The sequence below is a fragment of the Miscanthus floridulus genome, chromosome 8 (genome assembly GCF_019320115.1).
Source record: "Miscanthus floridulus cultivar M001 chromosome 8, ASM1932011v1, whole genome shotgun sequence".
NCBI classification, from domain to species: domain Eukaryota; kingdom Viridiplantae; phylum Streptophyta; class Magnoliopsida; order Poales; family Poaceae; genus Miscanthus; species Miscanthus floridulus.
In genome coordinates, this window is record NC_089587.1 from 180,320,716 (window position 1) to 180,392,464 (window position 71,749).

The 71,749-nt window shown below is 46.5% G+C and overlaps 2 protein-coding genes, 1 long non-coding RNA gene and 1 pseudogene across 5 annotated transcripts; 1 reads left to right on the top strand and 3 right to left on the bottom strand.

Moving 5' to 3' along the window:
* Positions 1-21,342: 21,342 nt before the first annotated feature.
* Positions 21,343-26,060, bottom strand: LOC136474169 (vesicle transport protein GOT1-like). 3 transcript variants are annotated; one of them, XM_066471760.1, is made up of 8 exons: positions 25,905-26,060; positions 24,084-24,164; positions 23,841-23,925; positions 23,235-23,326; positions 23,058-23,138; positions 22,105-22,202; positions 21,927-22,002; positions 21,343-21,687 (listed from the first exon to the last, which is right to left on the bottom strand). In XM_066471760.1, the coding sequence occupies exons 3-8, from the start codon at positions 23,866-23,868 to the stop codon at positions 21,655-21,657; spliced, it is 408 nt and encodes a 135-aa protein (XP_066327857.1). In that variant the 5' UTR covers positions 23,869-23,925; positions 24,084-24,164; positions 25,905-26,060; the 3' UTR covers positions 21,343-21,654. The 3 variants fall into 3 exon arrangements, with proteins under 3 accessions (XP_066327857.1, XP_066327859.1, XP_066327858.1); XM_066471762.1 differs by having other exon boundaries at positions 24,084-24,152; positions 25,905-26,053; XM_066471761.1 differs by lacking the exon at positions 24,084-24,164.
* Positions 26,061-36,242: 10,182 nt separating this feature from the next.
* On the bottom strand, positions 36,243-41,903 carry LOC136477637 (uncharacterized). The gene is made up of 5 exons (XR_010764061.1): positions 41,134-41,903; positions 40,192-40,308; positions 40,037-40,111; positions 37,642-37,694; positions 36,243-37,530 (listed from the first exon to the last, which is right to left on the bottom strand). It is a non-coding gene; the product is annotated as an uncharacterized lncRNA (long non-coding RNA).
* Positions 37,676-40,995, top strand: LOC136477636 (protein VERNALIZATION 3-like). The gene is made up of 4 exons (XM_066475848.1): positions 37,676-39,034; positions 40,043-40,104; positions 40,212-40,252; positions 40,575-40,995. Exons 1-4 carry the CDS (start codon positions 38,843-38,845, stop codon positions 40,802-40,804), a joined length of 525 nt encoding a protein of 174 aa, XP_066331945.1. The 5' UTR covers positions 37,676-38,842; the 3' UTR covers positions 40,805-40,995.
* Positions 41,904-47,088: 5,185 nt separating the features above from the next.
* On the bottom strand, positions 47,089-48,554 carry LOC136474170 (RNA-binding protein P-like; annotated as a pseudogene).
* Positions 48,555-71,749: the final 23,195 nt, after the last annotated feature.

The window sequence follows — 71,749 nt, forward strand, 5'->3', positions numbered from 1 at the left end:
ATAGCATGCTTAGTTCAACTTCAACACATGATGCTTTCGTATGGCTTTTGTCACATGTCCTTTAATCTTTCCAGTTAAATGTTTAAATGACTTAAATGATATGAGATATTTTTATAAATAAAATATAATTAGCTTTAACTCAACTTTTCAAATTAAAATACGTTCTGAGTAACCTGAGTGGGTACTACTCACATAGTTTTTTTAATTAACATGAATCAAGCTCGTAAATGTTTCTTTTGTAATATATATATAATTGTTCGGTAGTTGTTTCTTCTTAACGATAGTTTCGTTATCGGCGTGTTCTACGCAGTGGCATTAGTGGTTCTCATGTTACTCAAATGTGTTTTTGCAGCTAAAAAGTTAATTGTATTAATACTATCACTTGCATAGTTTTCGGAATATAAAGTCAATATAGGTTTTATACTACGCTCTTTCTTAAGCAATGAATCAAGTTGATTAATGAGAATATTCACATGTGTTTCTACAGTTAAAATAAGTTAAATGGATAGGTTTTATTTTCCGTTGCTTCGATAGTTGCTTTTTCGTTGAATCGCATATAGCGTGTCTTTTGCGTTTGTGTGTTCGTAGCGATACGCCGTTTTGCTTATTTTATTGGTTGATGTACTGTTCTCATATATTCTTATTTGTATGCCATGTATGGATGTTTGTGTGGTGATATATGGTTCCGTCAATCGGTGAGGTTTACGTGGTGATTAAGAAGCTGTTCTCTAAAGACTAGAAGCTGAGAATTGGAAGCAGAAGATTGAAAGTTGAATACTAAAGGCTTTTGAGCATATTGCTTTGGGGGAAAAGCAAGTTAAGGCAAGTGTACCAAAGGCCCCTTGTACCTATGAACAATTACTATTCATATTCATGCATGTGTTCAATTTGATATACCCTTAAGGACTTTACCTAGATGAATACTTGTACCACATATCCTTGTTACCTAAGGTTTGTGTATGCATTTTGAATAGATGATGCAGCGCTTAATATAAAATAATTATAAAACATGACTAAAGGCTATATGCACTGTGATAAAATGGAGCTTTTTAGCAACAGATAGGGGGCTAGAGTACGGGGTTGAGTACTCTAGTGCCTCTCCATAAGGACTTAATCCTGAAGCGGCAACCCAAGAGGTTCCGTACAACCCCGAGTGTCATATGGCTCTGACTTTAACCTGTTAACTAGATTATACTAGCTTGTCTGTAGCTCCAGTAAGGGGTAAGAGGGTATCTTTCCTTTTTCTGCTAGGGTGTGTACCGTGCTGCGATGCCCACGTGTGCTACTCCTTTGTAGCTACGACTTGTTAGTGCAACTAGCTAAGGGTTTCATAGTGAAACCTTGCCACACTTCCTAGGAAAAGGTGTAGTGGGCCTTGCAAACCCCAGCATTGGGAATCACGGCTCGGTGGGTAAAGATGTACAATTTCTGCAGAAATAATTAACCTGTTATAACAGCCGTGCTCACGGATACGAGCGGTCTGGATCCTTCAAGATTAGTGGTTACTGTGGATGGTGGATGGATGGGAATTGAGATAAACTTGACTATTCTTTAATATCACTTGGGAATTGGGATTGTTCACTAAAGTAGTGATACAGGATGCTAAAACTTAATCAACTAAAATTGCAAACCGCAGTCAAACAGTGTCAAGCCTTTTGAGCCTCATAGATCCCTTTGATATACTTGCTAAGCATGGTGAGCTTACACTTGCTTTACATCCAATGAAAATCCCGGATGGGTACCAGATTACTGGTTTGGAGGAGTTAGGCTTGTGGTCAACTAGTCAGTCGTCCTTGTGGATTTTGGAGTCTTCGCCAGAAGATCGGAGTCGACTTCCCACTGTCTATACTCAGAGGTTATATTTCTTTTACTAATATATTATGTAATAAGTATTGTCTCTTGATATTATCCTTATTTGTGGCTATATGTGAGATTTGACTTCCTGGGCTCACATATAGTGTGTATCTAGTTTTGTCTTTAAAACCGGGTGCTACAAAGTGGTATCAAAGCAATGCTGACTGTAGGACGCAAGCCTAGTTAGCACTGATCGTTTCTAAAAACCTATTTTACTATAAAACTATTTCTCCACCTCCTTGACTCATTGAATTGAATATTTCCAATCCTTGTCCTATTGTCTCCCCTCCTTGATAGCTTCCTTTAAGCTATACTTTCTTATCTCTTTGAGTTGTTCTTGATCTCTTGCAAAACTTTCTGGTCTCACCTTAATTGAAATTACCAAAGCCCTGATAAGAAAGTTTTCCCTTAAGAATGCCTACCAAGTAGCTAGAAGGAACGATTAGTAACGAGCTTGTATTTCATGTTTGAATGGTTTATATTTATGTTATGGTTGAGCTGGATCTTTGTAATGAGTGCAGTGAATTTGTGGGTTATGCTCACAATTTCATTTATATTAAAGGTTTAAGGTATAAGGGATCAGGAAATAAATAGTCTGGGTTCTCTTTCTCTTGTTTCCTGCTTTCTATCTTCTGGAGCAGTCTGACTTCTATGGCCTATGTCTCCAACCTCTGGGCAACCAAAAATTCTGAGAAAATTCTGGGTGAAAGTAGACTTCAAGATCTTTCTTTTCCCGCAAGAGTCACCTTGATAGCATTTCTGGTTTGGGAGATATGAAAATCACAAGGAGATACATCTGTGCTGTCTGGAATCTGGAATAGTTTCTGTTGAGCAAAGATTTCGACCAAGTTAACTGCAAAATCTGAAGAAGTGGTCTAAAAGAAAGTTGTGGGGAATTTTATAAGCTTTCCAACGGTTCAAGATGCAACTTTATTGGATAAATGGAACTCGAGATATGGATGTTTTTCTGCGCTGCTGTTTTCTATCTACGGGAAGGATCGATTTTTCTTATTCTTATCTATGTCCACAAGCTCTCTAGGATGTCAGAGGATGATAATACACCTTGAAGAAAGTTACATGTTGGATGTTGGTGCCCCTATCTCATCTCTTCTTAAGGGGGGTAGCCAAGCTAAGAGTGTTGTGAGTTAGTGAACCACAAGGAGTTTGGATCTACGTCTAGATTGATCTTCGAGCTAGCTATGGTTGGGAGTTCGATCTTCACGTACCTAGGATATAGACGTATACAAAGAGTTGCAAGAATGCTCAAGACTAAGATTAACTCTTGAAAAGAATTGGATTGGTTTTTATTTCTATTTAAAGCTCTTTCCTTGAAAATAAAATCTTCAAAAGATGTTGGAAAATGAATTAACAACCTTTGGATTCAAGAACTTTGAAAAACTTCTTCAAAAGTTGATTTGAACTAAGTTCAAAAAGGGTTTAAGTTTGTTTTCTCATTTTCAAGAGTTGGTATTCGAAACTTAATTTCAAAAGTATTTCACCAAAGAATAAGAGTTGATTTGAAAAGAGTATTAAAGTTTAAAAGATTCAAAAAGAGTTGCTAAAGACTATATTTGAGACATTCAAAAGTTTTGATTTGAAGTTTGAAAGACTATTTTGCATTAAAACTCATTCAAAAGAAAAAAATTTGATTTGAACTGCTTCACTCAAGGTTTTAGTTTAAAAATAGATATTCATAAAAAGTTTGAAAGTATCTTATTTCTAAAACTTCAAAAAGTTGAAAGTGAAATCAGATTTGAAAACCCACTTTGCTTTGAACTAAATTTCAAAAAGAATAAAATGTATTCGGTTACTCTTCAAAGTGTTATTCTAAAAAAACACTTTTGAACCATTTTATTCTAAAACACTTTGAAAATGACTCTAGAGTGTTTTTAAAATGTGTTGTTTGGAAAAGACCGATTGAAAAAAAAACAACTTGAGTTGTCTTAGTTCAAATTTTATTTGAAAGGTGTTCAAAATATTTCAAGATATTTTACAAAAGATTGAAAATTTGGTTCAAAAGTTTGCAACAATTTGCATTTGGAAATGGAGCACTTTTGGCTTTAAATTAGAACTAAGTTTGATTTCAAAACAAAGCTTGAAAAGAAAAGGTTTGAGTTGCTTTCAAAAGTGTATTTCTAAAAGAAGCCTTCAAAAATGGTTTGAAAGGGTTGAAAACTATTTGATTTGATTTAATTCCCCAAAAGTTTTATTCCATAAAGAACTTGAACATGTGTATTAAGTCTTTTGTTTGACTTCAAAAGAAAATGGGAATTGAAAACTTACTCTCTTTATTTCTAAAGTAGTTTTGAAATTGATTTGGTTTGATTTCAGAAATCCCAAAAGAGTTCATTCAAAATGATTTGAAAATGAAGTTCGAATGCTTCATTTGTTTTATAAAATCTTGAGAATCCCCTGTTTGAAACATATTTCAAAAGAATCTGAGTTGATTTGTCTACTCTTTATCTGAGATTTGATTATAAAGTCGAGTTTTCAAAAGAGTTTGAAAAACAAAGCTTAGTATGTTTACATGAGTTTCCAATGATTTGAAAATGGTTGGGTTTATTTCAAAACCTTAAAAACATTTATTCAAAAGAGTTTCAAAACATGGTTGAAATATTTTCTTGAGTTCTAAACATAAAACATATTTTGAAAGCTATTTCAAAAGGAGTTGAAAAAGAAAATTTGTTCGGTTTTGATTGAAAGTCTTTTTTTTTTAAAGTAAAACATTTCACAATGCATAAAAAATGAACCATAGAATTCAAAGTTCTGATTCAAGCTAAGCAAGATCTTTTGGAAGCTTAACATAAGGATAATAAGATTCATTGGAACGAATTAAGAGAAGCAACAAGATCGGACTTGAAATAAGATGGAACAAGAATCTGTAAGAGTAGTCACATGATGAATTATCATACAACACAAAGTGAGTATCAAGATGATGTCGCTCAAGAAAGAGAAGAAGATCTCAAGTTGAAGTATCCCTCACTTCTTTGCTCTTCTTCTCCGAATCTCGGGGACGAGATTCATCTTAAGGGGGTAGAATTGTAATACCCTAAAATTAACTACTTTCTAAAAAGAGTAAAACGATTTTTGTTAATTGTTTTGTGCTCATAAAAACATAGGTAAAAGAAAACTTTCTTTAAATTAAATCCAACATAAGGGTAGCAACATGTTTGCACATACATGCAGTTGCATTGGTACTTTTGTGATGAGTGGTTTGGAAAATAAATTCAAATCTCATTCTTCAAAATATTATTTTCAAGTAGTGGTTTAAAAATAAATTGAAAACTTGAAAAAAAAACAAAAGTTAGATAAGATGCTTTGTTTTCAAAATCCAAAGTCTTGGAAAAGGTTTTAAGACGCGTTAGAACGATGCCTCTCCTTCTGGGGATCTTTTCGACCTTTTTCGGGATTAAATTCCTATTTCTTGGAGCTTTGTCTTTTTCCTCGATCAATGCAAAAGTCTTTTTCGGGAGCTAAACCACTTTGGTTGTGTTTCTTATCCTTCTATCTATCCCTTGGAATTTTTATGGAATTTTTCGGAGCTCAGAGATATTTTTCGGAGCCTAAATAGTAATTCCCGATTTTCTGTAATTACTTTAATTCCGAAAATCAATAATTAATAAATATCTTCACTTTCCAAAATCTCCAAACCCTACGTATATATATATATATATATATATGTCGGCGTAGGCCTCGACGCGAGTATTCCAGAAGTACAGCCCGTTTCGTGAGCCGCCACTCCTATCACCGCAGATCGTACGCCGAAGTTCAAAAAAACTAGGTTTCCGGTGAACTCTTCGGCGAGCTTTTCCGGCCAAACCGTCGTGTTCCGTCGTCCACCACCACCACCACAAGGTAGATCTCGTCGTTCTCTACACCGTAGTGTCATTCTTTTCGTGAATCCATCATTGTTTGACCCCTTCCCTTTGTTTTCCTTTTTTCTGCTTTGTTTTCCGGTGAGGTTCACCATTGCCGGCGCTCTTCCTTCACCGTTTCCGGCCACTGCTGAACTCGTGCGCGCCACCGGATGTCTTCAGGCCAACCGCGCCTTGGCTCTGCACGCCGCTGCCCCTGGCCAGTGGCTCTATGCCGCCCTGTCCCGCGCCCCTGCTCGCGAGCATGCAGGCCGGCCACCGCTGCTGCCGCTTGGGTGAGGCGCGCGTGCGCGGCTGCCAGCCCCCGTGTCCAAGGCCCCTGCCTCGCGTCGGTCCCCTTCCACGAGCAGCAGCAGGAAATCCCACGGTGGCCATGTCTGTACGTACGTGAATGAAGCAAGGAAGAAGACAAGATATTTACAGTTATGCCACTGATTCGTTAAATCTTCGTCGTTCCTTCGTTTTAATTCCGTTTCAGTTCGTTGCAGTTGCGTTAGTTTCATGTCGTCGAGATCTATGTAGTAGCGCTATTAGTTTTCATATCACATGTTTATGAATTTATTTTATTAAAATATTAATTGTGTCTATAATTAATTAATCGCTGATTAATTAAAGTCGATTTAGGTTTTTAATTTCAATTCGATTGTCCGAGTTTCATCGCAATGGGTGATACGTGTTCATGACGATGTGTTCCATGTTACCTTATTACGCTTTTATAATTAAATATTAAAATGATTAAGTATGCATGCAAACGGTTTTATAATTAAGTAATATATGTTTCATATCTCGGTAATTCATGTATAATATTAATATGATTAATTGTTGATATTAATATTCTTTTCAATTATAAGTTTGGTTAGTTTAAACCCGTTGTATATATGATAAACTTGCTCTCACATGCATTTTAGTGTTGCAAAGTTTAAGTTTAACTTGCTTAATCTACCTGGCAACATTTATAAATAAAACATGATTATTCTAACTCAGTTTCTAAATTAAAATATAATTTGACTAATGCTACGTGTTAGCAGTGACATTTAGCATGTCTCATATCTCAAAATTTTATAAGTTAAATGTTAATTTGTTTAATAGTTATGCAACTGGGTTTATAATTAAAAGCAACTTAGGTGAATACCTCAGCCCTTAATAAATCACTATCATTATGATTAATATCGACATTAATATATTTTTAATTTATAGCATGCTTAGTTCAACTTCAACACATGATGCTTTCGTATGGCTTTTGTCACATGTCCTTTAATCTTTCCAGTTAAATGTTTAAATGACTTAAATGATATGAGATATTTTTATAAATAAAATATAATTAGCTTTAACTCAACTTTTCAAATTGAAATACATTCTGAGTAACCTGAGTGGGTACTACTCACATAGTTTTTTTAATTAACATGAACCAAGCTCGTAAATATTTCTTTTGTAATATATATAAAATTGTTCGGTAGTTGTTTCTTCTTAACGATAGTTTCGTTATCGGCGTGTTCTACGCGGTGGCATTAGTGGTTCTCATGTTACTCAAATGTGTTTTTGCAGCTAAAAAGTTAATTGTATTAATACTATCACTTGCATAGTTTTCGGAATATAAAGTCAATATAGGTTTTATACTACGCTCTTTCTTAAGCAATGAATCAAGTTGATTAATGAGAATATTCACATGTGTTTCTACAGTTAAAATAAGTTAAATGGATAGGTTTTATTTTCCGTTGCTTCGATAGTCGCTTTTTCGTTGAATCGCATATAGCGTGTCTTTTGCGTTTGTGTGTTCATAGCGATACGCCGTTTTGCTTATTTTATTGGTTGATGTACTGTTCTCATATATTCTTATTTGTATGTCATGTATGGATGTTTGTGTGGTGATATATGGTTCAGTCAATCGGTGAGGTTTACGTGGTGATTAAGAAGTGTTCTCTAAAGACTAGAAGCTGAGAATTGGAAGCAGAAGATTGAAAGTTGAATACTAAAGGCTTTTGAGCATATTGCTTTGGGGGGAAAAGCAAGTTAAGGCAAGTGTACCAAAGGCCCCTTGTATCTATGAACAATTACTATTCATATTCATGCATGTGTTCAATTTGATATACCCTTAAGGACTTTACCTAGATGAATACTTGTACCACATATCCTTGTTACCTAGGGTTTGAGTATGCATTTTGGATAGATGATGCAGCGCTTAATATAAAATAATTATAAAACATGACTAAAGGCTATATACACTGTGATGAAATGGAGCTTTTTAGCAACAGATAGGGGGCTAGAGTACGGGATTGAGTACTCTAGTGCCTCTCCATAAGGACTTAATCCTGAAGCGGCAACCCAGGAGGTTCCGTACAACCCCGAGTGTCATATGGCTCTGACTTTAACCTGTTAACTAGATTATACTAGCTTGTCTGTAGCTCCAGTAAGGGGTAAGAGGGTATCTTTCCTTTTTCTGCTAGGGTGTGTACCGTGCTGCGATGCCCACGTGTGCCACTCCTTTGTAGCTACGACTTGTTAGTGCAACTAGCTAAGGGTTTCATAGTGAAACCTTGCCACACTTCCTGGGAAGAGGTATAGTGGGCCTTGCAAACCCCGGCATTAGGAATCACGGCTCGGTGGGTAAAGATGTACAATTTCTGCAGAAATAATTAACCTGTTATAACAGCCGTGCTCACGGATACGAGCGGTCTGGATCCTTCAAGATTAATGGTTACTGTGGATGGTGGATGGATGGGAATTGAGATAAACTTGACTATTCTTTAATATCACTTGGGAATTGGGATTGTTCACTAAAGTAGTGATACAGGATGCTAAAACTTAATCAACTAAAATTGCAAACCACAGTCAAACAGTGTCAAGCCTTTTGAGCCTCATAGATCCCTTTGATATACTTGCTAAGCATGGTGAGCTTACACTTGCTTTACATCCAATGAAAATCCCAGATGGGTACCAGATTGCTGGTTTGGAGGAGTTAGGCTTGTGGTCAACCAGTCAGTCGTCCCTGTAGATTTTGGAGTCTTTGCCAGAAGATCAGAGTCGACTTCCCGTTGTCTATACTCTGAGGTTATATTTCTTTTACTAATACGTTATGTAATAAGTATTGTCTCTTGATATTATCCTTATTTATGGCTATATGTGAGATTTAACTTCCTGGGCTCACATATAGTGTGTATCTGGTTTTGTCTTTAAAACCAGGTGCTACAGAAAGTCGACGAGCATGGCTTCCTATTTGATGTCGAGGGTGGCACTGATCCTCAGCGCTCAGTCGTCGGGGCAGGCGGGGTCGACCGGGACGAGTTTGATGGCTTCCGTGGGCTCGAACGCCTCCGCGCGACGCTTGGAGTTAGGTGCCTCGCCACTGAGTTGGTCGAGGTGGGCGATGAGGGTCTCGGCCTCCACAAGAGCCTCGGCGTACTCGATGCACTCGATGTCGCAGTCGTATGCATGTTCGTACGTGGACTCAATCGTGATGATACCGCTGGGGCCTGGCATCTTGAGCTTGAGGTAGGTATAGTTGGGGACTGCCATGAACTTGGCGTAGCACGGCCGCCCCAGGATGGCGTGGTAGGCTCCCCCAAACCTGACTACCTCGAAGGTAAGGACTTCCTTGTGGTAGTTGGAGGGAGTGCTGAAACAGACGGGAAGGTCGATGCGTCCGATGGGTCGCGTGCGCTTCCCTGGCATGATGCCGTGGAAGGGGGCGACGTCGCCTTGGAGCCTCGACCGGTCGATCTCCAAGAGCTCCAGGGTATTGACGTAGAGGATGTTGAGGCCGCTGCCTCCGTCCATCAACACCTTGGAGAGTCGGGTGTTGCCGATGATCGGGTCGACAACCAGTGGGTACTGCCTGGGATTCGGAACATGGTCAGGGTGGTCATCTCGATCGAAGGTGATCGCCTCTCGAGACCAGTCGAGGTACTGGGGGGTGGCCACCTTGATTGAGAAGACCTCTCGGTGTTCCCTCTTGCGCTGCCACGCCGTAAGGCACGCCGAGGGCCCACCGAAGATCATGAAGGCGTTGCGTACCTCGGGGAACCCGTCGTCCTTGTCTTCGTCCCGGTCGCCGGCGCCCTTCTGCTTGGCATCGTCGTCGGGGGCCCGAGCCTGGCGTAGTAACGTCGCAGCATGGAGCAATCCTCGAGGTCGTGCTTGACCGGGCCTTGGTGATACGAGCATGGTTTCTTGAGCATGTCGTCGAAAGGCCTAGGGCCTCTGGGGCCTCGGGGATTCTTGTGTTCTACGGCCCCGACCAGATCAGCCTCTAGGACCTCCTGCTTCCCTAGGCGTCCCTTTTTCTTTCTCTTAGGGAGGTGGGAGGTCGGGGCCTCGGGGGCCTCGTCCCTCCGCTTTCCCTTGGAGTCGCTGTTGGGGAAGATGGCTCTGACAGCCTCCTCGCCCGAGGCGAAGTTGGTGGCGATGTCAAGGAGCGCAGCAGCGGTGCGTGGTATGTTTCGACCTAACTCTCGAACTAGGTCTCGGTAGGTGGTGCCGGAGAGGAAAGCCTGGATGATCTCCGAGTCGCCGACGCTGGGCAACTCGGTGCACTGTTTGGAGAAGCGCCGGATGAAGTCTCGGAGAGACTTGTCCGGCTTCTGGCGATAGCTTTTAAGGTCCCAGGAATTCCCAGGGCGCACGTATGTGCCTTGGAAGTTCCCGATGAAGATCCTAACCAAGTCGCGCCAGTCGTGGATTTGTGAGGGAGGAAGGTGCTCGAGCCAGGCTCGCGCTGAGTCTGACAAGAGCAAGGAGAGGTTGCGGATGATGAGCAGGTCATCATCTGCGCCACCTAGCTAGTAGGCCAGGCGGTAATCGGCAAGCTAGAGTTCGGGGTTGGTCTCGCCGCTATATTTTGCGAGATTGGCTGGTTGCCGAAACTGGGCCAGGAAAAGGGCAGCGCGGATGGCCCTACTGAAGACCCGAGGGCCTGGCGGTTCAGGAGAAGGACTACGGTCCTCCTCGCTGTCGTAGCGACCGCCTCGGTATGGGTGGTAGCCCCGAGCGGGCCCCTCGTTGTCGTGGCGCCGTCGCCTGCTGACCACCTCATGGTCTTCCTGCACCTCGCGTCGATTGCCGAGGCGGTCAAGAAGCACGGGGACCCTGTGGGCTATCGACGCTCGAGCGGGCTCAGGACGAGCCAGGGCTTCCCTGTCCTGCCGAGGCGGTGCCGCGGGCAGGTTCGAGACGCCCCCGTGCCGTCGGGAGGCGGAACTCTCGGCTTGCTGAACCGCGGCGGTCTCTAGGAGATCCCGGAGCTCGCCGCGGACCCACCGCCCCTCTGTGGTAGAAGGCTCGGGCATTGCGCGGACCAGCATTGCCGCAGCCGCGACGTTTTGGCTAGCGTGATTGAAGACTGGGGGTTGCTCACTCCCTTCGTCGTCATGGATGCGGTGATGCACATCGCGGGCCCTCCGTCGGGCTCCCCCGCCTTTGCCGCGACCTCGCTGTTCCTGTTCAAGAGTGTCTTGAAGCTGCTACAGAAGGAGTTGGTCTTGTTCAACCTTGGCCTGGAGCTCACGGAGTTGTTCTAGGTCTGGGCGTTGAGGTCGCGCAAGGGTGGGGGTCTCATTTCGTGCGGCCGGCAGGACAATGCATGGAGGTGTGGCGGCGCCTGTACCTGGGCGAAGCGGGGAACGGCTACCTGCCCCATCGTCCTCCTCGCCCGCTCTCGGCATCCCGAGCCCGACGTGAAAACACTCGCGTGTGGGGTCGTAGGTACCCTCGTCGTCGGAGTCGGAGTAGCCGAAGCAGTAGTCGCTCGCGGCCAAGAACTGGCGCATAGCCCCGGGGTCATGGAGTCCGGAGAAATCCACTCCGGGCCGTGCCTCGTCCTCCTCCGAGGAGTCAGCGTGGGTGCTCAGGTCAAGAGCGAAGCGCTGGCGGCGTTCCGAGGGATCCTCGTGAGCGGCAGTGTAAGCGTAGGCATGAGAGGCGGCGACATTTCTCAACCCAAAGGGGTATGGGGATGGTGCCGTCGCCCGACACTGCTCCGCCGGGATTGGCTCCTTAGGGAGTGGTGGAGCGGATCTTGACGACTGGGCATCACCGCGTGCCACCGGCGATTTTCCTTTGTCCAAGCTCAGGCTAGACAGGTCCCCAGCCAGGGACCCTGTGCCAACAGCTGGTCGTAGGATATCGGCGGGGAACAGCATGTCGCCCCGGATTCGCGTAGCGTCGGGGTGGTCTTGCTCGCGTCGTGCCTGGCGAGCGCGGCGAGAGCGGCCGCCCGGGCGCCGCCTGCGCCTGGGCTGCCGGTGCGTGACTTCATCGTCGGTTGGTGGGGCTCGAGGAGTGAGGAGTACCATGTCGTACTCATGCCCTAGGGACATGAACTCTAGGCTCCCAAACCAAACCACCGTGCCGAGACGCAATGGTCGTACGGGGTCTGCCATCCGGGACCTGTTGGGATGACGAAACTGACACGCAGAGGCCCCTACCTGGCGCGCCAACTGTCGGTGTTTTGGACCGGGGGGTCCTCAACCAACCAGTGAATTTGAACTGCGTGCCCCTAATCCCGGATGGTGATGCAAAGAGACACAAGGTTTATACTGGTTCAGGCAATCGATGCCCTACGTCCAGTCTGAGAGATCGATCTTGTATTCCTTGCACCGAAGTGCTCGTAGTAGGGGGTTACAAGCTAGGGGAGAGAGGGAGCTAGTCCCAGGTCTCAGCAAGGTGTCGTGTGGGCCGTCTGAGACGTTGCTCTCAGGCGGCTGGGATGTGTGCGTGTGTTACAATGTGTTCCTTCTTTTTTCCTCTCCCCTCTAAGTGGCCCAAGTCCTCTCCTTTTATAGTTGAAGGGAGGACAAGGACAGTACATGTGTTCAACTATGCGGCGTCGTGCCAACAGGGGCGGCATGTCCGAGCCCTGTGGCCTATTCCTGTGGCGGCGTGGTCGTCAGAGTGGTCCGTCCTTGGAGCACTGGGGCGGCGTGCCAGTCCCATCCGATCCTGTGCGTCGTGAGAGCCCCTAGGACTACCCTGGAGTGGGTGCGGCGGTGGATGTGCAAGCCGCTATGGACGGACTGTGCGCGAGGCCGAGGCTTGGTCGGTGCCGAGGCTGCACCGCAGTGGGGGGTCTCAGCGGGCACAAACCCCGAGATAGCCGAGACCTTGGTGCACAGTGCCGAGGCCCCGAGTGGGCGGCTGACCTGGTGCGCCGGCTTGGAGGCGGTGATAACCCGGGCCAAGTTGTCCATGTCGCGTTGTTTTCGAGGCGGGGATCGCGGAGCACAGTGCAGTGTGGGCGCTGATCGTGGGCACAGCGTTAGAACACAGTGGCCGGTAATCCCCGCCGTGCCCTGTCCCAGCCGGTATGGCGTTGATGCGACCTTAGGTCCCGTCGGCCATTCTGTGGCGTCGAGCCATCGTCTGGTTGAGATTGCGGGAGTGGTTGAAGTATTAATGAGACATGACGTGCTGTCGGGAAGACCGGCCGAGGCGGGGGCGACGGACTATGGATAAGCTGGTCTCGCGCGATACGGGGAATGAGGCCTCGCGCGAGACGGAGAGCGGAGCCTCGCGCGGGACGGAGATCGGACTCCTTGCCGAGGCCTTTCGTGAGAAGCCTCGCGTGATACGGAGAAGGCACCCCCTGCCGAGGCCTTCCGTGGAGAGCCTCGCGCGAAGCTGAGATCGTGTTCCCTGCCGAGGCCTTCCGTGGAGAGCCTCGCGCGAGGCGGAGATTGCGTCAGGATGCCGAGACCTCCTGCGCGTGGCTCGAGGCGAGGCGGAGGGCCTGGTGGGCTCGGACGTGGCGGGTGAGGGGCCCACGGCTTACCTTCCAGCTTTGTTTTTTGATGGGACTTAAGTGGCCCCTTTGATTGTTCGCTCGGGGTACCCCGTTCTAAGGTACCCGACACATTGTAACTTCATCGGTGCATGAATTTACACACACATTCTCAACACAACACATGTTAGCAGGTGAGTCTATATCAACTAACCAAAGCAAGTAGAGGCATTCTAAAAAAAGCAAGTAGAGGCATCTTTTTTTAGGTTCAACATAGGAAAGAGACAGCTTAGGTGCCTTTCTAGGAGGATTGTTTGCACTATTTTCTATTTTTATTAATTTTTTTTGTTAGCCAGCTCCATATTATAATCTCCAAATGTATCAGATTTGCTCACTAGCCAAATTTTTGCTTTAAGTTCATACAAATTTCGTTTGCAGTTTCCTTTTATGTAACTTGAAATTATGTTTTTTATCTTTGGAGTCCTTAAACACATTCTATTTCTGGGCAATCTATATTTGAAATGTTGAATATGTTTGTCCAGCCCCCCTAATGTTTTTTGCTGGTTCCACCAATGATCACAGAGTGGCCTCTTGGTTGATGTGCATTCAGGAATGAGATATCAAGCACAGCACAATGTATCCTGAACCACGAAATCACCTCCATTCAATCTTCCACAGATTTGTCGCACTGATTTTAAAAGGCATTCAAGTATTCAACCCACGAGCCACGGTCAGAACAGCACCAATCCGGCCCACAGGACAAAAGGGGCCCAGTAGTCGGTACAACAAGATTGACAGCTTTCACTCAGCATATCACTCAGCATAGCAAAATCATAAGATTTCATTTCAAAGTTCCCAAGCAGTGAAATGTATTGGCCTAATTAAACATGCATGCTACCGTGGGACGGTGGGAGGCTATGAGCTGAAAAGAAAAATAGCTCCTCTTAATTCACTTCCCTCACAAGAGTCCTAGAGAATCACAGAAAAAACACTTTTAAGCCACATAATCACTTCTCTTAAAAAATCACTTCACTCAAAGATTCTGGAAGCAGGAGCTCAACCAAATAGGCCATAAGAATAAGAATCTCATGATATGGGTGTACGGACAAAGATGCAGCTCAATGGATACTGCTACTACAACTTTAGCAGTCGCCAATTCTCAGCCATTCAAACAGCATCCAACAGCCGAAATGAAGTAAGCTGCTGCTTCTATCTCATAATTACAAATGTACACGAGATAAGTAATAAGGTTAATTGCAAAGGCTGAGAAGTGTCCTCATATATTCTTATAGACTATTCCTCACGTGAAACCTTGTTCTTTTTGCCTCCAAAGATTTAACTGCACCAAAGTAGTACCAGGCAACAGCTTAAAATAATTGATACGTAAAAAAAAAGAGAGAAATAATTGATAATTGTCAGGTCAAGGTCTCTGCATCAAATATATAACTGTTTACAACTAAAGAAAGGGGTAAACGAGTGGCATTACGAATGCCAAGTCATGCTATGCCATTCATACAACCCCACCCACCCACCCCTTCCCACTCTACGATTACTTCAAACTCTTTCATTACGAATGCATCAGTGGTTGAGTTAATTTTTATTTTGAAAGGGGTGTGAAAAAATTACCTAGGTTCAAAAGGAAAGACATCTAAGAGAATCAAAAGAACTGGACTTCGATTTTCTAGGACCAGCTTATGTCTGCTCTTAAGTTCTTACTCCGTTATCCCATGCATCATGAATGTCAAGCCACAACTTAAAAGCAGTATCATGACATGTCTTTGGAAATTAGTATGGCCTATAATAAAAACATTTCTATGAACATGCTTGCCTACTTATCCATACATACAACAGTGCATTGCCAAAACAAGATTAGGGCGTACCCAGTGCAGAGAGCTCCCGCTCTATGCGGGGTCTGGGGAAGGGTGTTAGTGGCAAGCCTTACCCTCGCCTGTGCAATGCGAGGAGACCGCAACTCGAACCTCAAGATTCTGGCACCAAAAAAAACCTTGTGGCACTGTGCAGAAACTACTGGCTGCATGGAACCTTTGCTGGATACTATTTTGCCTAGCTCAGCAAGAAAATAGATAAGACTAGCTGTTTGGATCCTATGCTTTAACTGCCTCAATTTCCGCGCCAGCCAGATTTCCCTTGCTACCCTGAGAGAGCCAAATTGGCTCTCCTGGGCTGGCAAGCATCTCGGGGTCTGCGCCATCTGAGCTAGGCAAGGCGAGGGAATCTGGCCAAAGTTCCAAGCACACCTTACATCAATAAGAACAACAATTACTCTAAAAATTCTGATTTTGTTGTAAACAAATACAAAATACAAAATTATATATAATCTTTTAGGAAAAAAAACACCAAAAACTACAAAATATATGATGCCAGATCAAACAAAAAGGAATGAATTGGCAACACAATGCAATGTCCACCACTTGTTTGAATAAAGTCTGCGTCTAGCTGGCTGCAATAGGCTCTTGAATATTGTTGAATAGAAAGACTGTCAACCCAATTTTTAGCATATATAACAGAAAAAGATATAGGTGTTCAGTATGCTGGTATACTTCTGAACACAAATAGAACAATTAAGACACGTCCTGAATGTGATTCACCCCCACAACAAACTGGAATCTATTCAAAGGCATGACGGAAGCAAGCAAGATCCACTAGGCGTCCACCTTCCCTAAATAGTCCCTAATTCCAATCAAGACCATAATTTCTAGAGCAAGGAACTTATCCCCACTACCCAAGATACCTCTAGCTAGACCCAAAATACGCAAAGCATCATCTAATCAGAACCACAAATTATTAAGATGTTATTAACATAAGGAAACATAAAGTGACCCAAAATACGCAAGCATCATCTAATCAGGAAACATAACTATACTTGCTTTCCTTTTCCTTTTTACGAAAAGAAAGGTAAGTATGGTATCTTGTCTAAGCATCAACTGTGTATGTCTAATAACCAATGAAAAAAATATGTGGATCAAGCAAATAAACGTCATCAGGATACATGAAGACTTTTTCGAAGGTATTTCGATCTCTCGAAGCACACACATGGAATCTCGATCTGTCTATATGTGAAATCATGCGAGAGCTATACTACCTTTCCACCAGAGTAATATCAAGCATAACTGGGAGACATTAGACATAACAAACCCAGGAACAGGAACTCCAAGAACTCAAGATGGCAGCAGTCAGTCAGTCACTGCTGCCTCATGCCCTTAATAACCGAAGTGAGAGCTGGATGCAGAGGTTTATCGACCGATTCCCGCGTTGTTTGCAAGCTGCTGCAACAATAAACGCTTGAACCACCACTACTCCCGGACCAGCACAAGGCAAGGAAGGGATCGATAAACCACTGCGCCCAGACACCTCCCGTAGATATAGAGATATATAGCCTGACAGAAATAACCTTGCATCAATGCAAAAAAAAATAACAGGGACGACAACACAAGAAACACCTGCGAGAGATCACATGTATGTTACCCCATATGGCCGGCCATATGTGTAGATGCTGCTGGTCAGGCTGGGTGGCTGGCTTATACAAACAAGAGGGAAGTTGGAGGTGGGAGATCTGGATCTGGGATTTATATGCCACATTGGGTGGAGGATGTGACGGGAGAGGGGAGAAGAGAAAAGGGGTGGTGGCGCCGCGCGGCCCCGGCCCAGCAGTGGGCTCCGCGGCGGGTGGGGCACCGAAGTGGGGGAGGACGAGGAATCTTTCTGGTGCTGTGGCGGGTGCGGCAGCAGACGTAGGGGAGCAGTGGGTCTTGTTTAGATCACCTCCAAATTCAAGTTTTTTTACTCTCTCTCCATTACATCAATTTTTAGCCACTTGCATAGAGCATTAAATGTAGGTAAAAAAAATAACTAATTGCACAGTTTAGTTGGAAATCATGAGATGAATCTTTTAAGCTTAGTTGATCCACGATTGGATAATATTTATCAAATAAGACGAAAGTGCTACTATTCATCGGGTTGAAATTTTTTACAATCTAAACATGGCCTGGGCTTCGCTTCCTGGCTTCGTTGGTTTTCCATTGATTTTTTTTTCTTGAGATCGTGGGAGGAGTGGATGAAGAGAGAGGGAAGATCCGCTCCATTGGGTGCAGGGCCTGTAGCTGCAGGGGTCCGGTCCCTCCCTCCATTTTTTTTTTCGAAAACCTGTCCCTCCCTCCATTGCTTTGGGTCTTTGGCAATCGGCACTGGCGATGATTGTTGGTTTTGACGCGTTGCGGCAGGCGGAGGAGTGGGGGCAACCAAGCAATTGCAGAGCTGGTTCAGTGAGCGCAGCTGGATAAGGACAGGTGTTGCTAGTGGCGGATCCGGATTTGACCAAGACTGGGGCTAAATCTTAGCGGCCTCTATATATATATAACATAAAACAATTATTCTAAAGCAAAGTTTATAAGAAAAGTTCTTCAACTATACAATTAATAGCTAAATACCTAGTGTCTAGTGATGCTCCTGATTTGGTGCATTCGCATCGTCCACTTCTTTGTCCTCAATAACAACTCCTAATAAGAAAAGAAGCAACCAAAAAGGTTAATAAGAAAATAAGCAAGTAAAGGTTAATAAGAAAAGGAGCAACTTATGTAACATACTAGGTAACTTCTTCTCCTCCACAAAATCAATATTTTCATTTCTAGTTTGTTCTAACTAGTTGTAGTTGTTCTTACTTCCACAGATTGGTTCTGTGCTTGTGCAGCACTAGCTCTATTCTTAATTGTCTCCTGTTCTGTGCCTTGAGATTGCGGTGGAGGAGCTTGAGATTGCGGTTGTTGTTCGGCAGCACCCTGTTGCTTAGGAACTCGAGAGAAATATGAAACTAAAGTCTTGGTCCTCTTCATCTTGTATACTGTAATGAGAAATTAGAATCAAATGGTTGAAATTGGGAACTTGGAAATTAAAAATTTGGAATTAAATTAGTTTCAGATCTAAACGACCAAACCTATTGCAACTTGCAAGGAAGGAGGGCAGCAGGCTCACCGGTCAGGGTCAGCCGGTCAGCCGACAGCAGGCGGGCGCCCAACACCCGGTTGACTGGCTGAGGAACAGAGGAAGGAGCCGTCGGTCGCGCCGCCGCGGAGCGCACAGCGGAGGGGCGAGGCTGCGCCACCGGCCGCCGCGGAGCACCGGAGCCGGAGCGTGGAGGACGGAGGGCGGAGGCGGAGCGAAGGGCCGGTGGGCGTAGGCTGTCGGCTGGCCGGCTGGGCGCAGGGCGCGCCGGTGCGGACTGGCGAAGCCGCCGGCCGTGGAGCGGTTGTCGCGACTCCCCTGCGCCTGCGCGACTCGCAAGGCCAAGCGGCTCTCTATGACTCTGTCTCCGTTGCTCGTCTGGGCTGCCTGTGTTGTTGGATTGCTTGATGAATGATGGGCAAAAAAAAAACTGAAGACTTGCTCTCTTGTTATATGGGCCGCGACTAGGGCTATGGCCTGGACTGCTCTAGTGCTGGGTCCGCCTCTGGGTGTTGCTACTACCCACTCGCCACCTGGCTCTCTTCTTTGGCATGGTCCCTCAGTCCCAGCAGACAATTAATTGAGCATCTAAGGCAAGCCATGCGTCGATGTGTCCTACCTTGAACTGCTGCCAGGAAAAAGTTGGCCGAAGTCGCTTAGGCCCCTTTGGAACGTAGGAATTTTGTAGGTAAAACATGGGTTTTTGATTCCTATAGGAATTGGCACAGTAGTGCCCTTTGGTTGGCAGGATTGTGCTATAGGAATTTTGGAGGAAAAATTCTTTTGGAAGACATTTCACAAGTGAAACATGGGAAACAAAACATCCACTCTGATCTTATTTTTTCATCGCACCGCGCGTAGGATCCAGGTAGAGAGATGATTTGACTGAAGGAACACATTAAATGATACTGATTGGATACAATAGTGTAGTACTAGCTCACATGTAATTACTTCGCTTACCTCAAGAAGACAGTACATGCATTGTTGTTTCCTGCATTTTTTCTACACTCATCCAAACACCTATTCCAGTAAAATTCCACATTTTCCATTCCTCTGTTTTCCATATGCATTCATATCCCGTTCCTATGTTTTTCCTATTCCTGTATTTTTCGATCCTACCTTCCAAAGGAGGCCTTAATTTTGGTGGGTGTGAATTTGATTTCTATAAAATTGTGTACAATAAGCTAGGAGTAGTTGAACGCGCGAGCCAAATGGAGTTTGGAGCCAGCCAAACGACACGTATTTGCTACAATTTTAGGCCTCTTTGGATGCATGAATTTTATAGGAATATCATAGGAATAAGTTTATTTTCATAGGAAAAACACAGGAAACATAAAAAAATCCTCCAATCCAAAGGGGGCCTTAGAAACCGGCCCTTTGAATTGCACCCGAATTTTGGAGGTCTTTAAGTTCTTTGTTTTTCATCGATTAGAAAAAATAGTTTAATTAAAAACTCAAATATAACATTTAGGGAAGAACTTCCCGTTTCAGAACTATAAAATCTATGACGCCAGACCAAACAATATAAACCATCCTACCTACATAAAAAACTACTCTTGTGCCTTTCTATGATAGGCGACGTGCCATGAGAGGACAAGTTGCCTTTAGTGATTTTATCAATCTCGAGATTTGTCGGCTCAGTCTAAAATTTTTTAAAGTTGTTCATAGAGATATGATGTGTGCAATTACATAGATGTGAGTGTATACATATGTTTGAAAAACGTGTCCATTTAGTCACGTAAATGGAGGCGCCGTGACCATAATAGCAAGTCTTTTTGACGCGACTCACAGAACTAGTTTCTAGAAATTTGTCGTTCAGGACTAGTTGTTATTAAAATGTTACTAGTTTTTATAGGTTTATTTTAATAGAAAGTTTAAATAGAAAGAATTCTAGTTGGCACTTGGCAGTGATTTTCATTAGGTGTGAATGTGTGATGTGTGCCCCAGGGTTGAATAAGCCTGCACTTTTGCAACTTGGTGAATGATGACAGGCACCTGAAATATCCCTAACAAAAAGAGACGTCAGAAGATTCGCTGGCTCTGATGTTCAACAAAAGAATCATGAGAAACCGAAATTTTGAAATTTCTCCTTGTCTTCAGCTGCCCAGCCAGCAACAAATCACTGTCAGGTTAGTAAAATGCGATGGGGACATGCCAAACCTGTAGTGCTTCATCACCGTGGATAAGGATAAGGACCGTCAAATCAAAGCCACCGTTTTTAAACGGTAATGGCCCGGCATGTCATGCCCAGGAAACTACAGTAATCGCCCTGTTCGCTTATAAAGCGTATTTTTTCAGCCAACGAACACTATTTTTTTCTCACAACAAATCAGCCAACAGTACTTTCAATTATAGCTTATCAGCCAAACGAACAGGGTAAATAGGTTCTATGGCAGAAATGATTGCCACGGCTTATCATTATCCTAATCTGAACGAGACAAACAGGGAACACAGAAGTTCAAGTAAATCACAGGTTGGGCACTTTTCTAGTCATCAACGTCATCACATTTCCAATCATGTCACCATCTACAACGAAATTCAATTACCAAGGGCATCTTACCATATGAAGAACATTTCATCTGACAAAAAAATTGAATCAGATCGCACACGTTAGTCATCAGGTGAGCTATTAAGCTCCCTGTAAGGTTTTGTTTTACTCCCTCCGTTCCTTAATATAAGCCATATAGTTTTTAGCACCAATATTAACGCACGGCTTGGGGAAGGATATGAGACCGAAGAAAAAAAGGAAAATCATGCCATCTTCTCTCTCACAATTAGATTGCTTCTTAAATCTAAGGGATTGGTTGAGACATGTGATATGTACAATGGAAATGTTTCAAACTAATCGGCGTGGGAGCTGATACGTACCTATATTTTGAGATTTTCTTTAGAAATCTATATGGCTTATATTAAGGAACGGAGGGAGTATATTTTCTCCACCGATTTCTTGCAACTTGCAAAATATTATGGCAAATTGCCTCCAGAATCCAGAATCAGAAATAAACCAGGTGCGATCACTCTGGCCCCAGAGGCCCTGTTTCAACAGAGCATCCAGCAACTTCTGAAATCTGAAGCTCTAATTGTCTAAATATGAACAATAAACCGCCTGCTGGCAAAAAGGGAGTGAATATGCACAAGAGAGTTGAACGATCATTTCCACGCAAGGTGAAGGGTACAGGAGTCTTGTATTAACATCGCAACAGCATGCTATTTTTCCCATGAAGAGTCGGAGTATCTTGGCAGTTGCAGAACTTTTCACGTACGCTTACGCCTCAACTGACCAAACAGCTGCACAGATCAGATTTCTAATGCATCAGTTATTATAATCTAGAATTCTAGAATGAGTACTGTAGAATTTGAGGCTTATATATATGCAGGGATCCTCTGTTTCCATTCAAAGGAAATTAAGGCTCATAGAAATTGATTGTTGAGGTATAAGCAACTCTATCAGAAAAAGCAGTTAAAACTTAAAAAATACTGCTAAAAACTTTCACTTTAAGAAGTTCCTCAGTGAAATATAAACTTACCTGGAATGGGTACTGCAGAATCCAACCAATGATTGGTATTTGATACAGGAAGGCCTGGATAGGAGGCCCATAACCACTATAAAAAAAAAGGAATGGAAGAAAAAGTCAGTAACAATTAAACTAAGAAACCATTCTTCTAGCAAACTAGGTATGATCTGATAGACTGATAGAGAAGGACCTGAAGAGCACAAAAGATCCATATAGTTCCATGATCATACCAGCAACAGGCCAACGGACAAACAGAAGAAACAAACCAAAAAAGAAAGGTACTGATCCCTGTGGAACAAGAATAACATTATCTCTTTCAAATACGAGACAAATAAATGAGGTCAGCGTTCGAAGGAGAAGCTATATATTAGTTAAGATCAATCAAGAGACATTCTAATGCTAATGCACTTGGATTTGCTAGATGGAAATTGCTGCCACAGAGTATGCATTCTGCAATACTGTATCATGTATGTCCTTGTCTCCTGGACTTGTGCATGGCTCAACTTTAGCCACGTACAACAACAACAACAAAGCCGCCTAGTCTCAAGCAAGTTGGTGTAGGCTTAAGACCGACTTTACACACATGTCCACTAAAAAACATAACCACAAGCAACTTTGAATAACACAAGGCTACTAATTGCCATGGAGGGAACATAACCACATCTCAGCATTTTTTTGTCGCTAAATAAATACATCCTCATAAGGAATTATTTGTTTGCTTATAAAATTATGCTAAGAGAAGTTGTGGCATCAATACATATATTCAGAAGGCTAACTTAAAATGAAAAATTGACAAATCAAGAAGTTACTAATTTGGTGAAGGAATAAACAAAACTAATTATCACATAAAACTATATTTCATACAAATACAATTTTCCAAAGTGAAAGACAAAAGGCTAAGGAAGAACAAAACTATAATAATCCTATCAATTTCCTTTCAACTTATTTTTCTGCTTCCACATTTTTATGATATGGTGAAACAGTCACTATCACAAAGCAGCCCGAACACTAGGAACTTTATCAGTTCAAGTATTATAGAACACAAGTTCATGTTTAGAACAGGAATAAAAAAAATACGAGAAACGATAATGGAAAAGCAAACTGCAGAAAAGTGGATCCTGTATCTATGCAACTTTAGAATACCTTAAGGTTTGCCTTCTTTGTGAAAAGCTGCCACATAGATTGCCAACCGAGTAACAGACCCACTCCAGTCAAAAAGAAAATCTAGTAGAATATAAAAACAGTGAGACCAGAAGGAGTCAGAGTATTCATTAGATATGTAGTAATACAAGACAAGGATTGAGAATTGTAGTATCATACATTACCCAGAGCCAACAAGCCCCTATCGAAGAAAAGGATAACGCCAAGGAATGAGAATAGGATGCCAAACCCCACGAGACCTATGCCAATCTCTTCACATTGAAACATGGGGAATAAAATAGAAACTATTAGTACTTCAACTTAAAGAGGCAAATAGATGAGATCAACAAATATGAACAAGTGACAACTTTCTGTAACTGGAATGCAAATGCCATGGCATGGCAAATATGATATACTGGGCTACTGGCTCTATTTTACAGAGCACGTACATGCTCAGAGTTTTCGACTTAGCAGGCCCTTCTTTCTGCTACCATGTTGTTTTGAATTAAATTCGGTTTACTTTGTGATTTTCAACAAATTCAATGTGAACAAAGAATATGTGAACCAAAGGTTCTGACAGGAAAAAAACGACAGTATGCAATACAAACTATAAGATAGCAACAGTCTTTTCAGAAATCAATGTAGAATGAGAGTTCTGGTAATTTATTTTTAAATTGTAAACAGGTAAGGCTAATACCTGCATGTTTGAGAAATAAAGGAAAGGCTAATGAAACCACATCGATTACTTGTACTAAGTAACAATCTTAATTGAAAATAAAACATTACTTTTGATTTCACTAATCTCGTAGGCCATGGCCCCAGCAGTTGAAGATAGCAATACAGTTTCACTTCAATGGACCACTAACTGAACCTGCAAAAGATACCAAATATTAGTTTCTTAGAAAGCAACTTCAGTCAACAACTGAAGAAAGGAAAATCAAGCTCATAAGACTCCAATATTGAACAGAGTCAGGGACCTATTGAATGTCCTCTCTTAGTAAATAGCACTATACACCCCTGTTTTCTTACTTTGTTTCGTGCTCAGTGTTCCTAGACCCTAGTGATGTACTGCCATAGTCAGAGTCGAGATAATCACCACTGCAGGGTGTCCTGGGTGGAATCAGTTATTAAGGATGAGAAACTGGATCATCATGAAATAGAAGTACAGATGTAGATGAGAAATTAGATGGACTGATTCTTGCTTTGATCAAATGAGGAGACTGCCACAGCCTTATATAAGCTAATAAATCCAATGCTGATGCTAAAAGCCTGGAGCTAACAACCTTATCTTGTATCTAGCTAACAATCCCATTTTTAATCTTATCTCTCTAACCAAACTAATCCAGTCTCCTTCTGTACATGAGGGGTGGTTCATGGACATGCTGGCTCATACCCCCCTTCATCCACACCCATGACATGTACCAAGGATTACAATCGGGGTATTGTTTAGTTGGCCAACAGTGCATCTGAATTACCAAGATATGCAACATAGCAGATGTTTAGCTAGAAAGAAATTGAGCACAGCCAGGACTGAAGCAAAATGACAGTTTCCTTTGGTGTTTTACAAACATAGAAAAATTGATGAGTGATTTGCTTAAGTGGTACTTCTGCAATGCTATGATGCTATTTTTCTCTGACACAAGCAATACAAAAATATGTTGCAAAGGTGACCACTGACCACCTAGCTCAACTAGGCACTAGACAACACCATCCTGCCTAGCCCCACCTTGGCTAGCGTAATCACCAATAGGTTCAAGGCAAAACTGTCACCGACCACCGCAAAGGAGAACACTGATATAAAAAGGCACCATCATTTACAACCTAGAAGGCTACAATTTATGATGGAGGTGACAGAAGATTCATTGAAGAAAGTGGAGCTATACAAACAATGACATCACCCTAGCAAAATGCATCACTAGCTGCACCCTTCATCTTCATATTTGCAGATATAAAGGAGAAGCATTTGCAAATTTGAAACTGAAATAGCTACAATTATCAGAGCTAACATGTACACTAAAATCTGGTATGTTCAAAAAGGGAAAATCTGCAAATAACAGTAAGCTTTATATCTTCCCACAGGATAAACATCATAAATGAATAGCTTGAGGATGGCGCAGTACTATATAGTGCATGATTTTTACTGCAAGATTCACATAATCGATCGTGACCAGATAAAACCGAAACAGTGATTTTGATGAAATATAATTGAGATAGAACTGTGCTTTAAAAAGAATACTCAAAAGGCAAATTTGTTGGCACATCATGCTTGACTGCTTGCTATCACTGCCATATGCTACATGAAATTTATAATAAGCTCCTGACATGATCTTCATTGAAAGCCCAGTCTGAGTGTTCTCTAAATGTGATGCTAGCTTTCTAGACTGTTCAGGGCAAAATTTCTCTAGAAAGCCAAAAGCTATCAGAAAATCAGGATACACCAAAGCACAAGTTGTTTTGGAATACCACATGAACAACATAATAACTCAGATAAATTGCAATAACAAATTCTAATCACCTCCCTCTTACAAATGAAAGATGCACTGTATAATTTGAATATTGAAGAACATGTTAGGTGGCCAAGAGTACAAAATGTGAAGTAATCTCATGCTAGGTAGGAGTAAGTCCTAACTAAATGACCACAAAGGGAACAGAGGCATTGACCACTAACTACCATCAGGGGCGGTCGGGCGGACCCAATAAAGAACATGGGTGTATGCAAAAATAACGAAAAATAAGTTTGTAGGCATAATACATATATACTGCACTTGTAATTGGATCAGATCCGAATACAGATAGCTTGGGTTTGGGCGCTCCATTTCGCACAGCAGGAACGGAAAGGGGTGAGCGTACCTGGTGGGTGCTCGTCGCCGGAGAAGGTCCCCAAGATGGAGATCTAGGAACCTGGCGTAGGGCGGCGGCGGCTTCGTTCCAGTCGGCACCACCAGAGACGACAGAGCGCACGCGAGGGGACGGGAGAGTCACGCGTGGATTCTCTAACGTGAGGAACAGAAGTCACGGGTGACTTTTTCCCTTCACGATGTCATCCGTTTAGAATCCAACGGCTGGTGGCCCTTCTGCTTTCTCAGTGTCTTGTCTGTCCAGCCCAGACGTAAATGGCAGCCCAATAAGGTCTATTTTGAACCACATCAAGAACTACTAAATCAGATCCACCATTTGTTTATCTTGTCATATGTAAACTTTGTTTTATGTCGTCTCTATGAAAATTATTTAGTATGTTGATTTCTCTTACTTTAATTAATCCTATGGATGCTATAAATTGGTGGTGTAGCAAATTGTTAATAACATGGAGTTATACATTATTGTGCTTGATCAACCGTCTAGTGGCAAAAAAAAGGGATCTAATGAGTAGAGAAATGTCTCGTTGTGTCTATGGAAATGAAAAGCGCCTCTATATCTAGATCTAAATTACTATATCTATATGCAACTTTTAGGTGTGTTGAACCGTGTCTATTATGTGCATAGAATTAGCATAGAGACTTGACCAACCGTGTCTAATATGATGTAAATTGTCTCAACATGACTAGAGACGGATAATTTCAAATTAAAGATGGGTATTCTTGTATCCACAAAATTCATTCAAAATTATTTGACTCAATGCAGTGATAAAAGCCAAATTTTCACCAAATTTGCACTCTCATCACAAATACCTGCACCCACAAGTAAGCTAGTGCACCCTCCTCAGATTTGCTCTGTTCCTAGTTCTTGTGGTGACTAGTCACTAGTGAAATGTGAAAAAAAAAACAAAGCCTTTGTCATCCACAGTGTTTTCAGCAAAATTCTAGGCCAGCTATTCAATTAGCTCAGAGATGCTATCTCTATATATTGACTGTCCATGAGACGTAGGCACAATTAGCTCATGACCATTGTTCTTGTCCTTCTTGGCAGAGGTTCAATGTATTCCCTTCCCATTGTTCACCAGCAACCCTTCTACCTAGACTAGAGACGCTAAAGATAGATAAAGGCATGCATTTGATGATCGTAAGGCGACCAGAATTGCTGGTCTCCTTGTGTTAGATAATTAGGTATTTTCATGGTCAATTTAATCCAGAAATATAAAATCAGCAGGTTCGTGATGGCATATATGTGCATGTGTATATCTCTAATGAACGCTACAGCATGCATACATGACATACAGATGGATACAGTAAAAGCACAAAGTACAATAATCACAGAGATTAGAGTGTACCCAGCGGAGGGTCCCATGCCGAGGGCATCGGAGGCTCCATTCGCACTAGTCGACATAGTGCGTTGCTCGAAGTCGTGGACCACAGTCGATGCAGGACGATGTTCGCAATGTAGTCCTATGAACGGATCACTAGGAAGAAGACGGGTTCCGCGAACGATCACCAGGAAGAAGACGGGTTCCGCGAAGGAGAAGATGTCGAACGAGCAGTCGCGAAATCGCTCCCCAAAAACCTAATCATCGCACACCCCATGCAAGGTTCGCAGGCGGACGAGGGTTCCGGAGGCACCTGCTCTCCTGCTTCTCCATGCGCGTAGAGGTACGGGACAAGGAAGCTAGAGGGCTGCTGAGATGTGGTCTTTCTCGGAAGTGAAGCCAGAAATCTAGACTAACGGGGGACTGCGGATATATGGCTGCGACGGGAAGGGAGAAAGGCAGCGGAGAATCCCAGGAGACGAAAAGCGGAAGGGACGGTAACTGGCGCAATCAATTCGCCTCCACCATCAAGGAGAGAAACTCCCGTGATTATGTGGATTTAAGTAGCAAAACCTGGCCACGCCCGCCCGCTCGCTCGCCGCCCGCTCGCTCGCCGCCCGCCTGCCTGCCTGCCACGCCACGCCATGGCCCGGCTCGGCCGGTGGCGGCGGCGGCGGCACGCGCGCGCGTGTGGCACCCCTTTGTCCTTTTCTTAGCTTCTCAATTAAGATGGATAATTTCCAACCATATAAGCTGAGTAAACGTTCAGTCAAAATCTCATACGGTATTAAACCATACAACACTTAATGTTACGTACCATAGAGTTTTATTTGATTTATTAAATATTATACGGGCCAAGCCCATAATATATTCAACAATCCCCACCAAACTCTAGGGTTTGTAACAAAGTAGTCTTAGAACCACATTTCTTTTATATACCAGTGTTTCGATGGAGACTGTAAAGTTGAACATCTATCTAGAGCAATAGTTTCACTCAGTCATAACTGAACAATGGACTAAGTCTTGAATTGATAGTTTTATGTGAGGTGAATGTCACTAAAGTCCTTAGCTAATACTTGGCTGCAAAAAGGCATCCCCTCTATTTGAATCATATAAGTCATACTTCAGTGCCTTCCATGAGTATTTAGAGATCACTCAAATCTCATAGACTGTGACCAGCAATCTGACTCATATAGGTATGCTCCTCAAAAGATGTTTTATAGGACAACATCTTTGCTTTAGCAAGCCACTTGGAACACATTAAGGTAAAAATCAACCTACCTTACAGAAAGGAAAGATACGCATCAGAAATAAGTCTTACTAAGGATCTTTTTCTCACAATTTACTACTAGCTTGTTTTACCATTCTACTTCATGGGATCTCCGATCACATAGAACAGGTTACCACTATAGTAAATTTCAAGTGGGTCTCAAACCCATCTCTCTCGATGCACTTTCTATCACATTGCGTGTGAAAGGTCCTTGTTTGGTTTTGGTAATTGAGTGACAACTTAGGTGGACTAATTGTGTTTATGTGAGATACACAGGTGATTAGTCCACAGGTACATGTGTATGAGCAACATATGCCATGGAGGTGAAAATGGCTTAGAGATGTTGCAAAGCTCACACATGTGATGATGAAGGAGCTTAAATACACATGAGACATGACATTGAGTCATGTGATCAAGGTGGAGAAGATCAAGACAAGACTTGGCTTGATGGATCGGTTGCAAGCGTGAAGGGCAAGTCGAAGGCTTTGGAGTGATGGACCGTGTGGCGGTGAAGCTTGAGCAAGACTTGGCGCCGATGGACGATAGCAACGGTGAAGAGCAAGTAAAGTCAAGATCGATGAACCAATATGATCATGTGATGATATGAAGTGGATCATATCATTGTTGATCGTGTTGGTGCATGTGTTGCATCGACATTGAAGGAGATGGAATGGAATGCGCAAGGCAAAGGTATAACTTAGGGCATTTCATTTCACCGGTCATAGGTGTGTAGAGAAGTTGATGACCGGGTTTAGGATAGATGGCCGTACTATTAAGAGGGGCAAACTTGTTTGCATATCGGTCATCTAGTGCCACTCGAGTGATCTAACTTTGCATCGTTGCTAGGATTGAGTGGCGTGGCAAGTTGAGTGGCTAATCCTTTGGAAAAGGTTTTGTGAAAATGCTAACATACATACACATGGTGGTGTACACTTGGTGGTGTTGGCACATTTACAAAGGAGATGAAGTTGGAGTTGATGTGGATCAACTCGGCGAAGGAACGAAGGCAAGGGTTCGAACTCCACCGGCGCCCTATATAGAAAAGATAGGGTCTCATAGAGTGGACCAGACGCTGGTCACGTGGTGACCGGACGCTAGGGTCCTGCGTCCGGTTAGTGGCTGCAGAGAGCGTGCAGGCATCGGTCTTTGACCGGACGCTGACGCTGGAAGTGACCGGACGCTGACAGGGTGTGTCCGGTCAGGCTGATGTACAGTGATGTAGGTGACACAGAGAAGTTGGAGAAGGACCAGATGCTAACACTGCGTCCGATCATGACCGACTGGACACGTGGCCGTCTGCGGGATTCGGCGCTTTCGGGAAAATAGAATGCCTATTTTCTATTGCGCCGGATGCAAATTCTTGTGGTTGGCACATTAGAGCAAGGGTGAAGAAGTTAGAAGTGAAAACGAGTTGATCGCGAAGATGCTAGCGTCGGTCAACTGACCGGACGCTGGATCTGAAAGCACCGGACGCTGGCAGGGTGCGTCCGGTCAGGCTGACGTACGGTGACGCAGAAGCTGGCGTGTGACCGGACGCTGGGCTGCGTCTGATCACATGCGACCGGACGCGTCCGGTCGAAGAAATACGCCTCGGGTACCTTACTGGAAACGACCGGACACTGGGGTCCAGCGTCCGGTCAGTTGAAGCTGCTGCGTCCGGTCAGGTCAAGTGACCATTGGAATCGGGACACGTGGCCGTCTGCGGGCGACCGGACGCTGAGGTCCAGCGTCCGGTCAACACGACCGGAGCGTTCGGTCGGCCTGATTTTTGCCCAGTGAAGGGGTAACGGCTAGTTTAGCCCTTGGGGCTATAAATAGAAGTGGTCTTCGGCCATGGCTGGTAGGGAGCACCTTGGGGGACTTTGTGTCCATGCTTGAGAGTGCTTGGGAGCCCTCCATCTCACACATACTTGATAGTGATCATTCGATTGTGTGAGTGAGCGATTCTAGTACGATTGCATCGTGAGGTTGCATCGAGTGGCACTAGGTGATCGAGTTGCAAGCCGGTGGTGCTTGTTACTCTTGGAGGTTGCCACCTCCTAGACGGCTTGGTGGTGGTCTCCGTCGAAGCGCGCAAGAAGCTTGTGCGGCGCTCCGGAGAAGTGCTTGTGAGGGGCATTGTGCTCGCCCCGCGGGAGCCGCGAAGAGCAACTCTAGTAAACCGTGTCATTGAGCTACCCTTACTCAAGGGGTAGGTTCTTGCGGCGCCCGACGTGCGGGCTTAGCGGGTGATGCTAATTAGCCGCCGAACCACCAAGTGAGCGGTCGACACAACAGGGACTAGCATGTTGGCAAACACGTGAACCTCAGGAGAAAAATCATCGTGTCAACCTCGTTCTTCCCGTTGGTTTGCATCCCCATTACACAAGCTTGCAATTACTTTTATACATATTAAGCTTGTGTAGTTACTCTTGTAATTAGATAGCTTATGTAGCTTGCTAATTACCTTCTTGCTTGTGTAGCATAGAAGTAGCTCCCTTACGTGGCTAATTTGGTTTTAGTAACCTTGTTAGTCACATTTCTTAGTTTGTGTAGCTAAGTTTTTGCGCTCTCTAATTAGGTATTGGTTGCCTTGTTATTGAGCATTGCTAGTGAGCTTAGTTAGCTTTGTGCTTTTGCTTACTAGTATGTGTAGGAGCTTTCTTGTTGCTTAAAGTACTAGTGGCATAGGTTTGCGTAACCTTGCTCCTAGAATTGGTTAGGCGAGCTCTAGCTAGCCCGACACCTTTGTTGCTTGATTAGTATCTTTGGAAGGTGCTAGAGAACATAGATAGAGGGGTGTAGTCTTAGCTAGACCGATAGTTATAATTCCACACTTATTTCGGTTAGCCGACGCGATTAATTTTAGAAAAGACTATTCACCCCCCCCTCTAGTCCGCCATCTCGACCCTTCAGCGTAACAGACCCTTAGTGAATTGATCTGCCAGATTGTTAGACGTATGAACATAGTCCAACGCTATTACTCCAGAGTTTCTCAATTTTCTAACAGATTTTAGTTGTCTCTTAACATGCCTTGTGGACTTCATGTTGTCTTTAGAACTGTTAACCTTTGTAATCACAGTCTGGTTATCACAGTTCATAGAAATAGCCGGTATGGGTTTTTCAACAACCGGTAAATCTATAAGGAGATCACGAAGCCACTCGGCCTTAGAGCCAGCGGTGTCTAATGCTGTGAGTTATGCTTCCATTGTAGACTTTAATAAAATAGTCTGCTTGCAAGACTTTTAGGAAACAGTGCCACCTCCAAGCGAAAACACATATCCACTTATGGCATAAAGCTCATCAGCATCAGAGATCTAGTTGGCATCATAATAGCCTTCCAGTACTTTTGGATGTCCGATATAACGAATACCATAGCTCATAGTGCCCTTTAGATAGCGCATCACTCTCTCAAGAGCACGCCAGTGATCATCTCCCAGGTTTGACATAAAAGGTAAAGAATTACCATACCCAGATGTTCCTCCTCCAGTCTCGCTAATCACCACGTTTGCTTATTTCTTTTCTTGCTTATATTTGCAGTATAGGCACGCACTTGTCCAATGCTCATCACTCCCGCAAACAAAGCAACCTCCACCTTTCTTGTTATTTTTCTTCTTAAACTGAGCAGTCTGCTTAGACTTTGTATTGTTGTTCTCTTGCATGTTCTTCTTCTTTTTATTACGGGATGCAAATGAGTTTTTCTTCTGCACCATATTGGTAGCGGAAGACTCAACTCATTTTCCACGGTTGTCTTTTGCTCTCGCCCTCTCCTCAACATCAAGAGATCCAATAAGTTCAGCCACGCTAAACTCTTGTCTCTTGTGTTTTAGAGAAGTAGTAAAATCACTCCAAGAAGATGGCAGCTTAGCGATTATACCGCTGGCCATAAACTTGTCAGGCAACAAACATGGGAAATGTTCTAGTTTCTTTGTTAGCACCTGTATCTCATGAGCCAGTTCGACTACAGAATGGTTTTCAACCATTTTATAGTCATACAGCTGCTCCATAAGGTACAGCTCACTCCAACATCAGAAACTCCAAACTTTGCCTCAAGAGCATCCCATAACTCTTTGCCTGATGTGTAAGATATGTAGTTTTTCTCATACTTAGTATGAAGTGCACTAATCACGGCGCCTCGAAACAGGTTATCAGCAGCCAAGAACTTTTGCTCCTCCTCAGGAGTAAACTGTTTAGGCTTCCCCTGCGCGGTGTGATAGCAGTTCATCGTAGTCAACCACAATACCATCTTGGCACGCCATATCATGAAATTCTTGCCATCAAAATTATTTGGCTTCAAAGCAGCAGCAAAACCACTGATAGAAAATTGCCTAAGATTATGTTTTCGGATTGTTAGATAATTAGGCATTTTCATGGTCAATTTAATCCAGAAATATAACATCAGCAGGTTCGTAACGGCATATATGTGCATGTGTATATCTCTAATGAACGCTACAGCATGCATACATGATATACAGATTGATACAGTAAAAGCACAAAGTACAGTAATCACAGAGATTATAGTGTACCCAGCGGAGGGTCCCATACTAAGGGCATCGGAGGCTCCATTCGCACTAGTTGACATAGTGCGTTGCTCGAAGTCGTGGACCACAGTCGATGCAGGACGATGTTCGTAGTGCAGTCCCATGAACGGATCACCAGGAAGAAGACGGGTTCCACGAGCGATCACCAGGAAGAAGACGGGTTCCGCAAAGGAGAAGATGTCGAACGAGCAGTCATGGAATCGCTCCCTAAAAACCTAATCGCCGCACACTCTGTGCAAGGTTCGCAGGCGGACGAGGGTTCCGGAGGCACCTGCTCTCCCGCTTCTCCGTGCGCGCAAAGGTATAGGACGGGGAAGCCAGAGGGCTGCTGAGATGTGGTCTTTCTCGGAAGTGAAGCTAGAAATCTGGACTGATGGAGGACTGCGGATATATGGCTGCGACGGGAAGGGAGAAAGGCAGCGGAGAATCCCTGGAGACGGAAAGCGAAAGGGACGGTAACTGACGCAATCAATTCGCCTCCACTATCAAGGAGAGAAACTCCCGTGATTATGTGGATTTAAGTGGCAAAACCTGGCCACGCCCGCCTGCTCGCTCGCCACCCGCCCGCCCGCCTGCCTCACCTCACCTCGCCTCGCCACACTAGGTTTCGTGAAGGAGAAGATGTCGAACGAGCAGTCGCGGAATCGCTCCCCAAAAACCTAATCGCCGCACACCCCGTGCAAGGTTCACAGGTGGACGAGGGTTCCAGAGACACCTGCTCTCTCGCTTCTCCGTGCGCGCAGAGGTATGGGACGGGGAAGCCAGAGGTTTTTGTGTTGTTAGATAATTAAGCATTTTCATGGTCAATTTAATCTAGAAATATAATATCAGCAGGTTCGTGACGGTATATATGTATATGTGTATATCTCTAATGAACGCTACAGCATGCATACATGACATACAGATGGATACAGTAAAAGCACAAAGAGGCGAATTGATTGCGCCAGTTACCGTCTCTTCCGCTTTCCGTCTCTTGGGATTCTCTGCTGCCTTTCTCCTTTCCCGTCGTAGCCATATATCCGCAGTCCTCCGTCAGTCCAGATCTCTGGCTTCACTTCCAAGAGAAACCACATCTCAGCAGCCCTCTGGCTTCCCCGTCCCGTACCTCTGCGCGCACGGAGAAGCGGGAGAGCATGTGCCTCCGGAGGCTGAGGCCGTGGCTGTGGCATGGTGAGGCAGGCAGGCGGGCGGCGAGTGAGCGGGCGTGGCCAGGTTTTGCCACTTAAATCCACATAATCACGTGAGTTTCTCTCCTTGATGGTGGACGGGGAAGCCAGAGGGCTGCTGAGATAAGGTCTCTCTCGCCTCGCCACGACCCACGCCCACGGCCCGGCCGGCGGCGGCGCGCGCGGCACCCCTTTGTCCTTTTCTCAACTTTTCTCAATTAAGATGGATAATTTTCAACTATATAAAATGAGTAAACGTTCAGTCAAAATTTTATACGGTATTAAATCATACAACACTTAATATTACGTACCATAGAGTTTTATTTGATTTATTAAATATTATACGGCCAAGCTCATGATATATCAACACCTTTACCATCGAAGAGACAGATTTGCTAATGCATCGGCTCCTGAACAAAGTCTACTAAGCCTGCCTGTCGTAAAACCGCTGCCACAAAAACCAGTTAGTCGTCTGTGCAACGGAGACTGAAACTAAGACAACATAATACTACTACGTAGAGGGGATATCTATCTTTCATCCTCACCATATCAAAACCTAGATCTCTGCGAGCGTCTCTTGCCAACGTGAGCAGCAGATTCTTCCATCCATTTTTGTGAAATCGATCTGAATTATTGAGACCTCAACCTGGACTAGCTAGCTAGGTTGCACGCACATTTGGAGCAAGGAGCAAGTCATCGTTGATGGCAAGTTGCCGCCGGCGAGGATTAGTTTACTCCAACTTCACATACATTCCTCTATCTTTCGGCCATCGTCGTCTAGCTTTGCACACGTTCCTCGCCTTTTCAAGAGATGCACTTGCATTGGAAAGCTAAGCGTGATGCTCGCCTAACAATTCAGTTGAGGAGACTAATTTGTTAGTTTACTCTTCTTCACTGTGCTGGGTGACGAGGATTGACGCCGGATTGCTATGCGATGCATGCGAGCATCGTATATGTACCATATCATTGTACAAATCTGATATGAAGAAACTAAAGAAGCATACATATCATATTGTTGCGCATCTACTGTCGATTTTATTAGTGCCATCGAGCTAAGCGGCTTTGAAATCGCAGCGCGCGGCGTATAACGCTAGCGTGCGCGGCTCATGCTAGTAGCTAGATTCTTTGGATTTCAACTGATCCGAGGATAGATCTAGAGGAACAATTTGATGGGCTTTTGGGCAAAAGGGACCGGTTTCATTCCAATGCAACTTTGCTGCTTTCAGTTTTCTGTGCTGCAACGTGGACACGGGCAATGGAGTGATGATTACACAGTAGCTAGCCGCAGTCCGCAGAGCATGTGGCTCGATCTTCAGTCTCATAGCAAGCAGTGGCACACCACCTTCTTGCCTTTTGACTGGAATCAAATCTCAACATCATGTCCGCAAAATCTAGCCGCCATGCATCCGCCAAAATGTGCTCGTGTTAGAATCGTGGCTCATTTCCAAATAAGCATCGTATCGTATCGCCGCGTATCGCCGCGCAACGACAGCGATGGTTAGATCAGCGTCGTCCGGCTATTCGCTGATTGGTTTCTGGACTGATAAGTCCGACTGGTGCTGGTTTATTTGTTGTGAGAGAAAAATATTGTTGGCTGGCTGATAAGTCATGACTGAAACCAACAAGTGAACAGGCTGAATGACGAAGGTATAGAACACGAGGCACTGAGGCAGTAGGCACTTCCCTCATTTTGAGCAAGAAGCTGGCTGAGACCAGGAACACTGAAACCGCAGCTGGGCTGGCCCGGCTGGGAGCAGTCGTTGTTTTCAGAGTTCGGCCAGGACGCTCATGTTGTATTCGGATGCGCGCGATGGTTGTTGCGTACGTCACAGAAAGTGTTCTGAAACCTGAATGTGGACATGGCATCTCAAGCGAAACTAGCGGTTATATGCTGTATCTTCATCTGCGTATCACTCGTACATGCATGCATATACGCAGGCAGGTACGTGCAGTGCAGGCCGCGCAACAGATCGTAGTGCCCGTCGTTCGACCTGTGTCACCATCTCTGGCTGCTCTGGAACTGGAAGCATGATGAACGACGGTTTGCCAACACTTGCTTGTGTGTTAAAGCGATCATTGGATGTGCATCAGGATACGTACACATTAGGAGAGAGAGAATAGGACTATTCGGTACAGCTTATAAGAAGCTGAAATCAACAACCAAACGCCACGATTTTTAGCAGCTTATTCTAACCTATACTTAAAAAAACAGAAGCTGGATCAGACCAGGTTATTTTGACTGTCGCTTTTACTCTATTTGTGCCTCCGTCTAGCTTAGCTTAGCTCTTGAGGTTGAGGAGTAGCCGTTGCATGCAGTCAGCAAGGGATCGACAGGAGAATAATGGAGCAGTAGATCAAATGCACGCACGCTAGCTGCTCGTCTTTTCCAGAAGGATTCTTGTTCTCCACCAGATTCCGATCGCGATCTTGATCGGTTCAGCAGTTGTTGCTCTGCACAGGCAATGACAAAACAAGCAGATGCTAGGCAGTAGCAAGTATATGGTAGGTAGAGAGGATAGTATATACCAGCAATACCTGAAAACGGCTATGTATGTATACGTTAGGCTGTTCTTGACATACCAGAATTCGTGCTCCAGCGGTTGATTAAACAGCTTGCGATGTGCCGACGCCGCCCACAATTTTGAAATCTGCAATATACTAAGCAGCTAGATGCTACTAATTTTCTTCAGGAAATCTCCCAACTTTGCGAGGGCATAAAAGGAGGCATCACAATCCATTTTTTTCCCCCAACATCTGTCAACGATAGCACACGGCAATCTCTGGCAAATCTAGTTCTCACTTCTCAGTCAAATGTTGCTTGGTGGGGGACTTTATGTTTCCGGATATTGTTCAATAGTCTGTACTCAAGCCTGTATAATGAAATTCCACGCTGAAGCCCTCTGTCCGTATGTCCATTTCGAAACTTTGACAGCCCATGTGAAGTACTCCTACATCCTTTCTCCAAGTTGCATTCACCCTTGGAGTGGCTGGACCAATGGGATATGCTCACGTGAAGAAAAGAACTGCTTTATTCGTCGGCCAAGGTCAAGAATGTGCAATGAACCAAGAGCTCCATACGTTCCAGTCATTCCACTAACTTTGGCGTTCATATTCAATGCATCATGATGTTAAGTAAACCCTTTCAGTCCCGTGTTCAGAACTCACCAAAGTGGCATGAAAATCTTGTGTTGAGGATCGGGAGATAACTTCCTAATTTATTAACAACACCTTTAAGGCAAAGCAGAGCTTCTCTGGTCGAATTTGAGTTTCTTGCCCCAGTGCAGGTAGTATAACCTTTCAGTTTTTTGGTGCAGAAACTGAAACTTGGATACCTGATTACCTGCAGAGTGCAAGTAAGCTGAGAATGTACTTGTAATATCAGAAGGATACAGTTCACACAAAACCTTGCGTGAAGTGCAAGAACAAAACAGGATTCGATGCGGTCCCTTACTGGTCGATATCATTGTAAACCTTATCTATCACAGCCTTGCTGCCTCTTTTATCCTGAAAGGTTGAAACACAGCGTGATCTATGATAACATTATAATATTCAAACACAACAAAGGGCAGTAAAATTTTGAGGCAAAAGGAAATGGATCTATCAACTATCATCTATGGCTTTATACATTTACTGGCACATTTTTTATGAAATAAACAAATTTTGGAATAAATTATCTTTGACCATCACTCGTGTTGGCAAATCAGAATAGATCTTAAAAGCACCCATTACTATCATTATCATATTTACAGTATCCAACTGCTCTGAATAAAGAGGCATTCAGTCTATGTGCTTATTTAACACCATTAGGAAGAATAAAGCTTAAATCCTCCTGATTTACAAAGATAGAAAAATGAAGATGCTTCTCAAAGGAAAATTTGCATCACAATTCACAATTGATAAAATGAGTGTTGATGACCCACATCATCATCGTTAATTAAAGGAGGCTCCTGTCTAGTGTTTGCAGGATGAATTTTACATGATTCTGAATTCTAGATGACACCATGCAATGATATAGAGCATACATTCGTACAAAAAATAGCTCTTGAGTATATGATATTGTAATTATTATCTTAGGAGCAGACACCGAACAATTGATGCATTTGTGAAGAAAATCCCCTACCACCTTTAACTGTTACCGTATAGTATGCTCATCCCTGTTGAAGTACCATCAATACATCATCCTTTTTCAACTCGTTGCAATGCATAAACAAAGAAACATAGCAACCATCAAGGCTAAATGTCTAGGAGAAAACAAAGGAACATAAGGCGTCAGTCTAGGATATAGGTCAAAAGGCAATCTCCTTTTTTCGCTACGAACAACTATTTATTAGGCTCTGGATATATAGGGAATAAGTGAGTGTGATACATCAGATTATGTTCACCTGCGTGGAATTGCAGTGAGCACTCCTTCCATTGGTGTAGGCACAGAGGGTGGACAGCCCAAAATATTTCTGGTGATGGCAACCCATATCATTCTTTACAGTATAAAGCAAGATACCATGGCGTCTAGAGCTAATAGTGTCAGTCATCATGAATGATCCTCACTGGGGACTGGGAGTATATATAGAGTACCAGCCTGCACCCTTCACTTCACCCAAGTTCAGACTTCAAGCCAAATAAAGTGTGCCTTGAATTGCCAATCGTAGCTAACCATGTCAAGGGACCCACTTGTCGTAGGCAACGTAGTTGGAGATATCTTGGATCCATTTATCAAATCAGCATCACTTAGAGTCCTATACAACAATAGGGAACTGACTAATGGATCTGAGCTCAAGCCATCGCAAGTAGCCAATGAACCAAGGATTGAGATTGTTGGACATGACATGAGGACCCTTTACACTTTGGTGAGTCCATAACCACATGTTACCTCATCGCAGCATGCTAATTTTAAATAAGAGTAAATTGGACTTTGCACCATGTAAACTGTATTTCCTTTGCACCTGGTTTAGCTCACATTTTATTTTACACCATGGTAAATTATCACTTCACACTAGGGACATCAAACATCATCAGGATACAGAAACTCATGAAGTTTCATAGAACCTAAATGAAACTTCAGGAAACATAGCCGAAATTCATAAAGTCTCTTGCGATTTTACGCATATTTCATGATATTTCACTCAAAGTTCACAGCATAACACAGTACAAAGTAAAACTTGTTTTGATTTACACTGTTGCAAAGTGAAACAAGGTGCTCTTGGTGCATGGTGCATGTTATTCTTCAAGTTAAGGAACCAAATCGGATCACTGGCTTAGTGTCTTTTGTACAAACGAAACATAATACACTTCTTAACAGGAATGCAACAATTCAGAGTACGTCCTTATGGACGTTGCTTTCAGTATTGTAGATCATTGAAAGTCATGAATTCAGATTCGAGTGTTGTTTGTATTGATTGGAAAAATAATTATAATCTATTGAGAAGTATGTCTTCTTTTTATCTAGTGTCAACAAATATACCAGCATGTTTGCAGGTACTGAATGAAAATCAATATTATGCATCCAAAAACCTAGTATCTAGGAATCTAAAACCATGATGATTACCACCAGCAACAAATGTGAATAATCTAAATATCTTACCTTAACAGAAGCCACTAACATTGGAATAGATAAAGTTCACCACACTTCAGTTTGTTTGAAAAAAATTGACAGCTCAGATGGCTCAGAATCCAATCATACACTAATATTAATCTAAAAGAACAACATAAATTGCCTTAGAAAACAAACAAATATAGTGTCATTTTAAGATAAACGTATATGGATCCACACCATTTACTGCTTGGTTTAGTGAAATCACATCTAAATGAAGCATCATTTCTTATGTTTCTAAAGAAGATAACAAACTTACCACTAGGTGATGGTGGATCCCGACTCACCAAGTCCAAGCAATCCAACGAAAAGAGAGTACCTTCACTGGTAAGACCTGAAACATAAGTGATGAATGTGATTTTCCATCACTTGCATATTCTTCTTGCATAACAACAAAGCAAACGAATTGCTTACAGAGAAATTCATGCATGCAGGTTGGTGACAGATATTCCAGAATCAACAAATGTGAGCTATGGTAAGTTCCGCCGTCCTCTTACATTTCGCATTCCCTACTTGAATATTTGTTTCAACCTAGAATGACAAAACAAAACATGCTGTGCCTTTTTTAGAACCCAAATAATGCAAGCTGTAACTGATGAAAAGGTTCATATATTAGTTACCAAAGACTAGGACAATATCACACTAAGCAGTTTATATTGACATATTTACAAATTTTGTTGAAGATAAATATTTGAATAACTGCCTTAGGCTTGTGCAACATGACTATCTATTTGCAAAGTCCAGATATGATACTTGCATGAATTTGCTCTGATAGGTTTATTCAAACTATATTTCAGGAAATGAGGTGGTAAGCTATGAAAGTCCAAAGCCAAGTGCTGGAATACACCGCTTCGTCTTTGTGCTATTCCGCCAATCTGTCCGGCAAACTATTTATGCGCCAGGATGGAGGCAAAATTTCAACACAAGAGACTTCATAGCACTCTATAATCTAGGACCACCTGTGGCCTCAGTGTTCTTCAACTGCCAAAGGGAGAATGGGTGTGGTGGCAGACGATATATTAGATGATATTAGAATAACCCTCCTCTACAGGAGGATTGACGGAATTCTGAATGAGGCCAAGCACACCGAATGGGTAGTAAGCGCTGGACCTTAATTTCTAGATTACTTTCCCACCTGTACAAGATTTGACTATGCTAGAAATGATTTCACTTACCATGTGAAATGTGATAAATATATGCCAACTATATGTTCCTGCCTCCTTGATAAGGAAAACTACTCAGCATTAATTTTTGTATGTTCCTGGTGCATAGCAATGCTACGACCTAGGAGGCAGTTTTTACCACCTGACATAAAATGATTACTAATTCAATCAAGACCGATGCTAGTGACCTCACCGAGCAACAGAATCCAGAGCGGCCTCTCGCAAACCACCAGTCATGCTTAACGATTCCAGTATTCCACCAACACCATAGGGCAAAGCAATTCCCAAAGCAATCTACTGAAATTGCGTCCAGGAGCGACACGATATCAAAGGAATAAACCATGAAATCCTAATCCAGCCCAACATACGAGTGCGGTACCAGTCAGGTAATGGCCCCCAACCGATTCCAAGAACAGAATCACCGCAACGTGGCGTCGTCAGGGTTTTCCCTCTTTGCGTGCCTCCAGATGGCGGCCTCTAGGAGCACAGGAAGGAGGGCCGGTGGACCGAGTGACGGCGGAGCGTATGCCCGCCGAACAGAAGAAATACCTGAAGCGCAAAAGCGCGTTGCCTTTGCCAGGATGTTGATGACTGATGAGCAGAAACGCAACCATGGGTCCTCGACTCCTATCACGAATCATCCATGAACGATCCACCCAGATGGATGGCTGATTGGCTTCTCTGCCCTTCCGTGGATGGACCGGCACGGCGCGCGGGACCGTGCGCATGTGCCGTCCTGCCCGGCGAACCACGGCGCACCCAGGCCAGGGCAGCTCCGAGACACCCGCAGCCGCCGCAGTGGAACAGCTAGCGAGGACCATTTCATCGAACAACTGGCCAAACGACGCCGTGGAGATGTAAGCACTGAGCACCCCCGCAGCGGCATTTCATCGAACACCTCTTTCGCGCCACGGGCCACGGCCCTGGCGGCGCTCACGCCCGTGCAGAAAAGTGGGTTGTGCTGTGCGCGCTGGAGCTACGCCTACTCTACGCTACGATAGACTCTTTTTGGCCTCGCTCACTCAGACCGTCTCCAACCTCGCTCACTCAGACCGTCTCCAACCACGAATCCACCCGATCTAAAGGGGCTCTTGCTTTTGTATCCTTATTTTGTATTAAAATTGTGATTTTGTTCTTATTTTTTTGACTTTGTAAATTTATCTCTACTGTGTCATTTACGAAGCACCAGTTTGCCCTTGCTCCGTCATCCACCCCTAACGGTGTTAACTTTTGTACCAAAGGACAAATATGCCCCTGTGATTTTACCCTTCCTCTCGCTCTGCGTCTCCCAGCCCGACACAAGGGGCGGCGGCGGCCGCCGCACTCTTTCCCCCTCCCTCCCCCTCCCTCTCCTTCTCCAGCCCGGCGCCGCCTCACCACTCCCCTCCCAGTGGCGTTCCTCCCCCCGGCGGCGCGGTGGCTGGAGCTCGCAGCGGCGCGCCGGTGGTGGCTGTGTTGGCTCGGAGGTGGCTGGGACCTAGATGGGAGGCAGTCACCTCCATCCATGGCTGCCGAGAGGCAGAGAAAGTAGAACGGCGGCGTGCTCTGGTGGTGACGGCGGAGAAAGGCCGGGGCGGCAGTATCTCCGGTGGCGGCAGGTCAGGACGGGGGCGGTCTTCAGCATGGCGCCGACGGCGTTGGGCTCTGGCGCGGCGGGCGGCGACCCTGGGTCTTGGCGCGGCGGTCTTGGAGCGGTGGAGCAAGGCGCCAACGGCATACGCCTTCAGCAAGAGCGGAGGGGAGCTTAGAGCGAGCGCGCGGCGTCTTGTGTTGCGGAGGAGGCTGCCGTCGCCGCCATTGCCGACCCGAGGTCGAGCTCGTCGATCTCCGCATACACAGCACCTCTCGCCTCCCCGTCTCCTCCGTTGGCGCCGCAAGGACCCGTCACGGCCGCCTATCAGCTCGGATTCGCGAGCAAGAGCTCCCTGCTCGGCCATGGCGTTCGCGGCCACGCTCATGGACAAAGGGCGAGGGAGCGGGCTGAGGCCTGAGGGCGCCGCTGGGGCCGAGCCGATGGAGCCAGAGCTCGCCCGCGCCATGGCTGGAGCTGTCCACGTCGAGGTCAGGCACCACCGCCAACACAGCCACCACCGAGCCACCTGCACAACGACCCGCGAACACCGCCACCACCGAGCCGCCTGCAGCCACCACTGAGCGTCACAGCCACCACCGAGCCGCCTGCAGCCACCACCGTCCCCCGCACAACGCGCCCCGCGGCTGGGACCGGTCGACGCCCCGCGATGCTTGCTAAGCTGACACCGACCATTCCGGAGGAGAAGCGTGCACGCCCGCTCGATCTATCCCCGACCCGTGTGGTTTGCCTGTGGCTGGACGAGCAAGAGGTTGAAGATAAGATGAGGGGCAACATGGTCTTTTTGCCTCTATTTGTAGGGATTTTGATTTTTTTTAATTCATTTATTCCATGTCCATCTAACAGACATCTAAACCAGGGGCAAACGGATGGTTCGTTTTAAAATAACAGGGCAAAATCACAAAGTTGAAAAAACAAGGGTACAATCACAATTGGACTGCTAGACAGGGGCAAGAACACTATTTTCCTAATCTAAAATAGAGAGGAAGAGACTCAAAATTAGTCTTCAAAAGAGTACTTATACGAGAGATCTATTTTGGGTTGTGAGAGGCATAACTCAAATATGGGCATACTCTCTTCTGGAAACTCATTTGCAGAAAGAATTTTCTTTTAGGTTTTATTGTTGAAGAAGACGTCGAATAGGTATTAAATCTTTTACCTATAATGCTACCTAAAGCAGAATGAGTGTTTGTATTTTGGAAGTTGTCAGTGAAGATAACCTCAGGGCGTTTGGTTTACGGGTGGCGGAACCGTCCGATCCTAAGACCGAACCTACCTGTCTTGTTTGGTTTGCCGGATGTGTTCAACTGATCCGTCACGACACGAGGACATTCCACGCAGCAGTTCCGCAAAGCCATATACTAGTACGACGGACGAGTCTATTCCACGGAAAAGACCGGACGAGCTCAAGCCAGATCAACTCATGCCGGATCAGATCGCTCTGTGAACCAAAACACGCTGAAATTTGTCACTTTCTAGCTGCTTTGGTCGACACTCTCAACAGCGACTTAGGAGTACATTTAAAAAATACGCTCTTTTAACATTAAAAAAAACAAATAAAGATTCTGCTGCTGTGGCCTGTGGCCAGGTAATGGAACATGAATACGCTCAAAAATCAAAATAATGTTGTGATCACAATCGTTTTGGTTTTTCAACTGAAATATGCAGGTTCTGATGAATAAACGCCGGACGATTGTGTATAAGGTTCAGCGCAAAGCGTGGAGAAAGTTCAAACAAGGAACTGTAGCCTCGTGCTCGCACAAACAAGCGGCAACCAAAATCCAATCGGAAAGAGAGGAACGGAAGAACTTACGGGCTACAGCCGCTCAGCGACACGGCTTTTTCATCATGGATTATTTTTTTTTTTGAAGGAAAACAACGGCAACCGTCATCAGCTGAGACGGCAATAGTTAGGTCAGTTTCAGTCGGTATTTTACGTCATTGTTGAAACAGTGTAGATAAATTTCATCCCAATGAAACTCATTAACACTATGACACGTCAACTTATTTAATGCTTATAAAATCTCATAAAACCTTATTGAGACTGACCTTAAGGCGAGCGGTTGTTGTCAATGGAGTCATTTACATTTTCGAGGTGCAAAGTTTTCCCAGATGGCGGGTGCACAAGTATCATTATCAAAGGAATCTGTCTATGGAGTAACCACAGGAAAAAAACATTTTGAGGTGCCAAGTTTTTTACAGATGGTGGGTGCAGAAGCATTGTTCTCAAAGGAATCAAAGCACAGATTATAATAATGCTTCGTATTTGGGGTTTTCCCAGGGGCGAAGCTAGAGCACAACGGTGGGGGTGCACCACTTAACCATAACTACAATAACCCATATGATGTTAAAAAAATAAGATAATTAATGCATAACTACCATATTTTAACATCAAAATTTGACTTCTAGCAATAGCGATGAGAGAGCTCACCAATAGTCCTCAATACTAAAATCATCAGGATATAGTTTTGCTAAGTTCATCAAAGTCTCCACAGTGAAATCATGAAACGAGTCCCTTGGACTGAAAGCGGCCGAGCAAACAAGCAATTGAGAGCTTGTCACACTAAAGCGGCTATCAAGCTCTTGAACTAGCCAATCAATAACATCGCTAAAGCAATCCACTCTATCAATTTCATGCATATCACAAAACTCGTTCACTTCATTTAATAATTTCTCCCACCCATCTCTTTTAAGATCATATAAATGGAGTCTACATTTACAATCTAGTCAATATTAGATGCAAATAAAAGGCAAAGTCAAAAGATTTGAAATATACTAGAAGATTTGATGCCTGATCTCTATTTTTTCAATCTCTATCATCCTTTTCAACAACTTGTGGCACTTCAACTATTGTAGGAAACATGTTGACTAAACTATTGCCGTTATGGCTTAAAAAAACTATTGCAGTTCTATACTATCAGAAATATATATTAAAAAAAGAGAGAGAAAAATCACACTAACCCTAAACAGATTGGGGCTTAGCATGATTCAAATTCTGGATAATCGAGGGCTTGATGAGTTGATGCCTTGCCTTTTATTTTGGATCAATATCTGTCGCCGGCCACCTCGTGCCAGGTTGTGCCGACGGCCGCCGGGCACTCGGCTACTTGCCTACTCCCTGCGTAGAGCCGGACAGGGCACAGCCTGCAACCGCGTAGGCGTTAGGCGAACCCTTGCGGACTCGCGAGTGCGGGCAGCGGGCGCATCTATTCGGGAGACACGAGTGGCAAGCGAAAGTGCGAAACGCCGAGGCTGACCTGGGAGGAAAAGCAATTCCTCCTCCTGGAAGGAAACTGCGAGGTGGGCTTGAGCCTTGATCTTTTCTAGCTGCTGCTTGCTGGCCTGCGGGGGGTGCCTCATTTTGGCCATGGGGGTGCACATAAGGTGAAATGTTGATAGTTACAAGGGAATTTTGATTTTTGCCTGGGTGCCTGGGCACCCACTGGGTCTAACTGAGCTTCGCCCATGGGTTTTCCATTGCTTCTGAAAACTCTAATAGGTCAGGTGCATCAGACTGAGTGATTAACAGAGGAGAGCAGGGACTTTAGCAACAAAAGATTCGGTTTTAGGGTGACTAAAAAAAGGCGGGAAAGCTTCCATCATGGTGTGAGTGCCGCACCAAAGATCGGCCCAAAACGCCGTCATATTGCCATTACCAATAAAGACCTTAGTTTCAGATCGGCCCAAAACGCAGCTATCATGGATTCTTGCACCTGCCATTTCAAATGTGTTCATCAATGTCAAGGGGTTGAGACAAAAGATGCTCAAAACGTTAGTCAGGATTCCCTGTCATCCTGAGCCTGTTTAGAAGAGGGGGAATTTTGGATGAGGAAGTTCACATCTCTACCAAAACGTAACAAAAACCCTATTTACACACAGGGCCATCAACGGCCTGCTGTAACAGTAACACCAGCCACTGTGTACTCATAGCTACATCGAGCTTTCGTGTTTGCTCATATTCTCAAGGTTGCTATCCTGCAAGCATCCAGTTAAACATGGAGTTCTGCTCTGAAAGCTTATGCAGCATTACAAAAAAAATCACTGGTACAAGAGCAACTTTCAGATAGAGATAATAAGAACCAAAGTAATTCTACGATGCAAGATACAGTGATAAACAAGTCCAAGGTCTCCCTTCCCTCTTTTCAGAAAGGATGCATTCAGTTAACAGTCTTACAGATGGCGTGTTTGCTCTGCAAACTAAACTATTTACAAAATTGCATTTCCCTAGTGACTAGATATCACAAATTTACAATCGCTTCTCCTGTGATAAGAATCACTGGATGCTAATTGAAAAATCATGAGATGCACTGAAGCAAGGAACTGCAACCTTGGTTAGGTCCTGTTTGTTTCGCTGAAATTTAGCTTATGTTACGAGAGGAAAATATTGTTCGTTGCTTTTCAGCAGTACTACTTCAGCAATACTTTTCAGTGAACGAACAGTGTTTTCCTCTCGCAACAAATCAGCATAAGCAGCAGCATAAGCAAAATTTCAACTAAACGAACAGGACCTAACCTAGGCTGCAGTTCCTTGCTTCAGTAAGAAAGTACTAGCATCGAGTCCCTGCTTGATTCACTCAGTGTCATGTTCGATTCCAAACCTTGCCTACCAAAATGCCACGTTATTTTTACCTATCTTCCCAGGTAATGCTGGATCAAGCCTGGTCTAGCTGACCACTGACCAGTTCGGGATGCCAAAGTGGAAAGGCCCATGGAGGACAAACAGCTATCCTTCAGGGCTCCTGGTCCCTGAACCTGAAGAGATGATGGTGAATTCGTGGCCCCAATTGTTGTAGGAACCATGGACGAAGCACCAGCTCTAGCAGTGTCACTCAATCCACCATGCCCCAATACACCTCCACCCGGAGGCGTGCTTGTCGTGCTCTGAACCGGCAAAGAGGGAACAGCAGTGGCCACAGGAGCCGCACCAAAAATACCAGCGCCACCTGACGCCGCGGCATTCCGACGAAAGGCAACAGTGGCTGAGGCTGTGGTTGAGCTACTCCCCTTCGTCGTCAGCCGAATCTGCGGGTTCGAGCAAAGAAGTGGTAGCTTGGGTGTCAATGCAGTGTCCTCGGACTGGAGCTGGACAGTGGGCAAGGTAGCAGCTGCTCCATTGCTCTGGTCACCATTGTCCGCGAGTGCGGCAGGGGCTTGCTTTCTCTTCCGCGCCCTGTGCGCGAGCCGGCAATGGAGCTCGCACCCGTCGAACACCTTGGTGGGCTCCTCGAGTGCCTTCCTGAGGCCCTCAGGCGTCTTGTAGACGAAGATGGCGTAGCCCCGAAACAGCCCGGTGGCGCGGTCAGAGCCGAGGGGTCCCTCCTAAATCTCACCAAACTTGGAGAAAAACTCCCTCAGGTCGTCACGCCCAGCGCGCTCGGGCACGTTGTCCACGAACAGCTTGCGGTCAGAGAACGAGGAGGAAGGGGCAACGGGGCCGAGGGAGGCGAGTTGGCAGGCGACGGGCCGGCCGTCCACGCACTTGGAAGAATCGGCGAGCGCGCGGCGCGCGTCGGAGCGGCGGCGGAAGGTGACGAAGCCGTAGCCCCGGCAACGGCCGGTGGCGCGGTCGGCAACGGCGTGGCACTCCTCGAGGGCGCCGAAGGGGACGAATGCGGCAGCCAGCGCCGGGGCCGAGGCCGTGCACGAATAGGCGCGATGCGCGGCGTCGCAGGCGGCAGAGGCGGCGACGCGAGCGAGGAGGGCAGGGTCACGGAGGCAGGCGTCGGTCAGGAGGTCCAGGAGCTCGTCCCTGGTGAATGGCTCCAATAGTCTACCGATATCCTCCTCGTCGGCCTCCGACACCTCCTCGCACTCGCCGGCCGCCGAAATCTCCGCCTTTGGTGGGCTCATCGTCGTGGAGTCGTCGTCGACTTCTCCGCCTTCCGGCTCTCGATCGACTCGCTCCGCCGGCGGCTGCACCTTGTGGGGCCGCTTCCGCCGACCCATGGGCGCTGGATTTGGGAGTGGGGCTCCGCGAGATTGCGCACTTGCCGGAGGTGCAGTTATTACATAGTACATCAAGAACTGCGCACACATGAGAGTATTTGCATTCATCACAGGCCAGTGCAGCAGCAATAGTTGACACTTATACCACCTACGCCAGGGGTGACTTTGCAACATCCTTCTGCATTCTCCATCTCCACCTGAATACCTGATAAGTAGGCAGCACGTAATAGAGCAACAGCAAATCGATTAATAATTGCACTTCGAATTTTGGTTAAAAAACTTCAAATATAAAAAAAACAAAGACATGCAAAAAAGAAAGGAATATATGTTCAAGTTTGAACATAGAAATCAGTTCAAAACAAACATTTAGAAACGTGTCATAAAAAATTATACCTGGAAAGGCATTCCGGCTTGGTGCCTAGTAGTTGCATATAGCGACTTAGGGCCTGTTTAGAATCCAAAAAATTTTACGCAGTAACCGTCACATCGAATCTTGCGGCACATGCATGGAGTACTAAATGTAGACGGAAAAAAAAACTAATTACACAGTTGGTCGAGAAATCGCGAGACGAAACTTTTGAACCTAATTAGTCCATAATTAGACACTAATTACCAAATACAAACGAAATGCTACAGTGAGCCTAACTCCTAAAATTTTTGGATCTAAACGGGGCCTTACCAAGAAAATCGTAGCCGCAACAAGTACCGTTATGAACAAAACCATAGTTGTAGTATCCATCTTGACATGCCACACGATGACAGACAATAAAATATATACGGGAGTCGTCTTATATTAGGTATGATTTGTTGTGCCACCACTGCCTACTACTTAGGCCCTGTTTGGTTCGAAGCTCCTAAAATTTTTAGGAGCTAAAAGTTTTAGGAGCTTTTATGAGGCTGCCAAAACCTCCTAAAAAGTGTCTAGTTTCATCTCTAAAACTGACTAAAATCAATAAATACACTAGCAAATAGACCATGCAGCCTTCCTCTTTACCCCTGCTCCTTCTCTGCTCCCATCGTGGCCCTCGCTCTCCTCCTCCTCGCCGTCTCCGCGGAGGTGGCCATCTCGACGGACGGGAGCGTGAGCAGCTCCACCACGCGCCGCCGCCTCGTCTTGGTCGTGGCCTTCCCCCTGTCCGTCGGGGAGCACGGGCGGCGGAGCACAAGTGGCGGCGGGGGCGGGAGGAGGTAAGAGGGGCGGCACCGACTCGGGCCCCATGGCGACGGGGAAGACGGAGGGTACATGGAGGCGAGCAGCGCCGCCACCATCTCCAGGTCCAGCGCGAAGGAGCGGCGGACCGGCTTGGGGCCGGCGGATCCAGCGAGGTGAGGCCGGAAGTGTGGGCGGGCGGGGCGCGGGAGACGGATTCGGTGGGCACCACGCGGGAGAGGAGATTACGGCGGGTGGCGGCGACGGGGATCCGTCGGTGGAGGATAGGGGCCGCAAGAGGGAGGTGCGGGGTGGGAAAGAGGGTGTGAGAGAGAGGGGGCAGGGCAAATAAAGGAGGGGTAGTGGGGGTCAAGGATGGACGTTAGGAGCTTTTAGGAGGGGATGGAGCTCCTAAAGTTTTTGGTCGTTCCTAAAGTTTTTAGAAGCTTTTAGGAGGAGGTGTTTGGCCCTTTAGGTAAATTCTATTCAGATTTTAGCTCCTAAAACTTTTAGGAGGGGTAACCAAACAGGGCTTTAGTTACTTACTAGGTAGCGTGCCCGTGCGTTGCTATGGGACAACTAAATCTTTTATACTAAAAACACACGGATCGTACGATAAGATAATAATACTGTTAAATTAAATATCGACATCAAAGTGATATTTAATTCAAAAAGCAAAGTTCGTGAAATTAACACAGTCACGGAGAGCGCGACGTCGCAGGCTCACAAACTCTACTGTATAGACTTTTCGTGATACGGCTAAGATAATATTTTATATCGATACAAAGAATTCTACGATATCCATTTCTTTCATGCGCTAATAAATCTATGAATAAATTCCGCTGTATCTCCATATAATCATATACACACAGGTTTGAGTATATATGTAAATAGGTTCGTGCACATGCGTTGTTACGGGACAGCTAAACTTTTGTACTAAAAACACACGGATCACACGATAACATAACAATATTGTAAAAGTATATGAACGACGTTAAAGTGACATTTAATCCAAAAATCTAAGTTACACAGTCACAGAGAGCGTGGCGTCGCGGCTCACAAACTCTACTGTGTAGATCTTTTTGTGATACGGCTAAGATTATTTTTATACCGGCAGGAAGAGATTTTCGATATCTATTTTTTCGTGCGCCAATAAATCCACGAATAAGTTCCACCACATCTCCATACCATTCTGTACACGTCGCTGGCAAGCGAATTAGCCACAACTTATGTAATTAGTTTTATAATTAGCTCATGTTTAGTCCTCCTAATTGATATCTAAAAATTCAATGTGGCATGGACTAAAGTTTAGTCCTAGGATCCAAACACCCCTGACTCTTGACTCATGCTGGCTGCTCACTTGCACCACCATGCCTATGTGTCTGCACATATATACTCTAATGCCAGAACATCTAAGATGGTCTTTATTGTCCACCCTTTGAAAATATCATAACTTTAAGGTTGCCATTTGTGTATGATGTAGGATTAGGATGCTTTGCACTGATCTATAAAGGGTGTCCATAAGAGTCAAAAAAAATTTATGCCATTATAATGTCTAAGCTTACCAATCAGATAGAGACGAGCTTGGTTGTTAAAATATTTTCAACACTGCTTTCATATACTCCCTCTATCCCAAAATAGAATTCATTCTTGCTTCCCGAGAAGTTAACTTTTTTTTTTAACTTCGACTAATTATATATAAAATAATATTAATATCTACAATACATAATTAGTATCATTACATAGAACATTGAATATGTTTTCATAATAAACTTATTTGAAGATATAAATATTGCATGTATTTTTTACAAACTTAGTCAAAGTTAAAAAAGTTTGACCTGCACGTATCCCATAACGACTTATATTTTTGGGTAGAGGAAGTATATGCTAATAGGAGTAGTCAACTGGAAGTGGTGATGAACACAATAATACTTTCATATTATATGCTAATGGGAGCACGAAGAAACGCAGGGGAATGGACCTGTATATTAATGGTGGGAATATTCGTTTAGGAAATTACATAAGGTTCACCAGTCTTACCATGTATAACCTGCACATCTTTTATTTGGCATCACTGATGTTTCCTTCCATGCATGATTATTGTTTTCTTCCATGCATGATTATTGTTTCATGCATGATTCTTGTTTCCTTTCATGCATGATTATTGTTTCCTTTCATGTATGATTATTGTTTTCTTCCATGCATGTGGCCTCAGGTGATCGATTTGTTTTCTTCAAAGCAGGTGGAGATCGTAGGGATGACAATTTCTTTTTCTATCACACCTTTCCTTTTCTCGCTCGCTCGTTGGACAGCGTGGGAGGTGGGATCGATCGCATGGGGTGGCAGACGGACGAACCAAGGCAATTGTCACACCAAAACGGTGTCCACACTCAGTCTACCCAAATTTTTGTCCCCAATGGAGATGACATTTCCTCCTGTCCACACAAGATTTTGCAAAAAAAAACACCATATGAAAACCAACGACCCGGGTCTATTCCCGAGAGGATTCACCTCGATCTGACGGACACGGTCACTTTGATGCTTCAACGCACCCACCGGCGGCCTTTGGTGACGCACGGGATCCTCCACCTGCGGGTCGCAGCTTCGAGGATCCGGACCGGAGTCTTTTCCAAGAAAACTGTCTTCGAAGAGATATGGATCGATCCATATTCCTCCCACCGCCTCTTCCATCTGCGACACTCGGCCACGGCCCTAGGCGGACCAAGCGGACGTGGCGAGCACCGCATGATGTCGCAGGGCACAGAGTCCTGGAGATGCTGCAGCCGAGGCACGCCGTCGCAGCACGCTCATGCCGTGCACGGGCGGGGCCACAGATGCGGCGCTCACGCGGACAAGGGCAGCGGCGGCGGCTCAGCTCCCCGTCGTGGGGAAGGTAAAAGGAAATGAGTGGGGATTGGGGTGGGTGCCGGGTGAGGTGCCACGTGGCACCCGAGGTGCGAGCACGGTGGCCACGGTGCATGGGCGCGTCCGCAAACGCGCTCACGTTTGCGCGCACAAGGGCAGCGGCTCTGCTCCCTGTCGTGGGGAAGGAGAAAGGGAGTGGGTGGGGGCTGACGGGCGAGCCCCTGATGACAGTGAGAGAGGGAGGAGGGAGGGAGGAAAGGTCAGGTGGGCTTTTGGCCTTTCGGCCTAGGCGAAAGGAGGTATGGCGGGAGTGGCCTTGGGTCGGCGAGGAAGGGAGGAAGCTCTCTAATAAGAATATATATGCTCTCTAATAATATAATCTATGCATTTTCTGTTGGTCCGGATACGATGAAGGTTTAAGACTTGGCACATCCACACCAAATGTTGGTATAGGTGTTCATTCTTGCACCATGTGATTTTCTAACTTTGTCCCATACGTACTTTCTCCATGTATTACTATTTGCAAATATTTTTCTCTCACCTGGTGCTTAGCACACCTGTATGTGCAGAGCTTTTCTTTAAATTTTCTTTTAGGTGCTTAATAAATTTTGCATCCTAGTTTGTTGGGAGAACTATCAAGTATCTGGCGGTAGCAAAACTTTTATAAGGCTGATAACATATTGCTTTGCCAGCAGCATCCGATGCATTTCTTCCAACATCTTTTTTTTATCCTTATTTACCTCATATGTATGGGTTATAATCCTTCTTTTCCTTTCTTTTAGAATAACTATTCTCTTCAAGCGATCCTCAAGGGAAGCTTATATATGTGTATAGTGTTGCTCCACCACGTTGAGTGCTAAAGGTTTCATCCTCTTAAACATGAAGGTTGATAACTTTGGTTTGTTTGCATGGTGGTACATGTTTCATTGTTTCATCTATCCAGTTCTAGGTGTGCTATGACTAATTTACTATGGTTAGCCCTTTTTCTTGAATTACTCTCACATTTGGTTTTGCAGTGACAGAAATCTACTAAAGCCTGGGTGTACTTTCCTCTCAACATAAACAATGGTGTTCCGAACCTTCAGCAGCAAAGGGTGTATTTGATATGTGGTCATTCATTTTTTTAAAGATTGTAAGACATAGTTGTGTAGCTTACTAAGGTGTACTATTTTGTGTGATTTGTATAGATGATTGTAATTACTAACAATCTTATTCTGATGCTCCTACCATGCAGAATCTGAGTTTAAATGAATGGTTGAACAAATAAAAACAATTTAAAGTCGATGTTATTTATAGATCAGGCAGGCCGTTCTTGAATCAAAAGCGTTTCAGTATTGTATCTGATGGGCCATATGCCCATCCCCCTAAACCTGAAACATGCATGGCACATATAAAAACAAAAACAAAACGGCGCGGCGTTAGCGCGCCTATCTTCCTACTTATTACTCTACATAATACATCAAGAACTGCGCACACATGAGTACTTGCATTCATCACGGGCCAATGCAGCAGCAATAGTTGACACTTATACCACCTACGCCTGGGGCGACTTTGCAACTGGGTACGCTCCCTGCTTTGTCCTTCTGCATTCATCCTTGCACCAATGTATTCCATAAGCGCAAGTCAAAAAGGGAAAGCATGCTCCATCTCCACCTGATAAGTAGGCACCACGTAATAGAGCAACAGCAAATCGATTAATAATGCAAACATATATATGATATACGCACGTCGAACTTTGGTGTAAAAAACTTCAAATATAAAAAAACAAAGATATGCACAAAAAGAAAGGAATATATGTTCAAGTTTGAACATAGAAATCAGTTCAAAACAAACATTTAGAAACATGTCATAAAAAATTATACGTAGGAACAAGTATTCTGGCATGGCGTCTAGTTGCATATAGCGACTTACCATCTGCACTGCATGTTTGAGAAAACCGTAGCCATTGCAACAACCAACAAGTACGGCTAAGAACAAAGCCATAGTATTATCCATCTTGACACGCGACATGATGATGACAATAAGATATATGGAGAGTCGTATTATATTAGTTAAGCTATGACCAAGCTAGTATAGGTACGATTTGTTGTGCCACCACTGCCTACTACTTAGTCACTTACTAGGTAGCGTGTCCGTACGTTGCTACGGGATAGCTAACATTTGGTACTTAAAACACACGGATCACATAATAAGATAACAATACTGAATCTAAACACACGGATCACTACTAACTTGCTTTTTAGGTGGCCCCAAAAAAATGTAATAGAGGATCCTGAATCTAAACATTGATGTATTAAGCACCTCAGACCAGTAAAAAAACCATGTTTGGCTGCTTTCAATCAGTAGTACAAATATCATATTATTGGATTAGATTTTAAACAGACATCTTCCCCATGTAGTTGCAGGCTGCATGAAAAGTTAGATTTTTTTATAGAAAAAAATCTATGAACTGTTACTACTTGTGCCACTGCATTAGTTAGGCATTACTCTTTCAACTTTAGAGTTTAGACCTACTGCTTTTCTAAACCAGGATAGTACTATTTTGAGTTCCTGATATATGCCAACTTCAAATATTTTTTCGCTAAAGGTATTTTGAGAACAATCAGAATTTGCTTGCAAATGGAGTGCCAATATTTGTAGAACTACAGCTAGCAATAAACGCCTTGATGGCACGCGACAGCCTTGATGCTTATCAGAGGTGTATTAAACTGTGTAATGATGACAATGACAATTCATATTAGGTAACTGGAGAGATGTGAAGCAACTGAAATAACTGACCCATGATGAACTACATGTGAGAGGTGTCAACTTGCTAACACAAATGGAAGATTTCAAAAAGCAGATAATTATGCAGTTCACTAATTCACATATTAATTGAATTGGCTAAACAACTCTCAGCTTATCTAAGGCATTATTTTTTATAGTCTGCGACTAATATACCAAATTTCTGAATGACAGGACCAATAATGGAAGATTTTGTTACAATTATCTTAAAAAAATATGCTCCTGGTCCACTTAAGCTTTTGTACATGTGGTGCCAATCTGTTTATTCAGTGCCACGGCTTAATGAATTGTCTTTAACCTGACATGATGCTAGTTACTGCTAGCTAGGCCAAGGAAGCTAGGACTTGGTGAGTTTAGACACCTGACTTGAATTTTTTAGTGAAATTATTCTCCCCTGAAAATATCCAGATACCGCATATTTACATGGATTAAAGCGCGCCTCAGGGGAATTTGTCATCATCATGGATGTGGACCTATCTCACCATGTATAAATCTTTCACCTTTTCTTCTTTATGTTACTACTTTTTTTTATGTTTGCTTTTATAATATTTTTCTTCCTAGCCTGCTAACTATTTTTCCACTCTGAACGGCCAAAATACTTGCCAAGCTTTATTAGGTAAGAATCGCTGAAGATATAAGAGTTATTTGGTTTCTACTACATGTTAATTTACATATATTAGTCCGCATCCTTGGATCTAATTTTTTAGTACATATAATTCTCAGTCTGATTGTTCTCAAAATATCTTTAGCGACAAAAGAATAATAAGTGTCACGGCCTGATCACTACTAAGAGTATGTGATGACTTAGGCACCTCTGAACTCTGAAGCTATGTGAAGCTATTGTCAGATTTCGTTGAGCCACCTATGTGATGACTTAGGCACCTCTAAAGAATTCATACTGAATTCAGTCTTCAGTTCAGAAAAGTTATGAAAATACATGCAGATTTAATAAGCACGTAATGACCTCTTCTTAAGATGATCTTGGTCATTTAATAAGCATATGTATGCAGTAATGACCTACAGATTTAAGTCACAACGATAATAAGAAGTTTTGAATGTTTATTATCTCATTGTAACCATTTGTGCAGTAGGAGTGAAATCTCAAAATCCAAATTGTGAGAACTGATCCACGCAATGGAATGTATACTCTTATTTAATAATCAGTACTTCACTATTCATATTCAGTGAGAACAATTTGAAAATTGGATTGCGTATACATACCATAAAGTTACCCGTCGATATGGAGAATAGTGATTTGTGTTTAATGGACCAATTGTGTCAACAGTTAAGGTTCAATTCTTACTAGCGAAGCTATCTGTTGTGGCTAGTTGTTTCTTTTTCCCCTTACCAAAAATCTTAGCAAATTTCCGCATAAAAAAACCAAAAGTTACTGAACTTCACTATGTGTATGATCAGTAATAGGCACACAATGTAAGGGAACTGTAACAGAACCGACCAAATCATAAGAACGTAAGTACAAAAACAATCACCGAAGCGATCAAATTCCTGTACTTAAGCTCCCATAATCCCGGTAGTCCAGAAATCACGAAGGATTTCAACCAACTCTCGACCTACAAACCAAGATCGTAGTGATTCAACACAACACATCATTCGTTACAATATTTCACAAGTAGCATTCGAATTACATCCATCAGAGTTCAAATAACATATTACAAACCAAGTTTGAGTGTGCGGAAGCAACATAGTTTAGTATAAAACATCATAGTTTTCAAATACATTGCCAAGTCTGAGTCATGTTCCACAAAAGCATTATCAGGTACGAGAACTAGTAGAGACCGAGCCCGACGGTCTAGTCTTCATCCCTAGCTGGAAGAAGGCAGTACTTGCAGCAACCAAAGTATAACTGGTCATCTGCAACAGGTGGGAGATAAACCCTGAGTACGAGAAGGCACTCAGCTAGACTTACCCGTCAAAACCAGAAATAAAAGACACCAAGGATCATGCAAGGCTTATGAGGTGGGCTAGCTTGACACAGTTGCATAAAAGAGCTTATGATTATAGTATCTAATTTAAACTTAGCATCAAGCTTATCATCATTTACCTGTCCACTAGATTAGCACCTGTACTAGAGCACTCACTTATTAGGAGCAAACAATATTAACCATAGCAGGTATAATCAGGCTGTCATCATCATATCATCATTTCCGAACCATTGTGTTATTTAGTGTATCTACTTTGGAGATAAGCCCATCAAGTTCTCACTAACCGGGAGAGACGGCGACTCGAATCGAATTACAACTCAGCTGAGGGGGTATTCCTAACTCTCACCCTGGCATACTTAGCAAGGGTAGCCGTGGGTCACCTTTGGGACAACTCAGGAACCAAATTCGTGGGTTCGATCAGCGCCAGCGCTCTCAGGGATTACCCTTCTGCCAGGACGATTAGGACTTTTAAATCACCTGCCCTTGGACTCACGCCTATGGCTCCCTTTCAAGGCGTACTTTATACTTATTGACTCCCAGCCTGAGTTGAGCTACTTGGCTTCGCGGTCGGTCTTCAGACACGGCCAACTAAGAGAGAGGCATGCGTTCAACATGAACAGGAAAGGCTCCAAGATTCAGTCCTTAATCGACACAGACGGAGTCACTGCAAGCCGGCAAGCCTCCATCCGGTCTCCATTTCAAATTAAGACTGGTTCTTTTCCACGATAGCAAATATAGCCAACCGTGCCATATGTATCTTCCTATATCTCACAGGTGATAGGAAATCACCTGACTTCTACCGTGTTTAAGCAGGGCTAAGCACTACATGAGCCTGAGCTACATAGGATTCAGGGTATCAATATCTGGACAAGGATCGGATAACCAATGCAGCAAATGTTTGCATCCAACACCTAAACTTAATGCAACAATATATATATATATATATATATATAACAATAATACTGTAACTGTATTTCGGAAATTAGGAGGCTTAATATGCTCCGGGGCTTGCCTTTCACAAAGTTGCAAGGATGGTGATCCGGGCACTCAACGGCGACCTCATCTGGCACTTCTCCTGAAGGCTGCACCTCCTGAACCTCCGGTGTCGGCTGCTGCTGCTCGCTCGGTTTCTCGAATTCCAGCAGTGTTACTCCCTCCGTTACACCTATTGCATGCCGATGCACGAGATAAATATCATGGATGCATAAGGAATGACATGATGCTCATGATGAATGAATCACAGTTAGTGTTTACGAAAGTATCACTGGACACTCGTTTACCGAGTAAAATAGCTCTATTCAAATCACTTTAAGCATGTATCTAACTTAGTTTAAAGAACAAGATCAACTTACCTAACTTGCATAACCTAAGATAAAGATGCTCATCTTCAGTTAAAGGCCTAACACCTAGGAACACTACCACAAACTTAGAAATAGTAAAGGCATACATAAATTAACATTTAAAGTTTTATATGCACACAAGTAGTCCCTTAATTTAATCACAACTAGAGTTCTACAATTCCAAATGACTTGCATGAGGACATTCTAGAAAGCTTATGAAATTCTCTACAAATCAATTGTAAACATCACAGCATGATACTTACGTTAACCAAATCGAATTCCAGTACATCTAGAATCTGTCCAGAAATGACGGGGTTACTAACTTAATTATTTAATGATGATGCAAAAGCCTAATTTGACCAAACCAAATTTACCAACTTGTTGCACATACCAGAGGAACACTAGAAAGTATAGTGCCAACTTCTAAATAAATTATTTAATATCCTTTTCAAATTTATTTAGTTAATTAGGTGATTAAATCAATATATAGTAAAACTGTTCATAAAAATCTACAAAAATTACAGTAGCTATCTGATGCTTCACATAGACTACCATAAAAATTTCAAAGCCATTGAGCGAGCAGATCTTGCTGTATCCAAAATAATAGGTAGCATGTCTATTTTTAGCATGATTAGGAAACCCTATTGAAAAGTGTCAAGCAACAGATTTTACATTTTTCCTAGCATCATTCTAGCATAAGAATAGCACTCACCAAATTTTACCTTTACTAGATCGATAGAAAAATTATGAAAATTCACACAAGATCCATCCATGCAAACAAGATAATTTTCTATCTCCTACAAACAGTGTCCAAAATTTATGAAAATTTAACTACAAGCTATTCATGATATGAGCAGTACACCATAAAAATTTCATGCCATTTGGAGCTACCTAGAAAAAGATATAATTACCCCTATTTCTTGCATGATTAAAAGAGATAAATAGAAACTCCTATTTTCATAACAGAACATGACATGGATTATATTTTTAATAGAAACTAGACATTATCATGAACTCAATAAAATTGGAACCACATCATTTGGATCTACCATCTAAGAGATACATATTTTTGAAAATGTACACCAATCTGTGAAAATAATAAAACAAAACAAATTAAGAAAACCAATTCAACTACTGGTGGGCCGGCCCGAAGAAACGGCGGCCGTGAAGCAGGCGTAGGCGCGGCCCAGAAATGGCGCGGCCCAGCCAGGCTCCCGCCTCAGCCTCAGCGGCTAACAACCGGGACCCGCTCGACAGAGAGACAGACAGCGGGGGAGAAGGAGACGGCGGCGTAGCTCGTCGCCGGTGTCTCCTTCGGCAAGGTCAGCGGTGCTACGATGTTCGCCTTGCCCGTGCGCATCTAGCAGTGTCCTCAATCGATGCTATTGTCGTGGCTACCGGGGGTGGCGACGAGCATGGCGGCGCACGGCCATGGCATGGCCGGCTCCGGCGAGACTACGGCACCACGGCTCGAATGGGTGACCCTACGAGCATCAGTGGCATGCACTGGTGAAAGCTCTAGTTTGGTTTTGGTTAATTGATGAAACCTTAAGTGCTAACCTAGTTTATCAAGATTATTATGAGATAGGTAGCACTACTCCAAGTGATGAAGCAATGGCAAAGATCATGAAAATGGTGATGGCATGGTGATGGTCAAATGCTTAAACTTGGAAAAGAAGAAAGAGAAAAACAAAAGGCTCAAGGCAAAGGTATAAAATGTAGGAGCCATTTTGTTTTAGTGATCAAGACACTTAGTGAGTGTGATCACATTTAGGATAGATAGTCGTACTATTAAGAGGAGTAAAACTCGTATCGGAATGCGGTTATCAAAGTGCCACTAGATGCTCTAACTCATTGCATATGCATTTAGAATCTAGTGGAGTGCTAACACCCTTGAAAATGTTTGTAAAAATATGCTAACACTTGTGCACAAGGTGATACACTTGGTGGTGTTGGCACATCTACAAAGGAGGTGGTGTTTGCAGGGTTGAGATGGGTTTGGGATTCGGCGCTTTCGAGAAAATGAAATGCCTATTTTCTATTGCGCCGGATGCAAATTCTTGTGGTTAGCACATTGGATCAAGGGTGAAGAAGTTAGAAGTGAAAACGAGTTGATCGCAAAGACGTTGGCGTCGGTCAACTGACCAGACGCTGGGTCTAAAAGCACCGGATGCTGGTTTCTGCGTCCGGTCAAACTGACGGGTCTACACAGTACCGAGGGTATTGCACCGGACGCTGGTCTGTGTCCGATCAAGGTGGACCGGTCGTGTCTGGTCGAAAAAATATGCCTCGGGGAGCTTACTGGAAACGACCGGACGCTGGGGCTTCAGCGTCCGATCAGTTTTACCAGAGCGTCCGGTCAGCTTCGTAGCCGTTGAAATCTGATGAACAACGTTTGAAGCGGGTGACGCGTGGCGTCCATCGGGCGACCGGACTCTGAGGGCCAGCGTCCGGTCAGTATGACCGGAGTGTCTGGTCAGAGCACGTTTTGCCTAGTGAAGGGGTATAACGGCTCTATTTGATTAGGACTCTATTTATAGCCCCATGGCTGGCTCAAGGGTTGACTCTTGCACATTTTCATTGACATAGCAACCTTGTGAGCTTAGCCAAAGTCCTCCCACTCATCTCCATCATTGATTCATCATCTTTGTGAGATTGGAAGAGAATCCAAGTGCATTGCTTGAGTGATTGCATCTAGAGGCACTTGGTATTCGTGTTGCGCTGCGGATTTCGCTTGTTACTCTTGGTGGTTGCCACCACCTAGACGGCTCGGTGCAGCGGTGGAGGATCGGCATGAGTTGGTGATTGTTCGTGGCCATCTCCGGTGATTGTGAGGGGAGTTGTACGTTCCCCGATGGAGCGCCGAAAGGTAACTCTAGTAAATTGCTCGTGTCATTGAGTTGCCTCACTTGTGGGTCGGTTCTTGCGGTGTCCAATCGTGTGGACGAGGTTTGTGAAACACCTCTTAGCCACCGAACCACTAAGTGTTGGTCGACACAACGGGGACGTAGCGTGTTGGCAAGCACGTGAACCTCGAGAGAAAATTGATTGTCTCTTGTCTTTGGCATTCTCCCAGTTGTTGGGTACCTTAGAATGGGGTACCCCAAGCAGAACATCAAATAGGTCACGAAAGTCCCATCTAAAAAATAAAAGCTAGAAGGTAAGTCGTGGGCCCCTCACCCGCCACGACTTAGGCCCTACTGGGTCCTCCCCCTCCTCGCCTCGAGCCCCGAGAAGGAGGTCTCGGCATCCTGGCGGGGCTCCACAGGGAAGGCCTCGGCATGGAACGCCGTCTCCGCCTCGCCCGAGGCTCTCCACAGAAGGCCTCGACAGGAGGCGCGTTCTCCGTATCACGCGAGGCCTCTCGCGCGAGGCCTCGGCAAGGAGCCTGATCTCCGTCTCGCGCGAGGCCGCGTTCTCCGTATCGCGCGAGGCCTCGGCAAGGAGCCTTCTCCGTGTCGCTTGAGGCCGGCTCGTCCGCGGTCCCTCGCCCCCCACCTCGGCCGACCCTCTCGACAACGTGTCACGTCTCATTAATACTTTCAACCACTCCCGCAATCTCAGCCGGATAGCGGCTCAACGTCATAGAATGGCCGACGCGACCCGAAGTCGCATCAACGCCATACCGACCAGGACAGGGCACGACGGGGATTACCGGCCACTGTGTCCCAACACTATGCCCACGATCAGCGCCTGGGACAGGGTATGATGGGGGTTACTGGCCACTGTGTCCTACCACTGTGCCCACGACCCGCTGCCCGCTCGAGGCCTCGACACTGTACACCAGGGCCTCGGCAGTCTCGGGGTTCGTGCCTGCCGAGACCCCCCCACCGCAGTACAAGCCTCGGCACCGACCAGGCCTCAGCCTCGCGCACAATCTGTCCACCGTGGCTTGCACGTTCGCCGCCACATCTACTCCGAGACACTCCCTGGGCTCCCACGACGCACAGGATCTGATGTGACGACCACGCCGCCCCTTTAATCCTAGGACGGACTACTCCGACGGCCACGCCGCCACAGGAACAGGCCACAGGGTTTGGACATGCCGCCCCTGTTGGCACGATGCCGCATAGTAATACATGTATTGTCTCTGCCCTCCCTTCAACTATAAAAGGAGAGGACTTGGGCCACTTAGAGGGGGACACCAGAAAAACACACACGCACACACTCCAGCCGCTTGAGAGCAACGTCTCAGACGGTCCACACGACACCCTACCGAGACCTGGGACTAGTTCCCTCTCTCCCTTCGCTTGTAACCCCCTACTACGAGCACTTCGGTGCAAGGAATACAAGTTCGATCTCTCAGACTGGACGTAGGGCACCGATTGCCTGAACCAGTATAAACCTTGTGTCTCTTTGCATCACCATCTGGTTCGGGATCACGCAGAACAAATTCACTAGTCGGTTGAGGACCCCCCGGTCTGAAACACCGACAGTTGGCGCGCCAGGTAGGGGAGTCTGCGTGGCGGTTTCATCATCCCAGCAGGTTCCGGATGGCAGACCCCGTACGACCATTGCGTCTCAGCACCGTAGTTTGGTTCGGGAGCCTAGAGTTCATGTCTCTAGGGCATGAGTACGACATGGTACTCCTCACTCCTCGAGCCCCACCGTCCGACGATGAAGTTACGCACCGGCAGCCCAGGCGCAGGCGGCGCCCGGGCGGCCGCTCTCGCCGCGCTCGCCAGGCACGACGCGAGCGAGGCCACCCCGACGCTATGCAAACCCAGGGCGGCACGCCACTCCCCACCGATACCCTACGACCAGCTGTTGGTACGGGGTCCCTGGCTGGGGACCTGTCTGGCCTGAGCTTGGACAAAGGGAAAACGCTGGTGGCTTGCGATGGTGCCCAGTTGTCAAGCTCCACTCCACCACTCCCTAGAGAACTGACCCCGGCAGAGCAGAATCTGGCGACGGCACCATCCCCATACCCCTTTGGGTTGAGAAATGCCATCGTTTCTTACGCCTACACCTACGCTGCCGCTCGTGAGAATCCCTCAGAGCGCTGCCAGCGCTTCGGTCTCGACCTAAGCACCCACGCCGACTCCTCGGATGAGGACGAGGCATGGCCCGGAGTGGATTTCTCCGGGCTCCACGACCCTGGGATTTTGCGCCAGTTCTTGGCCGCAAGCGACTACTGCTTCGGTTACTCCGACTCCGACGACGAAGGCACTTACGACCCCACTCGCGAGTGTTTCCACGTCGGGCTCGGGATGCCGAGGGCAGGCGAAGAGGATGAGGGGGCAGGTAGCCGCTCCCCACTCCATCCAGGAGCGGGCGCCATCACGCCCCCACGCAATGTCCTGCCTACCGCACGAAATGAGAACGTCGCTCTTGCACGACCTCAGCGCCCAGACCTAGAGCAGCTTCGTGAGCTCTAGGCCAAGGTCGAGCAAGACCAACTCCTTCTGCAGCAGCTTCGAGACTCTCTCGAACAGGAACAGCGAGGCCACGGCGAAGGCAGGGGAGCCCGACGAAGAGCCCACGATGTGCATCACCGCATCCATGACGACGAAGGGAGCGAGCAACCCCCAGTCTTCAATCACGCCAGCCAGAACGTCGCGGCTGCGGCAATGCTGGTCCGCGCAATGCCCGAGCCTTCTACCACGGAGGGGCGGCGGGTCCACGGCGAGCTCCGCGATCTCCTAGAGACCGCTGCGGTTCAGCAGGCTGAGAGTTCTGCCTCCCGACGGCGCGAGGGCGCCTCGAACCTTCTCACGGCACCGCCTCGGCAGGACAGGGAAGCCCCGGCTCGTCCCGAGCCCGACCGAGCGCCAATAGCCCACAGGGTCCCCGTGCTTCTGGACCGCCTCGGCAATCGACGCGAGGTGCAGGGAGACCATGAGGTGGTCAGCAGGCGACGATGCCACGACAACGAGGGGCCCGCTCGAGGCTACCACCCACACCAAGGCGGTCGCTACGACAGCGGTGAGGACCGCAGTCCTTCCCCTGAGCCGCTAGGCCCTTGAGTCTTCAGCAGGGCCATCCGTGCTGCTCCTTTCCCCGCCCGGTTCTGACAGCCAGCCAATCTCGCGAAGTACAGCGGCGAGACCAACCCGGAGCTCTGGCTCGCCGATTACCGCCTGGCCTGCCAGCTAGGTGGCGCGGACGATGACCTGCTTATCATCCACAATCTCCCTTTGCTCTTGTTGGACTCGGCACGAGCCTGGCTCGAGCATCTCCCTCCCTCGCAAATCCATGACTGGCGTGACTTGGTTAGGATCTTCGTCGGGAACTTCCAGGGCACATACGTGCGCCCTGGGAATTCCTGGGATCTCAAGAGCTATCGCCAGAAGCCGGACGAGTCTCTCCGAGACTTCATCCGGCGCTTCTCCAAACAATGCACCGAGCTACCCAGCATCGACGACTCGGAGATCATCCAGGCTTTCCTCTCCGGCACCACTTGTCGGGACTTGGTCCGAGAGTTAGGTCGCAATGTCCCACGCTCTGCTGCAGCGCTCCTTGACATCGCCACCAGCTTTGCCTCAGGAGAAGAGGCTGTCGGAGCCATCTTCCCCGACGCCGACACCAAGGGTAAGCGAAGGGAAGAGGCCCCCGAGGCCTCAGCCTCCCACCTCCCTAAGAAAAAGAAAAAGGGGCGCCTGGGGAAGCAGGAGGTCCTGGAGGCTGATCTGGTCGCGACCACAGAGCGCAAGAATCCCCGAGGCCCCAAAGGCCCTAGGCCCTTCGATGACATGCTCAAGAAACCCTGCCCTTACCACCAGGGCCCGGTCCGGCACGCTCTCGAGGATTGCACCATGCTGCGGCGCTACTACGCCCGGCTCGGGTTCCCCGACGACGATGCCAAGCAGAAGGGCGCCGGCGGTCGGGACGAAGACAAGGATGACGGGTTCCCCGAGGTATGCAACGCTTTCATGATCTTCGGTGGGCCCTCGGCATGCCTTACGACACGGCAGCGCAAGAGGGAATGCCGTGAAGTCTTCTCGGTCAAGGTGGCCACCCCCCAGTACCTCGACTGGTCTCGAGAGGCGATCACCTTCGATCGAGGTGACCACCCCGACCGTATTCCGAACCCCGGGTAGTACCCACTGGTCGTCGACCCGATCATCGGCAACACCCGACTCTCCAAGGTGTTGATGGACGGAGGTAGCGGCCTCAACATCCTCTACGCCAACACCCTAGAGCTCTTGGAGATCGACCAATCGAGGCTATGAGGCGACGTCGCACCCTTCCACGGCATCGTGCCAGGGAAGCGCACGCAACCCCTCGAGCGCATCGACCTTCCTGTCTGCTTCGGCACCCCTTCCAACTACCGCAAGGAAGTCCTCACCTTCGAGGTAGTCGGGTTCGGGGGAGCCTACCATGCCATTTTGGGGCGACCGTGCTATGCCAAGTTCATGGCAGTGCCCAACTATACCTACCTCAAGCTCAAGATGCCAGGCCCTAATGGTGTCATCACAATCGAGTCCACGTACGAACATGCATACGACTGCGACGTCGAGTGCATCGAGTACGCCGAGGCTCTTGCAAAGGCCGAGACCCTCATCGCCCACCTCGACCAACTCAGTGGCGAGGTGCCTGACTCCAAGCGTCGTGCGGGGGCGTTCGAGCCCGCTGAAACCATCAAACTCATCCCGGTCGACCCCGCCTGCCCCGACGACCGGGCGCTGAGGATCAGCGCCACCCTCGACATCAAATAGGAAGCCGTGCTCATCGACTTTCTCCGTGCGAACGCCGACATATTCGCATGGAGTCCCTCAGACATGCCGGGCATACCAAGGGAAGTCGCCGAGCACGCCCTGGACATCCGGGCTAGATCTAGACCGGCGAGGCAACGCCTGCGCCGCTTCGACAAAGAAAAGCGCAGGGCCATCGGAGAGGAGGTACAGAAACTCTTGGCGGCCGGGTTCATCAAGGAAGTATCCCACCCAGAGTGGTTGGCTAACCCCGTTTTAGTCAAGAAGAAAAATGGGAAATGGAGAATGTGTGTAGACTACACCAGTCTGAACAAAGCCTGTCCAAAGGTCCCCTTCCCATTACCTCGAATCGATCAAATCGTTGATTCCACCGCAGGGTGCGAGACCCTGTCTTTCCTCGATGCGTACTCTGGTTACCATCAGATCAAGATGAAAGAGTCCGACCAGCTCGCGACTTCTTTCATCACACCGTTTGGCATGTACTGCTACTGTGACGATGCCCTTCGGCCTCAGAAACGTAGGTGCCACTGTACCAGCGGTGCATGACCTAGGTCTTTGGCGACAACATCGGGCAGACCGTCGAGGCCTACGTAGACGACATCGTGGTCAAAACCAGAAAGGCTGAGAATCTCGTGAATGACTTGAGGGTAACCTTCAAATGCCTTAGAGAGAAGGGCATCAAGCTCAACCCCGAGAAGTGTGTGTTCGGGGTCCCCCGAGGCATGCTCTTGGGATTCATAGTCTCGGAACGCGGCATTGAGGCCAACCCAGAGAAGGTCTCGGCTATAACCAGCATGGGACCAATCAGAGACCTCAAGGGAGTGCAGAGGGTCATGGGATGCCTCGCGGCCCTAAGCCGCTTCATCTCGCGCCTCGGCGAGAAAGGTTTGCCTCTGTACCGACTCTTGAGAAAGTCCGAGCATTTTTCTTGGACCCCCGAGGCCGAGGAAGCCCTCGACAGACTCAAAAGGCTGCTCACCAATCCTCCCGTTCTGATACCCCCGGCCATGGACGAGGCCCTCTTACTCTACGTCGCCGCGTCAACCCAAGTGGTCAGCGCCGCCGTAGTAGTAGAGAGGCAGGAAGAAGGGCATACTCTGCCTACCCAGCGACCTATCTATTTCATCAGTGAGGTGCTCTCCGAGACCAAAGCGCGCTACCCCCACATCCAGAAGCTAGTCTACGCCGTGGTCCTGGCCCGGCGCAAACTGCGCCACTACTTCGAGTCGCACCCAGTAACCGTGGTATCATCCTTCCCCCTGGGCGAGATAGTTCATAACCGGGAGGCCTCGGGCAGGATAGCCAAGTGGGCTGTCGAGCTTATGGGGGAAACCTTGACCTTTGTGCCTCGAAAAGCGATCAAGTCTCAGGTCTTGGCCAATTTCGTGGCTGAATGGACAGATACCCAACTGCCACCTGCTCAAATTCAGATGGAGTGCTGGACCCTGTACTTCGACGGATCCCTGATGAAGACTGGGGCAGGCGTGGGTCCGCTCTTCGTTTCGCCCCTCGGAGTACACATGCGCTACATGGTGCGACTCCACTTCGCCGCCTCCAACAACGTGGCCGAATACGAGGCCCTCGTCAATGGCTTACAAGTCGCCATCGAGCTTGGGGCACGGCGCCTCGACATCCGAGGCGACTCACGGCTCATCATAGATCAGGTGATGAAGGAGTCAAACTGCCTCGACCCTAAAATGGAGGCTTACTGCAAGATGGTACGACGCCTAGAAGACAAGTTCGACGGCCTCGAATTAAATCACGTCGCGCGAAAATACAACGAGGCCACCGACGAGTCGGCAAAGATGGCCTTGGCACGGGCCCCGGTCCCCCCGAACGTCTTCGCCAGAGACCTCCACAAACCTTCCATCGGCTGCACCTCGACAGCAGAGGAGGGCCCACCTGGGGAACCCATGGCAAAGCCCGACGCCCCCTCTGCTGCCGAGACATCCTCGACCGAGCCCGAGGTCATGGAAGTCAACGCCGAGCCTCCGCAGAATGATCAGGACGCGGATTGGCGAGTCCCGTTCCTCGATTGGCTTGATCGGGGGGAGCTTCCCGACGACCGAACTAAAGCACGACGGCTTGCGCGCCGAGCCAAGACCTACGCCCTCTACAATGGCGAATTATACAGGCGAAGTCCCTCAGGTGTCCTTCAATGATGCATCAGTACCGAGGTGGGCCAAGCCCTGCTTTGGGACCTACATGCAGGCGCCTGCGGGCACCATGCGGCGCCTCGGACGCTCGTAGGGAACGCTTTCCGCCAAGGGTTCTACTGGCCGACGGCGGTCGCCGACGCTACCAAGCTAGTACGCTCCTGCGAAGGATGCCAGTACTACGCTCGGCAGACACATCTCCCGGCCCTGGCCTTGCAAACCATCCCCATCACATGGCCGTTCGCCGTGTGGGGGCTCGACATGGTCGGGCCTCTGCAAAAGGCCCCCGGGGGCTACACCCATCTACTGGTATCAATCGACAAGTTCTCCAAATGGATCGAGGCCCGTTCGATCAATCGAATCAAATCCGAGCAGGCAGTGCTGTTCTTCACTGACATTATTCACCGGTTTGGGGTCCCCAACACCATCATCACCGACAACGGGACGCAGTTCACCGGCAAAAAGTTCCTGACGTTTTGCGACGACCACCACATCCGTGTGGCCTGGTCGGCCGTAGGACACCCAAGGACCAACGGCCAAGTAGAGCGTGCCAACGGCATGATCCTACAAGGCCTCAAGCCAAGAATTCACAACCGGTTGAAAAAGTTTGGCAAGAAATGGCTCGCCGAGCTCCCATCGGTCATCTGGAGCCTGAGGAACACTCCGAGCCGAGCCACGGGGTTCACGCCTTTCTTCCTAGTCTATGGGGCCGAGGCCATCCTCCCCACCGACCTGGAATATGGTTCCCTGAGGCTGCAAGCCTATAACGAACAAAGCAACCGCACAACCCGAGAGGATGCCCTCGATCAGCTGGAGGAAGCCTGAGACGTCGCGCTACTACACTCGGCCAAGTATCAGTAGAGCCTGCAGCGCTATCAGGCCCGACGCGTCCGAGGCCAAGACCTGAAGGTAGGCGACCTGGTGCTGAGGCTAGCACAGAGCAACAAGGGTCGCCACAAGCTAACCCCGCCATGGGAAGGACCGTACATCATCGCCCAAGTCCTGAAGCCTGGGACCTACAAGCTGGCCAACGAGAAGGGCGAAATCTTCACCAACGCTTGGAACATAGAACAGCTACGTCGCTTTTATCCCTAAATTTCCAAGCATTGTATATGTCGTTTCTCGAAATGCAATTAAAAAGCGCTCTTTAGTTGGTCTTTACTTTTCGAGAAACCCCCCGAGCCCACCGTAGGTCTCGGCAGTACAATAAACACAATAAGGGAGACTCGGCTCTGCCTCAGCAGAACCAAGCCTCCCTCGGGGGCTAGATGGGGGACTCCCCCTAGGTCCCACGCACCATTTTTTAGTTGCTTTTCGAAAAAATTCCTACGCCAAGTCTCTAGCAGGCTCTGACGAATCATTTGTAGAGACTCCTCGGACCAAGGTCTGTTTCCTAAGCAAGAGGCCGGTTGAGTCGCGAGACGGCCTACGCCCCTGGGCTACGGCACTCCCTCACTACCTCTCGCTCAAGGGACGGCTTAGGCCCCAAAGGGGTGTTTTGCAAACGAAATCGGATCAGGAGCAACAGAGGGCAAAGGCTCGGAAACATGAGAAAAACAACTAAGAAACACAAATACGTCAGAAATAAAGGCCTCGACGGCCACAAACGTTATGATACAAAAATAACCCCTATTCTATCTTTACATAGCCCCCGGGGCCCAGATTAAGGCTCAGGGCCCCCAGCACCGGCAGAGGGTAGGGGAGGAACCACCTCATCTTCAAAGAGCTGTCGCCAGCGCCGTGCCAGGGCCTTCCGCCGCCTCCAGCAGCTTCACGACCGCCACGTGGGCCTCCTCATCATCATCAGGTAGAACGTAGCCATCACTGATGGCCGGGAGGTCGACGCCAAGGTAGTGAGAGGAGATGACGGCCATCGCCCGCTTGACACCTATGTGCAGCGCCCCTCGGAGCCGCTCGCGCATTTGGCTGCTCAGCGCAATCAAGCGGCTCCCCAGGGAGCTGCCCAATTGAACCCCCTCGACTTCCAGGGCCTCGCAGGCGGAAAGGGTAGCACGCTTTAGCGCCTCGTGCTCCCCGATCTCGGTCTCGAGCACCGTCTGCACCGCGCTGGAAGCCTCGGCGGCCCGAACGATCTCCGCCTCTGACTCTGCACCACAGAAAATGAAATAAGGTCGAGCCAGAGAAAAAAACAACCTAAGTTAGGGACGGGGGCCCACGGAGCTCACCCTTGGCCTTCAGCTCCCAGCATCGGGTCTCGGCCTGACAGGCCTCGGCTTTCTCCCTCAACCGCTGGGCCTCGACTCGAGAGGCCTCGGCCACCCTGGAGGCTTCACTCCCCAGCTCTGTGTCATACAAGGAAGTTAGGAAGCGAACATAAGGGGAAGAAAACAAAACAAGGGGACTCAAACTCACCCTCGACCGTCCCCCTCAAAACCACAGCCTCGATTTGCGAGGCCTCAACCGCAGCAAGGGCCTCGTTCAGAGCGCCTTTGGTCAGCCGGTGCGCACTCTCCTCTGCCCCCAGCTGCCCGGCGAGGGCCTTGCCCGAGGTCGTCGCTTCTTCAGCCCGGGACCTGAAGGCATCCCGGTCGCTGACGGCGCGGGTAAGCTCCTCCTCCAGCTCCTTGATCCGCACCGCCAAGGGGGCGAGCTGCGTCTAGGCTGTGGCCGCCTCGACCTTCGCGTCAGCACAGCGAAGGCGGAGGTCCTCCACCTCCGCGCTTCGGGCCGACAGAAGCTCGTTAGCATCGGTAAGAAGGCCCCTCTGCCTCTGAAGCTGGTCCCAGATTCCCCTCTCCCACCGGAGGAAGACCGACTTCCCGAGGGACCGGGTCTCAAGCTCCTGAGGAGGCAGAGCAGAGGTCGTCGATTGTGACAAAACCAAGGAAAGAACAATGTTGCGCGAGAAAGGAAAACACGAACCTGAGCGACTCCGGGCAGTTCGTCGGCCACCACGGACAGCGCCATCCGTAGCAACCGTTCTGCCAGCTCGTGGTACTGCTCGAAGGTACTCCAGCGCCCGCCCTCGGCCGTGTCCTCGAGGGCGAACAAAGGCTCCCCCTCAGGGTCGTCCCGGCTCTACCACAGTACCCGCGGGTGATCCCACCCGTAGGGCTCAGGTCGCACCCGCACGAGGGCCGAGCTTCCCTCGCCTAAGAGCGGTGCCCACTGCTCCACGGCATCGGTCTCCTCGGCGCCAACCACCTCCCATGCCCGGGAAGTATCGTCGGAGGAGATCGGATAGACCTCCATCTCCCGGGCACTCTCCCGCAACAACGGCAGGCCCTGAGCCAAGGGCACGGCCGAGGCCTCCGCCGCTGACATCTCCGCCTCCTGCACAGACGGCCTCGCTGCCATCACGACGGCCGTGGTGACCTCGGGGGCTCCGGCCTCTGCAATCACGGCCTCGGCGGTCTCG

Bases quoted from the DNA above. Each gene is read 5' to 3' on its own strand.
- LOC136474169 (XM_066471761.1), bottom strand. From the start codon at position 23,868: ATGGCCTACGAGATTAGTGAAATCAAAA. The intron at 23,327-23,840 runs GTAATGTTTTAT...TTCAATGTGAAG, and splicing joins CGAGATTAGTGAAATCAAAA to AGATTGGCATAGGTCTCGTG. The intron at 21,688-21,926 runs GTAAGTTTATAT...TGATCTGTGCAG, and splicing joins TTCTGCAGTACCCATTCCAG to CTGTTTGGTCAGTTGAGGCG.
- LOC136477636 (XM_066475848.1), top strand. From the start codon at position 38,843: ATGTCAAGGGACCCACTTGTCGTAGGCAACGTAGTTGGAGATATCTTG. The intron at 40,105-40,211 runs GTAAGACCTGAA...TCATGCATGCAG, and splicing joins AAAAGAGAGTACCTTCACTG to GTTGGTGACAGATATTCCAG. The intron at 40,253-40,574 runs GTAAGTTCCGCC...ACTATATTTCAG, and splicing joins ATCAACAAATGTGAGCTATG to GAAATGAGGTGGTAAGCTAT.